The 68335-nt window shown below is 46.5% G+C and overlaps 8 protein-coding genes across 15 annotated transcripts in view; all 8 read right to left on the bottom strand.

Annotated features, from left to right (window-relative positions):
• Positions 1-3078: 3078 nt before the first annotated feature.
• Positions 3079-9552, bottom strand: entpd4 (ectonucleoside triphosphate diphosphohydrolase 4). Its single transcript, XM_047015960.1, is given in 14 exon segments — positions 3079-3993; positions 4322-4483; positions 4915-5000; positions 5128-5452; positions 5771-5937; positions 6564-6697; positions 6836-6895; positions 7210-7313; positions 7465-7615; positions 7872-8027; positions 8030-8076; positions 8230-8427; positions 8832-8949; positions 9367-9552. Coding segments are annotated over 13 exon segments (1833 nt in total). The 5' UTR covers positions 8840-8949; positions 9367-9552; the 3' UTR covers positions 3079-3758.
• A 143-nt stretch (positions 9553-9695) lies between these two features.
• Positions 9696-12975, bottom strand: chmp7 (charged multivesicular body protein 7). Of its 4 annotated transcripts, none has more exons than XM_047015800.1 (11): positions 12919-12975; positions 12246-12538; positions 11962-12133; positions 11687-11872; positions 11392-11525; positions 11258-11306; positions 11057-11176; positions 10845-10943; positions 10688-10745; positions 10304-10537; positions 9696-10018 (listed from the first exon to the last, which is right to left on the bottom strand). In XM_047015800.1, the coding sequence occupies exons 2-11, from the start codon at positions 12500-12502 to the stop codon at positions 9981-9983; spliced, it is 1347 nt and encodes a 448-aa protein (XP_046871756.1). In that variant the 5' UTR covers positions 12503-12538; positions 12919-12975; the 3' UTR covers positions 9696-9980. The 4 variants fall into 4 exon arrangements, with proteins under 4 accessions (XP_046871756.1, XP_046871753.1, XP_046871755.1 ...); XM_047015797.1 differs by having other exon boundaries at positions 10304-10540; XM_047015799.1 differs by having other exon boundaries at positions 10304-10540; positions 12835-12925.
• A 113-nt stretch (positions 12976-13088) lies between these two features.
• Positions 13089-25653, bottom strand: lgi3 (leucine-rich repeat LGI family, member 3). 2 transcript variants are annotated; one of them, XM_047016061.1, is made up of 10 exons: positions 25169-25653; positions 18589-18955; positions 17279-17350; positions 16637-16708; positions 15416-15487; positions 15233-15304; positions 14957-15126; positions 14700-14864; positions 14429-14519; positions 13089-14331 (listed from the first exon to the last, which is right to left on the bottom strand). In XM_047016061.1, the coding sequence occupies exons 2-10, from the start codon at positions 18801-18803 to the stop codon at positions 13602-13604; spliced, it is 1659 nt and encodes a 552-aa protein (XP_046872017.1). In that variant the 5' UTR covers positions 18804-18955; positions 25169-25653; the 3' UTR covers positions 13089-13601. The 2 variants fall into 2 exon arrangements, with proteins under 2 accessions (XP_046872017.1, XP_046872016.1); XM_047016060.1 differs by lacking the exon at positions 25169-25653 and having other exon boundaries at positions 18589-19028.
• Positions 25654-26563: 910 nt separating this feature from the next.
• Positions 26564-49019, bottom strand: fgfr1a (fibroblast growth factor receptor 1a). Of its 4 annotated transcripts, none has more exons than XM_047015661.1 (18): positions 48609-49019; positions 46732-46909; positions 40824-41078; positions 40618-40704; positions 39782-39954; positions 37387-37510; positions 36025-36215; positions 34347-34491; positions 32229-32419; positions 31671-31816; positions 31122-31243; positions 29976-30086; positions 29027-29217; positions 28756-28878; positions 28568-28638; positions 28219-28356; positions 27906-28011; positions 26564-27799 (listed from the first exon to the last, which is right to left on the bottom strand). In XM_047015661.1, exons 1-18 carry the CDS (start codon positions 49002-49004, stop codon positions 27623-27625), a joined length of 2925 nt encoding a protein of 974 aa, XP_046871617.1. In that variant the 5' UTR covers positions 49005-49019; the 3' UTR covers positions 26564-27622. The 4 variants fall into 4 exon arrangements, with proteins under 4 accessions (XP_046871617.1, XP_046871615.1, XP_046871614.1 ...); XM_047015659.1 differs by having other exon boundaries at positions 32223-32419; XM_047015658.1 differs by lacking the exon at positions 34347-34491 and adding an exon at positions 35364-35514.
• Positions 49020-52192: 3173 nt separating this feature from the next.
• Positions 52193-60707, bottom strand: LOC124463860 (progonadoliberin-1-like). The gene is made up of 8 exons (XM_047015638.1): positions 60611-60707; positions 60393-60478; positions 60170-60308; positions 59977-60075; positions 59853-59874; positions 58743-58864; positions 52364-52429; positions 52193-52222 (listed from the first exon to the last, which is right to left on the bottom strand). The coding sequence occupies exons 3-8, from the start codon at positions 60305-60307 to the stop codon at positions 52193-52195; spliced, it is 477 nt and encodes a 158-aa protein (XP_046871594.1). The 5' UTR covers position 60308; positions 60393-60478; positions 60611-60707.
• On the bottom strand, positions 58102-59659 carry LOC124463972 (ankyrin repeat domain-containing protein 39-like). The gene is made up of 4 exons (XM_047015820.1): positions 59237-59659; positions 59047-59150; positions 58743-58946; positions 58102-58617 (listed from the first exon to the last, which is right to left on the bottom strand). Exons 1-4 carry the CDS (start codon positions 59325-59327, stop codon positions 58468-58470), a joined length of 549 nt encoding a protein of 182 aa, XP_046871776.1. The 5' UTR covers positions 59328-59659; the 3' UTR covers positions 58102-58467.
• Positions 60708-60774: 67 nt separating the features above from the next.
• Positions 60775-65092, bottom strand: kctd9a (potassium channel tetramerization domain containing 9a). Its single transcript, XM_047015779.1, has 12 exons — positions 64878-65092; positions 64574-64695; positions 64279-64322; positions 64088-64184; positions 63945-64003; positions 63723-63851; positions 63558-63625; positions 63369-63464; positions 63129-63278; positions 62930-63035; positions 62583-62716; positions 60775-62419 (listed from the first exon to the last, which is right to left on the bottom strand). The coding sequence occupies exons 1-12, from the start codon at positions 64923-64925 to the stop codon at positions 62303-62305; spliced, it is 1170 nt and encodes a 389-aa protein (XP_046871735.1). The 5' UTR covers positions 64926-65092; the 3' UTR covers positions 60775-62302.
• Positions 65093-65550: 458 nt separating this feature from the next.
• actr1b (actin related protein 1B) overlaps positions 65551-68335 on the bottom strand; it is a 4227-nt gene continuing 1442 nt past the window's right edge. The window contains exons 5-11 of the mRNA XM_047015795.1: positions 68200-68324; positions 67870-68086; positions 67540-67632; positions 67259-67433; positions 67071-67132; positions 66778-66818; positions 65551-66688 (exon numbers count right to left, since the gene is read on the bottom strand). Of these exons, the coding sequence (XP_046871751.1) occupies positions 66586-66688; positions 66778-66818; positions 67071-67132; positions 67259-67433; positions 67540-67632; positions 67870-68086; positions 68200-68324 (816 nt within the window). The 3' untranslated portion in view covers positions 65551-66585. The remainder of the gene's footprint in view (positions 66689-66777; positions 66819-67070; positions 67133-67258; positions 67434-67539; positions 67633-67869; positions 68087-68199; positions 68325-68335) is intronic.

The raw sequence follows: 68335 nt of genomic DNA on the forward strand, positions 1-68335 counted from the left end.
ATTGGATCAATCGTGTAAGCTGTCATTGGGAGAACTAATGAAAGATTAGTAGGGTGTGGTACGCTCTTCTAACAACATCTGTTAAAAAGGATAGAGCTAGATTATGCAAACAGAAACAAGGAGGCAATATTCCCCACCCTTCTTGGAAATAATTTGTCTCTTTTGGTCGCTCATATAGTTTCACTGAAGCAACATCTGATCATGTAAAATAGCCTACATCTGCAAAATTAACTATCATTACATAATGTAGATATAGAGTAGGCCTATTTAAATTACTACAGTAATCAATGAAATCTAACTCTGGGTTTATGTAATTTTAATTTAGGACTACATCGTAAGTCTAAACGTATCAAGTGTCGCACACACAATGATGTAGATGGAGTCTGATGGTGAAGGAAATTCTGTCTGCCTATTACTTCGGATGGTTGTGAACATATCGTTTTCTTCTTAAGCAGAAACCGCAGCAACCTGTTATATAACACCTTTGTGTCGCATATACACAACTTTGTGTTGCATATACACAACTTTGTGTAGCATAAGATCTCAAGTAAGGGAACTGAATTTCTTGGTTTGTTATGCCCAGATAGACTGATCAATCCTGCTTTGATCTCCTGACTTACACGTGCTCTCCCCCATAGCTAGTCATGTGACCAGTAGTCTTATGAAGAAGCCTTAAGTGGATACAATCCTTTAGTTTCACATACTGTGCTAATTTGTTGGGTTATTTAAACCCCTTCACAAAATGTTAACAAGTCAGCATTGTGAGAGAGCATTGTGTGGAATTGCATCGGATCAATACTTGGATCAATACTTCACAAATTGCATAAGTACTGACATTTGGTTTTATGTGCAGGTAGGTTTGATTATAAAACAATAATTACACAAAAAGTATCTTGCACTTTAGTTTCTTAGAGGTTCATTCCAGTGGGCCAAAAGAAACAAATCATGCTGCAAAATGTTGTTCTGCTAAGCCATTGTTTCATTTCTTACTTTACATCTCTCAATAATGTATTATCTGCTATATTTTGGTGTCTCCCCCTACTCTTGTTGCATACCAGAAGTTTGAATTTCACCTGAAGCTTAAATTGTTCTCCATGGCAGTTATTTTGCCATCACAATCAATAAATATGTTTTCCTGTGGAAAGAACTAGAACCAATTTAACTGATTCATAGTTTATTACTTTTTCAATGGATCTGGCTTCACTCCTGGTAGAAACACCAGTAACATAAACACCCCACCCCCGGATGTGAATACTTAGCTGACCATTAGCTTTATCATTCTCAGTGGCACGAGGCTTTACCTATGCATAGGGACAGTGACTCAGCACAAAACTATTATTTACATAACAGTGGGGTCAGATGGCTGAGTGGTTAGGGAATCTGACTATTAATCAGAAGGTTGCAGGTTCCAGAAATATTTGTATTATACAGTATATAGTCGAAAGGTTTACAGTCTGACTATATACAATACGATCAGTGCATGTCAAATGAGGTAAACAGGGATCACCTATAAATAACTGGTTGCTTCTTAACAACCGCTGCTTGTGCAGGAGATACATAATTTATTGTGAGAGTTGTTCAGTTTGAGAGTGCCCTCTGTGAGCTGGATGCTAAGACACATCTTGCAATGTGAAATAATGTGAGATGCATCCTCCACATTATATTCTGTCACCTCCATTGACTGGTATCTTGACCTTGGATATCACACTGAAAAAGAAAACCAATATGACCATATGAGTACTAATAATTTGGATCCAGTATGTTGCACTCACACATTGAGAAAGTCAACAGTCGCTTTTCCTACAAAATATGTAACATGTCGAACATTCACAGAAAATCCATTATATTATCCTTTTTTTATTTGTATGTATATATGTATAAATATTATATATATTGTTTTCCCAGTACCAGTTCAGTCTATTTCTAAACACATCTTCACAGCTTACCTCCACTGTTAGTTCATCCCTCTTCTGTCAGTAGCAGACCTGAAACGTAACCCAACCAAGAGTGGACAGAAAACAAACTCCTTCAGTGTGTGTCCAACCTGGCCACCCAGACACTCAGAGACAGGCTGGCTCCAACAACACAGCTTCCTATGTGACATGTGGTTGGCTGACCTGACCATTAGTGGCTGTCTGCAGCTTAGTGAGTTCGACTGACATTTGGGGTTACAGCTCTGTTGTTCTTGTCCTGCTGAGGAGCTGTGAACTCTGATGCCGCATGTCTGTATGCTTCTGCAGTCCTTGTGTTATCATGACAAGCCCTCCACTCAACACTCAAATCACTCAGGTTCAATTGAAGCTAAGGACTAAGGGACATTATACACATCAATTAAAGTGTAAGATTATGATCACAGCCAATTTATATGTTCTTGATTGGCTGTTTCTACAAGAGGCATACTCCATGCAAAAAGTAGTCTCACCTCTGAAGAAATGATTCAAGCTGAAGGATGAATTTGGGAAAAGCACATCATTTACACTTAAACTGAATAACTCAACCAAGGGCAAAAAACATTTTTGGATCCTTTTTATTTTCCAACAGCAATGGGATGATTCGACAAAGGGTCTGTGCAAACAGTAATTCACCTACTTGAATATAAATGTAGTGACTGTGCTTTCAGTAACTACCCCACAGATCAGCAGTGACTTCCCAGCTTCTGAAAATGAAGCGCAGTGCGTTTGGGAATACATCTGAAGGAGTTCCTAACTGAATCGTTACAGACATGCCATCGCTGGACCCCACTGACCCAAGCCTGCAGACCGGGCTTCACCCCACGGCCTGGGCTCAGGAGAATCAGCTGCTCTGGCTTGGAGCCCCATGACCGCTCCACAGTGATAAGACAGGAATAAATATTGCACTGCTGTAGCTCGCACGGAGTCAAGCTAAACCTGTTCAGCAACCAATCAAGAAACAGAAGCATGAAAGATCTGGGAAAGACGACCTACGCTGAACTCGGACCCCATCGTTTAACCCATTGAAATGACCTGTAAATCTTTAACAGCACTGGACTGGTGAAGTGGCAGTTACACTTTCTTCAGTCCATTCCTCTTAAACTCATTCACTAAAGAAATATGTTTTCCGTAATTTCCCAGGAACTAGGTCTGTTTCTCATAAGTTAATAAACAATAGTAGAAAGAATCACAAAATATATAAAAAATACGTTGTGCCAAGCAAACCAAGTATGAGATCATTCGGGTCTAAAACTTGACTTATCCCAATACAGAAACATTCACCAGTCACGCATCCAAAAAGGCATACATAAAATAACATGAAAATGTGGCATGAAATCTACAGTATTTATAGTATTATTTATGTCACCTGGCCAGATGTTGTCCAGTAACTGTCTATGACATCACTTATAAGTGGAAATGGGAAGGCAGCTGCCATTTTAATTATGTATAATTCAGACACAAGGGAACACTAAAACATCAGGCAAGAACAGTCTCTCTGTGCCTCATTCACATTTCTTGTTATAGAAAAAGGCAGAATTTGTTCATATCAACAAAAATAAATAAACTGAGAAGAAAAAATAACCGAAGACAATCCAAGGCTTCAAATTCAACATGCAACATGTTTTACATTAGCGTTGCCTGAATCTCAACATTGCTTCTCATAGTTCCCTAAGCTCCCAACCAAGAAGGTAGCCATTTTCAGGATATACACACAAATATACAAGGCCTTATGATGAAGGTGTACACAGATGGACTGAGGTGGGTGGGGCAAGGAGAACAGTTTGTTTGAGTGACAAGTGAAGGAGCCTATAGGGTGATGGGGAGCGAAGGGGAGACCAATCCCTCCTCCAGCCATTGGACAGGGGAAGAGCTGCAGCGCTGGGCCGTGCGCCGGTGGATGCGACGTAGGCGGAGCAAGTAGAGCAGGATGGACAGGAGGACCACCAGAAAGCAAGCCAGAAACAGGAAGTGGTTGTTGAGGAAGGAGAAGCTGTGTCGCCAGTGAGAGTGTACTCCTTTAAGACTCTCCTGCTGCATGTCCCTGTGTGACCACAACAGCTCAGTTGTGAGTGATAGAGCTAGGGAGCCTCAACATGATTAAATCATGACGTGGACCGTCAGAGGATATTATAAAATAGAAATACGATACTGCAAAAATCTTAGGCACAAGTAAAAATAATAAGCACAAAAAAAAAAATATATATATATATATATATATAAAGAATAATATTGAAATATTTACTAAACAAATGATAGAAATATGGCTCTTTTCCACTGTCAAAAACAAATGCACATCTAAAATCACAACAATGTGAAAGATCTCTGCCAGGGTATGGACTATACATTCTGTATATGTATACTTATCTTACCTCAGAGGCAGGAAACGAGTCCTGTAAAGAATGGCTCCTAAAGTCCACTGCACCTCTTTGTCGTAGACCAGGAGAGCCGTTTTGAGGTTTTTATAATCCGCAGGGAAGGAGAAACCAGAATGAAACACCTCATACATCCAGGCCGATTTAAAACACTGGTACCTGCAAACAAGAAAAACATGGACTCAATCAAATGATCGCTCTTCCGTATTTACTCAAAAGCAGTAGTGTATTGTACAAACGTCTTGGGCACAACAAACATTTAAAGTCAAGCAAAAATTCTCGATATTGCACTTTTAAACTGCTACACAAATACAGAAAACAACAAATGTTGTATGTAAGACAATATTCATGTAAATAATATTGGGTGCTTATACTGTATATTAAATTAAATGTATATTAAATTGTATGGTGTCGGCAACTTTTCTTTTCTGGGAGACCAGCCACGTTCTAAGGTGTTCTACTGGTGTGACAACGTTCTAAGGTGTTCTACTGGTGAGACAACGTTCTAAGGTGTTCTACTGGTGAGACAACGTTCTAAGGTGTTCTACTGGTGAGACAACGTTCTAAGGTGTTCTACTGGTGAGACATACTTGAGCCTGTGCATGTCGGCATGAGAAGCATACAAGCCGGCGTCAAATCTCTCCTTCAGAGTCCTCCACTGGGTGGCACAGTAACTCTGCAGAGCAAGCACAACGGGGGAAAAAAAACTCCTATGGTGATCTCGTAACAGCAAACGTCCTGCCAATCCCTTCGTCAGATGCGTTTTCCCACAGAGGTGGTGGCGGTGGTGTGGTGTGTCTAACCTTGGCTGCGCTGCTGTACTTAGAGGAGTTGTAGTCCCCGCCCATGCGCAGTACGTCCTCGGTGCAGTAGTAGAACTCGGAGAAGCCGTAGAACTGGCTGTTGGAGTAGTCGATGGGCGGCTGGTAGACTCCGCTGAGGGAGGAGTGAGTCTGGTTGGTGTGGTTGAGGAAAGGCTGGAGAAGCCGTCTGCACTGGTCAAAGTCCCCGGTGCCCCTCAGGTGGAGCCTGCGGTCGCCCGGGCCCACCTCATCCTGCAGGTCTGTGGGCAGACACGGGTCCAAGAGAGGGGACTCTGCCGTGTCACCAACATGCTGGTCCAGGAGTCTGGACCCAAAACAACAAAACTTATAGTATAGTTAGACCACATATTTAAGTTTTAGGGATTCCTATATGTTTAATGTATGCACCTTCCTGCCAAAGTCCGTGCAAACTTTCATGGCAAAGAAAACCCTTTCTGATTCTGATTTCTGACATCCTAGTATCATGGACACATTGGGATGGATGAATGATGAGGGAAACTGCTCTGTCACAGCAGTGCATTAAAACAGTTCCACTTGTATCATACAATCTTCACCTCCAACTCAGCTAACGCTGATTGGAATGGACCGTGCCCTACACCTGGACTGTGCGGTGGGTTCTTACTTATTCCGAGTGATCGCGTTCCTAAATAGGTTCTCTTCGTATCGTTGTCGAGCGGCGTTGCCCCCGAAGCCCAGGAAAGTGGACACATACACGCGGTACACGTGCTCTGTGCGATGAGCGTCACAGCCAAGGTTGAATTCCGCCAGCAAGTTCTTGGCCACTTCCTCCTGCGAAGCATAGGAAGTCAGCAACTAAATGGCAAGCGTCCCAGAACACCTATCCACTTACATCTGGCATGGTGTCACCTACACATTCACTTCTAATTAGTAACATGCATGTTGTGTTGAATGTTGAAGAAGAAGCGTCTGAACACAAGCAACCACAAGGTAACATTGTAAGCTTATTCGATTCATTTTGAACTAAACTGAGATGACTGTGTCTGATTTAAAATGAAAACAACAAAGAGGATGGGAATATACAAATGGACTCTTAAAATTGGAGTATGAATGGATATTGAAACGGGTAAATTAAAAAGGTGGAGCAGGGATAGAAGGTTTTATGGTATGAGTCATAAGGTCATGGGTCTTTCGCCACACTAATGATCTTAACGCTCAAGTCCAAACTCTGCTATTCGGCCATGCAACAGGCTTATCTTGACCGAAGGCTTCCAACAGTCCAAAAGAGCACTTCCTCGCCAGAAGGAATAACATGGCGTATACAGGGTTAACCAGGAAATGATAAAGAGGTGGAAAGGGGGGAGGGGCACAAGAAACGGGGTGAGTGACAAAACCAAAGACAATACAAAAAAAGGGAAATTGTGGATAATAACCTGTTGTGGAGAAGCAAAGCTTACAGTTTTGGGCACTTCGTATGCAATCTGCGTGGAGACGCCGCCCATGTCCAGCACCCCTGTGGTCCTCTTCCTCACCAGCGCCTCCTGGTGGTCAGCCCCAGGGATCTGCACCTCCACCGTGGCTTCCCTGTCAGCTAAAGCCCAGGGAGGAGGGAAGAGAAACAGGTTCAACGTGAATCCCCCCCCAAAAAAGCATGAGAGAGAGACATTACAACCAACTCACAGAATAAAATTGAGTGTGTGAGTTACGAGGTGTCACTTTGACTACTTACCGTTACCAAGGTGATTGAACCGTCCGAGGACGAAGTTAATGCCGATCCAGGCGTACACGCCTACCAAACACAGAGCGGATTATTGTTAACACCTTCCTCCCCAGCTTGCATTTCACAGCTGCTCTGACACACATTCATGACACGCGACAGCATCAACTCAGAGAACGGGAGTCAGGTGGTTGAGTGGTTAGGGAATCGGGCTAGTAATCAGAAGGTTGCCGGTTTGATTCCCGGCCGTGCCAAATTACACTGTGTCCTTGGGCAAGGCACCCTACTTGCCTTGGGGGGGAATGTCCCTGTACTTATTGTAAATCACTCTGGATAAGAGCATCTGCCAAATGACTAAATGTAACGTAGAATGACGCTAATCTGACCTTCCTGTTTCCCAGAGATGACCTCCACGTGGGAATCAGAGAAGAGGAAGTTGAAGCGAACGGGGATGTCAGTTCTCAGGTCCTCCAGGAGAGCCTCCTGCTGACTGAGAAGCACAGAACACCATATAAATGTCACACCGTCAATATTTAGAGATCCCTTCTCGCTACGTTGACAACAAGTGCAGAATTGGATAGCTGTCATGTAAGTGGCATGTTATTTCCTTATCCCTTTTTGAATACTGAAGCAATCTCTACCTATCAGGCAACACCCTCATGCCAGCTGTGCAGAGGATGTAGAGAGGAGTCTCCTGGTGCTTGTTCTTGGGGATGTGCAGGGCTGCGAAGCTCAACAAGGGGTAGATGTAATCACTGGCCTTCTCCGGTGACGAGGCAAGCTCAGAGATCCCTGGAAACAGGAAGCCCAAAGGAGACATGGAATCAGAGCTTGATCTTGGGAATGTCAAACTAGTTATGAACACGACCGTCTCGTGTGACACAGTGGGAAAGACGCCCGTTTCAGTCGTAAACCCTTTCATGCACAGTCACCCGTCTGCATTCATGTAACGCATTCATTTAGCAGACGCTTTTGTCCAAAGTGACACACTCTGATCTGCGGTCCAAGGCTCTCCCAGTGAGCTGGAGCCATCTCCATTATGACTAACCTGGCTTGATCTTCATGACCACCGGCTTGCGGTGCTGGTCCCTCATCTGCCTGATGTCCAGCAGGTCGTGTGGGTTCCCGTTGTGCCGGGGCCAGCAGTACACAAACACCCTGGAGCCACTGCTGCCACAGTCCACTACCAGACCATAGTTCAGGTTGGATTGCTGGTGTCAGTTGCCTCCACGTCAGTGACTCTCGCCAAATGCCTTGCGAGTAAAAAGAAAAAAAAAGAAAAAAAACAACTGGGTTAGAAAAACGGTCTTCATCAGGACAGACAGATACCTTCTTCACCCCCAGCGTGATGCGAAACAACACGAACAACACTTACTGATCCAGAGAGACATGCTGTTGGCAGATACCTGTGGAAGTGGCTGTCCTTTCTTATCCAGCTGTCCTGGCCCTTTCCTGTTACCAGGACGACGTAGAGCAGGCCCAGTAGGCCCACCAGGAGGCAGATAAAGATCAGCTGACGGAACGAAGGCAGCAGGAAACGAGGGAGAACCTGTGGGGACAGGCTGAAGTGCCACGACGCAGGGAAAAGGCACGAGAAACTGATCCTGCCAGGAGAGAATTAGAATTAAAATGAATGCTTCATGATTACCTCTGAATGTTAATGGTGCTTAGGTCTTGCTTTAAAACCCTCATTAAGGATAGGTGTTCTATCAAATATTCAACTAGTTCAGGGATATAGTCATGTTCCTGGACAGAGTCCGGTTGCTTTTCACTGCAACCACTGTTTTAACTACATAACCTGATTCAGATTATCAGCCATCTGTAATTAGAATCAGGTGTGTTCAATTTGAGTTGGGGTAAAAACCTACAGGACTGTAGCTATTCAGTAACTGGGTTGCCAGGCTTCAAGATAAATGGTCATACCACTTGCTTCTAGACAACCACAACATTAAGCACCAACAGGCAATAGGACAACCCAAAACTTGGAAGAATCCAATGTCAAGCATACCTTCCCATGGTGTGGATTCTTTTCAATCTTCGATCAGACGGTTGTTAGATGGATGACAATCAGGATAGCGGAGATTGGAGGTGTTGGCTTCGAGACACCATTGCCTAAGTTTCTTCCTCTGTTCATAATATTTGCATACATATAGGTTAACGTAATGTTATTAGCTGCTAGCTCACTAACGTTGATAATAATACGTTAAATGGTTAGATTGACATTGGCTGTATTTTACTGCTGTATGGTTTTCTGACGTTTCTTAGAACACGGTGTACTACAAGTTGACAAGCTAGCTAACGTAGTCCCAGCCAAGCGTACACAAAGCAGCCAGCTATGTAGATCAAGTGCTAACCTCGCTATCTACTAACCCAAACTGCCACGTACATGTTACGGTGCTGTACAGCCAAGTTGGGAAATATAGCCAGCTGCACCTAGCTAGTAAGCATAGCACTACTAGACTAGCTAGCCAGCTCCCTTATCAGCTGACGGTGACGACCATTTAGCAAGCTAGGGTAGCTAATTGCTATAATCAATCACTTACCATTGCATCGGATTTTGAAAGCCTTTCTTCACATCAATAGGTCATTTGGTAGCTAACCATTAATGGCAAAAAAGACTGGGAACGGCTAGGCTAGCTTAACTAGTTTAGCGTTAACCGCTAGCTAAGCAACCCCTACGGCTACCTGCTGCCACGAGCTACATCGGTTACCGCGCAAGCGTCAATCTTGTACGCGAAGACTTTTAGGTGCGCTTTATTTGGACGTTTGTGCTTTCCTGTTTATTCTGGTCGGCCAAGATTGCCCAAAGCGTAATTTTCGCGTCAACAAACACCACAATAACACAGATAATAATTTAATGTATCCCCCAGTCTTGCAGCTGAAGTTTTTATTAAATCATAGAATATATACATGTATAACTGATGATTGCAATAAAACATTTGGCATCATGATATTTTCTTTATTAGAGTGGGACAATTAAAATGTCAAAAGGCCACTTAAAATATATATTTTACAAGGTAGTCCCCGAAGGCGTTCACAGGCATCAATAAACATGTTACAAGAACACAGACAGTTACTATGGGTGGCCTTTTACAGCCACTCATGGAGGTTGTGAAATTACCATTGCAGAAACGTCTTTCTGTTAGTGCTTGTGTTTTTACTGTGCAGGCTCAAGCCGCTTTGTCGAAATCATACCTGTTGATAAAGACAGAAAAAATAAGACTCCAAATCCTAGCTGTACTAAATAAACGTAAACTTTCCAAAAAATTAATTATGAGAAACTACATTTAGTCATTTTAGTCATTTAGCAGACGCTCTTATCCAGAGCGACTTACAGTAAGTACAGGGACATTCCCCCCGAGGCAAGTAGGGTGAAGTGCCTTGCCCAAGGACACAACGTCATTTTGCAGGGCGGGGAATTGATCCGGCAACCTTCTGATTACTAGCCGACCGCTCAGCCATCTGACTCCCGAAACTAACCTGATTCTGTCAAGGTAAGTCGGCTCAGCTCTGAGTCCAACTCCTCGTCTGTGATATTGAAGTGGTTTTGAGGCACAGAAGGCAAAGAGCTTAGCAGGTTGTCCCCAAGAACACAGGGCTCCGTAGCAGGTGAGAAGGGGTGAGTTGGGACGTCAGGTAAAGTCGAAGGCCCAACCATCTCCGAGTCTCTCAATAGAGACTCCAGCTCTTCTTCCAACTCGTCCGTATCTACGTCTGCTAAACAAGGAAGAACGTTCGCTTGAATATTTACATGAAAATGTGGATTTAGTTTGTAAAGGTAGAAAAATATTTTTGAAAAAAGTTTTGGAGGGTTGAAAAAATGGATGTGAAGCGCAGTATAGAGATTATTTAAAATTGACTCACTTGGGTTGAGCCCTCCACCAGACAGAGCTTGGCTCACTTCATCCTGGTTGTCACACAACTGAAACACAAACAGACAAAGACTTTTAATTATACAACGTGGACACACCGAACAGCTCACTCGAAAACACCGCCAGGCGGTCTCAAAACAGAGCAAGACCTCTTGGATTTGATCGACTAGACTCTCAGCTCTCTCCACAGTCACATCCTTCAGAGACACTTGAAGGGCTGCCACTCCCGCCTGGTAAGCTTGTACAACCTACAGACGCGTGAAGAACAAGAGGCCCATTGAAACAGACATGCACACTGCATTGATGACAGCTAAGTAACCGGCATCAACAACCAATGATTTAACGCCCCTGTGCGCCTTACCAGCTTGTCAGTCTGGGAGTGTGCTATTCTGTCCAGGATGCCCTTGACGGTCTCCAGCTGAGAATGTAGACGGTCTGCTCTCTTCTCCACACGCTTTCTGCTCCTCAAACACCTCAGAGCCTTTGGGAAGGAAAGAGCCAAAGTTCATTTACAAGGCTCAGGCATACTGAGAGCTCGATCGTCAGACGGTTGGAAACCTACCTGGGATTTCTTGCCCTGACGCAAACACTCCTTAGCCTCTTCTCTACACCTGCACACAGACGGCACAACATGTCACTCACCCGCCCCAAAATACTGCCCACCATCCAAATCACAAGTAAGCTACAAGTTCATACTTCTCGGACTCTTGACCCAGCGTCTCCACCTTCTCTTTAAGCAGCTTTTCGCTGCGCTGCAACTGGTAGATGCCCATGTCCACATCGCTGACAGGACAGATATGGTTCTGTCCTGGCTGCGAAAACTTGACAATCTGTACAGATACACAACACAAAACATGGATCGAGTGAAAAGAAAAACGGGTCTCCATTTTTGTGGAAAGGCACAAACCTTAAAGGAGATATGCTTGATAAATGTATCTTATGATACAGCTAGTCCTTGACTCTATGATCTAGTTCACAGACGAGGCCTCACCTTCTCTCCATCCTGTAACGTCACAGCTACTTGCTTCTCTCTCTGCAGCTGTAGCAGAGCCATGCACAGGGTGCTCTCATCAACACAGACGTGGGAGGCTAAAGTACGTAGTTCCTGATAGGACAGGAGAGAACGAATGGCCAATGGCGAGCTCCGGTACACAGCCAGCAGTTCCGATGCCTTCTCCTACAGGAAACAGAAAAGAAACAGAAACAAATTAAATACATTCACATGTTAATTTAGTTTCTATAATAAATTTGATCTAATCCACACACCTTCACCAGTTCAATCACAACAAAAGACTCTTCCAAAGCAATGTGACTCCTGCCCAGTAGAGTGGAGAAAGTCCATTTTAAAGGCTTCACCAGCAACAGGCCCACACCCCAGGACAGCCAACCAGAGTCTACATTTGCTGCAAACTCCGATTCTCTCTGTATCCTGCCACATCTGCCAGTGGACAGACAGACAGACAGTTAATTTAAATTATCCTGACAAGTCATGATGTTTTCACACATTGGCAAGGAGTGCAAATGCATGACAAGAAATGTAAAGGTTATACCTGGTCATGCTTTGAATGACACAGCCAAGACCTAAAGGGAGAGTTCCTTTTCTTCGGAAGGTGTCGTTCAAATCTTGCAGATTAACACACACTGTACTACGCCGCCTGCAGTTCTGTACAATGAGAGACGTCCAAAAGTCCATTTTACTGTCCCAATCCGTTGTGTTTACTTCTCGGTTTTCTTTGAAGTCAGAAAATATGAAATTCATCCGTTCATCATCCTCCCATTCCGGTGGTAAAGTTGACTCTGAAGACATTTCTCCGAGAATCGGTTTGGACCGTTTAGTAAAGGCCTAGTGAGAGACACAAAATATCAGCATGCGCCTTGCCATCTAGGAGCGATTACTGCAATACTGCTTATAGGTTTTTAAATCACAAATTGTCAACAGCATAGATCTTCAAACAAGTAAGTTTACCAATAGTTACAACAGGACAGAAACAGAAAGCCTGTCCGGTTCGGATTCGGTTTCAGTTGGCAACTATACTCTCTGGACTCGGGTCTTGTTCGGAATATGCGTCCCGACCCGAACTCTTAAGACATTCCTCTCGCTATATCCACATTTACACGACTAGTTAACGAGCAACTTACCCTACTTAATTATTACTACGCTGCTTAATGAATACAAGGTATTCAACTACTGTCAAACAGCAATTGAAACGATGGAAAGCTCACCCTTGGGTCAGCGTGCAGCGGTTCTGTGTTGTTGTTATCAGTGAGTTAGCTCCTAACCTCAGACATGCGCTGTGTCTTCGCAAAAAAAGGCATGTTCACGACCATCACTAAATTCTAGGTTGCGCAACATTATGGCAAGTACTAAATATGACAAAGAAAAAGTTGATCGAATGGTTTATTTTAGTTTTAGTTTTAATGGTTAAACCTTACATCTTACAACAGTTAGTAATTTTATATGAATATGCATTCGTACCATAGAAAACATATAGGGTGAACATGCGTTTGACACCACTCGCTGTTCACTTGTATTGTCTCGAAGATCAGTGCATAAACATCAGCATTGTCACATCCCATTAATATGCCAAGTAGCTGGTAGATAGAATAAGCAGTGAAATTGCATAGTGATATGACACTTATTTACAATGGCATAATTATACGTATATCTAGATGGTGAACTATTTTGACATCACAACACAGGCATCGTTTGATTTAATTCCTCTTTGTAGTAATCAGAGTATGGCAAACATTTGAATTTGACAATGCATTGTCCATTAGTCTTTACTTTAGGTTAAATTCATGGTAGCTAACAGGCATTTAGTCACATGGCTTAGACAAGTTCTTCTTTTCAGCATGTGTTAATAAATACTCTCAACAAATGCACAATATCCACTTTGTCCTGTTTTCTACTTGGCACTCAGATCTACCAGAAGGTGCTGGTAGGCCAAAGTGTTGCCTTTGAAGCTGGCGGCCAGAAGAATGTCTTTGTTGTCCACTGACACCAAGCTGAAGGCCCGAGGTGCTCTCATGTTAAGCTCTTGGAAGGGCTGGAAACGCTGGGTGAGGTCATCCCACAGGTACACCCTGGAGAAGGAGAAATCACTGCCCAGGAGGAGATACTGACGGACGCCCACTGTGAACGGATACACGGCCATGGAGCCTCGGGACGGGAGGGTCTGGATCTCTGCGAAGCGCTGGCCGTCCCAGCGGACGATCTTGGAGTCGCCGATGAAGCGGGTGAGGCACAGGTAGAGGACCTTCCGCACCCAGAAATGCTTGACCATCTGCACGTCGGCCAGCTCTACGATTTGTAACTGGAAGACGAACTGGCGTTGGCTGCGGTTCCACTGGTAGACCACCGGGGGTTGAGAGGCGCTGGATAGGATGAGGTGCTGCTTGCCTCCCACTTCCAGGAATTCCACGTGAGTGTCGCGGTGCCAGGGATGCAGGGACTGGTGGGAGTAGAAGCCGTTGCTGTTCCAGCGGTAGATGCTGGTGGAGCCTGCCTTCGAACTGTCCGCCACTGCAAAGTACCAATCCCCATCCAGCTGAAAGGTCTCCACAAAGTTCGGCTTCCTCACACGCGTGGTGTCGATGTCTTGGATCTTCACAAACCGCAGCGGGTCCTCTTCCCATCTGCAGACAAACATTTGTTATGAATGTAAAAAAAGTCAGGATTGTGTTACTTTCCAGGTTTTTAAAGGAAATAGTTTTGAAGAAAACCACGTCTTACTTGTAGATGTGGGAACCTCCAAATAGCTGAGCCACAACCATGTAAAGCGTGTTGTTTATCACTACAGGCTTGCAGTACACCGCAGAGCGAGCTGGGAAACACACACAAAGATGGCGTTATCTTTTTCAATTGGGTTTAGTTAGTTGTTTATCATTGTAGTACGACAAGCTTCGTCCTAATGGTCTAGCAGTGTATTTTGAGAAAATAGACACCAACATGGAAGATAGAAGATAGTAATGTATTGACTTCAGAAAGGCTTTGATAAACGTACATGTGATGTTGTGGAACTTCCGGAAGACCATCTCCACATGGTCCCATACATACAGAGTGCAGAAGCCTGAATCAGGTTGGGCGAAGGCTACAAACTGGTCTCCATTGAACTCATAGGACTCCACTGAAACAGACTGGAATGGGAAGGTCTCATAGACTGCAAAGTCTGTAGAGGGAGAGATGCATGTATATCACTGCTTCTGGTTCAAACAAATGAGCTAATGAATAAACGAGAGATGCGATTGGCTGAGGGCGAACCTGCACTGATGCAGTTGAAGTCTCGTGGGTTGAGCTCGTGGATCCTTCGACCCTGAAACTCAAATGGGCTGGCGCAGTAAATGGTGGGCACGGAAGTATTGGTCTTCTCCATCCAGTCTACCAGCCACTTGATTTTACAGTCACAGCGGAAAGAGTTCCCCCTTAAGTCTCTGGGTGACGGAAAGAAAATCCCTAGTTTGAAATAGAAAACGGTTTCCCCGACTCCATAACTCTTCTGAAGGTATGGAGATGAAATGTATCGTGAATCACACTTACAAGTCCGTCAGAATGTCCAGGTGGTTGAAGAGTTCTCGCGGGAGGACCTTCAGGTTGTTATTAGACAGTGATCTGTAAAGGAGAGAAACGTTTTTTTTTGTGTGTTAATGGTTTTATTACTGTTCCAAACACGGTGACACCCATTTTAGTTTCTTGTACACAACAGGAATTGGAGATACGTACAAGTGGGTCAGAGATTTCAGACCTCTAAAGGTGTGCTTTGACAAAGCTTGAATGTCATTATTCTCTATAAACCTGAGACAGAGAGAAAGAGAGAGAGAGAGAGAGAGGGTTACTACGGCAAACACAACTCCAATCAAGCCACCCATTACAATAACCGCTTAAAAACAATACACTTTATCCACAATTTAAGCAATTTATTGATTTCCTTCAAGTTACTGGGGGACACATATTTGCCAAATATGCTTGAAGGTACAGGAGGCAGCAGGGAACACAGCCTGAATATGAATCAGCTTTGATGGGAAAAGACCAGGCAGGGTGTAACTGTACTGTACGACTGACCTTGAGGGAGAGTACAGTTAAAGGGACTCAGATGTCCTGTACATACAGATTTATCGATCGATTCACTTAACAGGTGTCCTACCAAATAAACATAAAACATGGCAAAGACTACATTAGCCTGTCAAGCTTTTAAGTAGGAAATATGATCTACTGGATTTACTGCTGCCTAGGCAACAAAGTATTTCTGCATAAACAGCCCGTTTCCAAGATCTTGACATCTGCTCTCCTTTACGTTTCCTCGTGTAAGTAAGCGGCGTTTACGAGCCAGCCATCGTGTGTGCAGCCAGTCTGCAAACGTGAGGGAGCCGTCGATGTGGAGATTCGTGTTCATTAGCATTCCCTTAAGGGAGCTTCCTCTGGTAGCTGGTGATTCAGAGGCCTGAGGCTGAAGAGAAGGAGGAGGATGAGGGAGGAGGAGGAGGAGGAGGAGGAGGAGGAGGAGGAGGAGGAGGAGGAGGAGGAGGAGGAGGAGGAGGAGGAGGAAGAGGAAGAGGAGGAGGAGGAGGAGGAGGAGGGAGGAGGAGGCCTGCGCTACAGCCAGAGCCTCAAATCATTTATGGAGCCTAATGCATCGCCACCTCTTAATGCAGCAAACGCCAAGCCATCAGCATCCGCAGCCTCGCATGTCCCAGAACCTATCAATTAACCGAATGGCCTGCTCAGCTTTATCAGGCTGTACCAAGACAGCATCAGCTTCCCCGTGGCTTGAACGGAATCAATATTCAATATTGCTCGAGCAATCTTTATCTGGTGGAGCTCTGTGGTTTACAGACTTTATTTCATTCGACCAAAAATATGTTTCTAGAATGTATTGGTGTTTTTTCATTTTTTTCTTGAGGGGGGGCAGGGGGGGGGGCGGGGGGGTTGGTGGGGTGTACTTACAGGTACTGCAGGTGTGACAGACCTGCGAAGGCGTTGTCAGAGATCACAGTGAACGTGTTGGAATTCAGCAGACTGATAACATGGACAGAAAGAGGAGGGGTTAGCTGTGGTTGAAACTCGACACGGCCAGGTGTAAACTTGCACATCCCAGATAAATGCTTCACACACACACACACGCACGTACTCGCAAATGCACGCACACGCAGGCACGCACAGTGACACACTCCCTCGCACCCGCGTGCATACACACACACCAAAACACACACACACAGTCCATTGAATGTGCAAGGACAGAAGATCCTTTGTGAACCAGAGAAGAATTGAAGGGAGTCAGTCCTTGGCGATGACACTGATACAGAGACACTCATCACTGCTCTGTCACCACCACTGACTTGAATAACCATTTATTTCATAGTGGTTGTGTTGATTTTATTGTCCATGCGTAACAAAAGTCAGCTCAGATGATCTGGCTGGTGCTTGTCTGGACTGTAAAATATCCAGCTGCTTAATGACTACATTCTGGCTTTTATTCCATGTGTAATGCTACTCAGACGAAGAAGTTAGGCTTGTTTTGTTTTGGTTGGTCTGCTGCAGAGGAGGAGGAGATGGGGAGGAAGGGATGGGCCAGGCATGTCTACTTACAGGAACTGCAGGAGGTGAAGATGAGAAAAGGCTCCCTCAGGGATCTCCGTGAAAGCTGCGTTCACCATCGTCCTGATCACAACAGGAACAGATAACATTCGTCAGAAACGCACAGCTCATCCTGGAACAATACTTTGTAACAATCCAGATGGCTTTTCATTTGTTGGAAACCTTTTTAAGAAGTTGCGAGTAGATATGTTATTCCAAAAATGTAACGGCCTCCTCTTGCCTGCCTTTACTAAATATTTTGACAAGTGGAAGAAGCAACCTGTCCAGTTGATGGACTATGTAGTTGCATTACACCAAATTAATATGCAGGGTCTGCATGGGTCCAGGGCTTTAGTCAATGTATCGACCTAACCTGTCGGGACTACAAAACGTAGTCTTATCAAGATTTCCCTGAGCTTAGATCAAATTGGTTGTACTTTCGGTGCTTTAAAACTAGGACATAGCTTCCTCATTCCACATCCTTGTCTTCGCAGTTGTAAAGAATGAGGCCACCTTCACCTACATGAGCCCTTCAGTTCAAAGACACATCTCGATTATTCAATTATGTCATATTTTTTAATTAGCAGATGCTCTTCTACAAAATGACATACAGGGGCAGATTTAATATGCAATCGCTTTATTTGCCGTTGAATGCTCTTCCACTTAACGATGCTAAATCACACATTGTGTTCACTTGTTTTTCTAACCGCACTCAGGGTAATTGTTTCCATGTCCTTAAGGGCTCTCCATTTACTCAGAGTGCATCCCATCCACCCTGGCCGAGGGGGGATGTCTCTCCGAGGACCGAACACTCGTGGGTTCTCAGAGGTGAATCTATCGTAAGTGAGGTGTCTGTCCCTGTTGGACCAGCCGCACGTCCCACTGCTGTTCTCAGCTCCACGTCGTCCTTATCTCAGCCAGCGCTGCCTGACTCTGCTCCAGGGATGAGGAGAGATGGGGGGCACAGGGACGCAGAGTACTTGCTTTCCACAGCCTGTCAAAGCTGACCTTGTCCTGCCCCCTCCCCGTCTCATCACACGGCCCCATGGTCACACGCACGTCTTCAGACCCTCTGGGGTCTCTCTCGTCAAACGCAGATCCCCCAGACGAGGAGAAGCGTGGGTTTGTGTGATATGACGGTAAACAAATCAATATGAGGGGGATGTCATCCACGATATCAGGCAGAAAAACTGGAAATGATTCATCCTGAAATTCTTGATAAAGAATGCTTCGTATTTGATTATGGCCATTTAAAATTTCACGTCTAAAACTAGTGCGAGACGGGGAATAGGTAGATTGATAATGTGAGGTGATGTACTCACAGAGATATGATTCCAGGGGGGAAGCTCTTGGGGATAGCCTTGGTGTCCACACAGAAGGCACTGTCCTTGGTGCAGGAGCAGGTGGCAGGGCAGCGGGGGATCTTGGGAGCTCTCCTGGCCTCCGAGCCCTCCACCAGACACAGAAGCACGCTCAGGCTGACTAGAAAGATAAGCCTCAGCCACCCTGGGACTTTCCTGGTTCCGGCGTCCAGCATCCTTCCTTCAGGGGTGGACAGAGAGACCGGGACACCTGGTGTCTCGGGGCTGTCTGCTTCTGGAAGTTAGGTTCTGCCCCTCGGTGGTTTGAGAACAGACCCGGTAGCGGCGAAATCGACAGCAGCTGTTGTGATGCTGCACTGTGGAAAGACTGAGGAAGAGTTAAGGAGAGAGAGACAGAGAGAGAGGAGAGGAGAGAGAGGAGAGAGAGAGGGAGGGAGGGATGAAGAGGGAGACAGAGAGAGCAAAAGCAGCCTGTGGTATGCTCACTCAGAGTGTGTGTGTGCGCGTGTGTGAGTGCGCGCTGCAGCTTCCCGGGTTGTGTGTGTGTGGGAGCACTCTCTGTGGAGATGCTGTCTGAGCACACTGCGGGAGCGAGGCTCAGGCTGCGATCCTCCGCACCAGGACCTGTACGCAGCGCCGCTGACACTGAATTATTTACTATAGTACACAGAAGCCTTAAAACGACGGCAGGAGGGGGGAGGGGAGAAAGGGGAGAAAGGGGGAGAGTGGTGTCAGAGCTGGGAAGGAGGCTGAGGAGGCTGGGGGAGATTCTGGTATCTTCTCTTCTCACTCCCACAAACGCAACTCTTCCGGTCCGTTTTTTAGGAGTGAGGATAGGGAGACAGAGGGGAATTTTTTATATAAGGTGGAGCAGAAGTTTAGGGCGAGGAAACTAGGCTAGATCCTTAAGGAGAGATGAAACGTTCAGGTGCGTTGGCTTCCTGCCAACATCTACAAATAAGTCTTGGGAAAATACTGCAGTAAGTACTGCATATCTGCAAAGGTTCAGAATAATGCAGTCATTTTATATTTGGATGTCATGGTTTGAATTCAACGTTAACAACGACCATTGTTCTTGTCCTGTCTGTTTACAATATCCACACACAATATCTCCCATGGCCCATTCTGTTTGGAACTAATAACAGAAACATAAATCCACGTCTCTCCATAATTTTGTAATGTAATTTTAAAAAAACGTCTGTGTGGTGCAATTATATTATTATATTATCATTATATTATTAGTATCCATACCTATAACATACCTCAGCCGAAATTCTGAACGTTTCTGCAACAACTTTATTCTACCACTAGAGGGAGCTGCAGCCTACACAATAGAGAAAGCGGGAGCTCTAGCCGTTGTGTGGTCACTGGCTACGGTGGCTAGAAGCGGCTGGCAGAGGTCTTCAGTGCCAGGCACGGTCAGCTTTCCTTCACAACAACATCGTTGTCACGAGAAAAGGGCCACCTCCTTTCAGCCAGCGTCAGACTGTCCAACATGTCGATGCTAGGCCTGAACACAGTGTTCTGATCCAGCCATTAGCAACAAGTCATTTCCAACAGGCGTGTGCACTCCGACTGAGCTCAGGGATTCAGGGGGCTGACAACAATGACCCTTGACCTTACACACTGTGATGTGTCCAGGACAGAGAAGAGGTTGAGACTGTGTCACAGCTGCAACTGTGGTTTTATGCTACTAATAGAAACTCAGACCCAAATCCTGTGTGAACCCTCATAGGGAAATGTTACAACTTTGAGAAACTATTGTATTGTAAGTGAATCCTTTTACTACAGCAACTTCCTGATTAGAGACTGCCAGTCAAATTGCCTTTGTACTTTTTAACCTCAGGTTTCACCTGTGCACTTGGAGAATCGGACAGAAAAATATAAACGTGCTCTCTGTCAGGTTTTTGTGCGTGCGTGTGCGTGCGTGTGTGTGTAGAATCCTGCACTCTAGACTCAACAAGGTGCTGTTGTAGATCCTAGCTGCAGCGTTGAGTAGAAAACGTAGTGATTAGACATGTTCCTACAAGTTCCCCTGCCTCAGCTCCTCTCCCACAGGTACAACATCACCAGCTGTGCTTTTCAAGGAGAAAAAAAAAAGGCTTGTTTCCTTTTCAACATGTCAACTTTTTCTGTAAACCGGATTCAAGTCACGGAACACTATTCATCCAGAAAAAGACATTAACATTTTGGCGTATAAAGATTCTGTGTTGGCTCTGGTCATGTGACGCTCGTACAGAGCTGTATCCTACTGCGCCCCCTCCCCGTGAGGTACATGGCTGATTCCAGATCAGTGTATTCATCTCTACACCAGACCAGCCTCAGTGAACCCTGACCACATTACCTGTGGATATCTACCATGTTTGGATTACTGCTGCTCTGAGTCACCTGGGTTAGTCCACACTGCTGGATTCATCTGGAAGCCCACATCCCACCCTGGCCGACCACGAGGCACGCAGCCTGTTAAAGGAGCCCTCTGTCCTCGCTCTCACATCTGTTTGCTTTGGGCCGCCTAGTTTTTCCGGACCAATGTGTAGGAGGAAACATGGGAAGCGAGAATGCTTCCAGTTTTACCTTGGTTCCTGTGCACTTACTGTGGAAAATCCCTCATGCCCCAGGTAATGTATTTACACAGGATGGTCTCACTCAGCAGATTCTGCTCAGACAGGTTCACACAGGCTTCCCGCCCCTCGGCTATGCAGAGAAGACATCAGTCAACGTTAAGATTCCAGTCACATAGCAATTACAGAACTCATTAATATCTGTACGGACACAGGACACTTGAGCGACAGGATGTTTTTTTTTCTTCTTCTTTTCCTCTCCAACATGAATGCAGTTGAAAACAAGAGTTGCCAATAACCTAATGTCTCCAAGCCATGAACTGAACAGTTTATTCTCTGTATCTAACATCCACATAGATGTATCAGAATCAGGGGCTTAGAACGTCCTAGAACACGCTGTGACATCAGACCCCCCGGAGCTTGCATCGTCACTGCTGAGGTGGGAAGGATACGCATGCACTGATAAAAACACACAACCCAGAAATCCAATAAGGCAAGTGTTTGTCACACTACCCGACATAAATCTGTCAGATGTGATGAGCCTGTCATTTACAAGCAATCCAGACGTCACAAACACACCTATAAAAATCATGATTATTTCATATAATTCGATGGAGGTCTCCAGACAGAGAGTTGACACCTGGTTGCTGCAGGACTGAACAGATCAGTGAGGTGCAGGTGGGCTGTAATGATATCTAGTGTTCAAGACAAATCCAATATGTTCTCCCTGTTCTGAGGCCCCGGTTGCTTCCAGAAAGTAAAACAGACCACAACAAAACCATTTCAAAGAGCTTTTATTCGTCCCCTTGTAGTCTCACACCAAAGCCCACAAGAAGGTATGCCAGCCAATACCATCTGGGACTCAATTCAATTAAAGAGAGTACAAAGACATATGGCTCAGGAGCAAGTGATGTGATTAGAGCCCTGGTCACGATGACCCAGGCTTGATTCATCCCCTGTGCTACCTTGACTCTCAGCCCTGGAGAACAGGGGGAGGGCTCAGGGACAGCAGGGAAAGGATCGAGGAGGAGAGACCATCCTCGGGAAGGGGAGGAACATACACAATCTGTCTGACAGTAGATCAATAACCCACTGTCTTCATCTTCTAATCGTTAAGCTGATTACGGATGACTTTCATGGAAGCTGGACGATGAATTCACTTCTAACTAGATGTGTATCTGCAGAACCGGGACCAAGGAACAGGGTTGTTTCTTAAATTGTTGAATTATTATCCACATTTTAGATTTTTTTTATATTTAGGGTTGGGGTGTTATTATCACGGGGGCAAGTCTTCAAGGCGAGCCCCATCTTTTTTTTATCGTCGTTTCAGATCAGAAGCTTTTGAGTGGAAGAGCCACAAACGACAGATGATCCACCTCCTGGGAGCCGTAGGAATGCATGAACCTGTAGGGATGGAAGAAAAAGGCCCGGCATACCAGTTGATCCTGTTTGATAAAGGTCCTGACAGGCCCAGATTATATGACTCTGCCTGGAGGATTTGTCTGTGTCTCATTCCTCCGCTAAAGAAAGTCGATCTGGTGGGATAGGGGCGGGGCAATGGCCCCAGGTGGACGTTGTTTTTGTGAAGATGCCAAAGCCAAAGCGTCCTTTTGACCAGACACGGTCGTTCTCTGGTTGTTTCGCGTCCCCTTCTCAACCTGATCACACCCGCAGAACTAGACCCTATAAAACACCCAGAAATACACACTCACTTTCTATTTTCTTTTTTTTTACAACCTTTAATAACAACACTTCAAACTTCAGAGCACCTTCATAAAGTGCTGGAATGCAGTGCATTTATTCCAATTAGAGCTGACGTTCGTTGAACTCCCCTTTACTCCTGGTTCATCACCACGCTCTGAATTAAAGATGGTGGACGCACGGCATTGTGGGCATTGTTCGTCCTTCCCTGCAGTCCTTTCAACACCAACATTATATTTGTCTGAGCACAAAACACCACATCGTGCGTGGTGTGGGAAGAGGGAGGGGACGGGGCAGGAACTAAGGAGACAATAGTCTGACGTCCGCTGAGTGACAGGCCCTGCTCTGGGCTTGTCCCATCTGTCACTTGGGTCCCAGTGAGCTTGCAGGGCAGGGGGGATCTGTCATGCCCAGAGCCATCCCACAGACAGGGGCCCCGGCCCTCCTCGCTGAGCCACACATCCAAACAACCAGAGGGCAGGGACTACCTTGGAGCCCGTCAGTTTAGATGCAGAACGCTTGGCTCTCCTAGCTGCTGAGATTCCTGTTTTTTCATCTGGTGTTTGTGTGTGTGTGCTATTACAATAAAATAGGATTTGATATTCTGTCCCATTCAGCAAGTTGTGTTGCAGCAAGTCGTCAACTCCACCCAATGCCACAGTGGTCATGGCGGAGAAAGGACCAGACAAATCCTCAGTAAAGAGGGTGGGGAAACAACCCAAGCAAACAATGATTTCCATTTATAACACTGTAATTTAGAAATGTCAACCATTTTGCAAGAACTGAAAAGAAACATGTTTGTGCTGGTTGGTTCCAACACCCCCAGCCAGCGTGATTCTGTCTGGGTGGAGTTAAACATTGAAGGAGTCAACATAGTGAGCTCCTCGGATCTCTCTCTCTCTCTCTCTCTCTCTCTCTCTCTCTGTCTGTCTGTCTCTCTCTCTGTCACTCTCTGTCACTCTCTGTCACTCTCTGTCACTCTCTCTCTCTCTCTCTCTCTCTCTCTCTCTCTCAGGGGTCAGCTCAGCTTGTGGAGGACCTTCTCCAGGAGCACTAGTCAGTCTCTCGTCCACACAGCAGATGGAAGCTGGCCAGACTGGTATTCATGAGTCTCTGTATTGCCCTCTGTATTGCCCTGCTGTCTCCCCCCCCCCCCCCCTCCCCCCCCCCCTCACTTCTCTCCTTTCTTCCCATAAATAATCTGCTCGATTGCAAAGGTGGCAGTGTCAGAGGCGCACAACAACAGGCTTATGTCACCAGTCCCCTCAAGTGCAGGCTTTAATAAGCAAGTGCCCCCATTACCAGAAGTTGTCTGACAAGTCTCCTGTTTAAAGCCTTTAAAGGATCTGTTCATTACATGGCATGCACGGTAAAAGTGCATTCTGCTTTATGAAGCTTATACAAGCACGGTTAACAACCACAAAATATACAGTTGTGACCATACTTAAAACAAAGGACCAATCATGAATAGACAAGATTCTGGTGCAGTCCACAATTGATGACATTAACACACACACACACACACACACACACACACACACACACACACACACACCCCCTCGCCGCCGCCACCCCCCTCCCCCCTCCCCCCTGCCCGCCATCACCCCCTCTCCGCCGCCACCCCCCCACCCCCTCGCCGCCACCCCCCCCCTCCCCCCTCCCCACCACCACTCACTCACACCAACCACCCACCTCCCTCCCCCCACCCCCACCTCCACACACACACACACACCCTCCCTCACCACACCCTCTCAGGCTCCCACTCCCCATGAAGGCAGAGTAATGCACCCCCGACTGACAGAGCGTCACCTCAGAGGGCTGCTTGTGAGGTGAAGGGCAGGTCATCTGTCAGCACTGACACGCCACAGAGTGTGGAAAAGAATTGAGGGGGTTTATCTGTAAACATGGAGCAGATAGGTGGGGCGCCCACCTGAATAAATCAAGTCGACTTAAGTAAACAAGGAAGTAAGGCCATTCGTCAGGGCTGTGGGTGGGACTTGTGTTGAGACATCAATAAGCATACCAACCCTCTAGAATCAGTAAGCATCCATAATCGCCTTTTTCCTCTGGCCAGTAGTCTGTCTTTGTAAATTTTTATAGACCATTCGTCAATAATTAGATACGGTTTGCTTTTTACCTCCTCTGAACTATGCTTCAATTACCAATGGCCAACTAGCCCCATTGTTACATTGCCAAGGCAAAGTTAAATATTTGGAACAGGTTGTGTTTTTTATTCTCTTTAAACTTGTACCTGTAAAGTAGAGAGTTATTACTAGAACACAGATGATCTTAAGGTAACATACTTCAAACACTCCTACCTTTGCCCCCAGCAATCTCTTCCTGGACCATCTGTCAGAAGTGATAACACACTCTCTACCTAATAGCACTTCCTGCCTTCTCTGTGGTCCATTATCTTGTCATAGAGCCCTGTTTCCGAGGTCCACTCCATTTCCATACTGAGTCCTTCATGGTCGCCGCAGTCACCGCGCACACAAGACGCTTTTATAGGGACACGTTTCCAGGGATCAATACAATCTCTCCCCAACAACAACATTCAGACGAAGGTTTATTGTCGACGCTCTCAGGAACCAGAAAGGGGAGCGGCTGTTCTCCGCAGTCCCTCTGGGCAATGCGGGAGGTAACAAAGATGGTGATACCAAACTAATCTATCTCCTGCTTCCTTTTTCTTCCAGACTATTTCCTTAGGGCGTTTTGGTAAGAGTACCTCAATTCACAAGGCCAAAACGTATTTTCACCACACTCCCTTAAATAAACCTGTCTGGAAATCAATCTTGAACCACTCCATGCTTTCTTCTTCCCTACTGATGTACAAACTAGCTTATTTGGCCCCTGCAGTAAAATCCAGCTCTTAAAAAAAGGTAAACAAAGAGGTTTTCACACTGTGTGGCCGGCTTTAGCCTGTTGCGTGGAGACGGCAGTCCAGGTGATGCATCAATCCGTGGCAGACAGCCAGCGTCGGGCGTGGGCACCGGGGCCCGTAGCCTCTGATGGATGGGGCCTGAGAGCTGGTGCTGCAGCCAGAACTGGCCGGGCACTTCCCCGTGCAATAAATTACATGTTTACGACTTAGCGGATCCACGAAATAGCGGATGATTCTTCTGATGTCAGCAGCGCATTATCATATTTGATCGCCCCTGGTAACCTGTGTTAAATGGGTATGAGATTGAAATGGCCGTCGGCAAATACGAACAATGATTTAGGCTACGTCACAAACACGACAACGTCGAGATATTTATGGACCCGTTTATTAAGTTCTTTCAAACTCTGAAAGCTTTAACGATTTGTTTTCTTGATAGCATTTTATTTTATGTCATCCTTTTTACAATGACATATGTGCTCTGCAAACCATTACCAGATGTTGTCTGACAAGTCTCCTGTTTAAAGCCTTTAAAGGATCTGTTCATTACATGGCATGCACGGTAAAAGTGCATTCTGCTTTATGAAGCTTATACAAGCACGGTTAACAACCACAAAGTATACAGTTGTGACCATACTTAAAACAAAGGACCAATCATGAATAGACAAGATTCTGGTGCAGTCCACAATTGATGACATTAACACACACACACACACACACACACACACACACACACACACACACACACACACACACACACACACACACACACACACACACACACACACACACACACACACACACACACACACACACACACACACACACACACACACACACACACACACACACACACACACACTCAACCTCTCTCACTGACACACACGCACGCACACACACACGCACACTACAGCATGGATTTTAATAAGGAAAAATGGCTGCCTTTTTTTGTTTTTGTTTTCTACACAAGCCTCACACACAAAAGAATGCAGTTTTGTTGTGTCGTGGGAAAGACATGTGCGGACCTGAATACACGGAAAATGAATAGGTATTTCCAAGGGTCGTTAACCAGTACTAAGGAGAAAAGCAAAGCTGAAAAGTCAAATAGCAAAAAACTGGCCAGGTGATTTTCAATACAATTTCATGTGGCAATGGCCCCTATGGACGATATGCAAAAAAGAGAAAAGACATTAGCATCCTTGTACAAAAACAATAGTAAATCAAATATGGTAATAAAAAATAAGGGTAAAGTGTAAATATATATTCATATTTATAAATTTCTAACTGTATTTACAAGAAGATTGTAATTTCAATGAAACAAATGGATCACCGCCCTAACATATACAAGATATGAATGTCTCTTGATAATATATTCAGAAAATTTGGTCTTGGAAAACAAAACGCTTTCATACATCACCGACAAGCAACAGTTGGAAAAATACATCAGACACAATAACAGGCACCCAGATCCCTGTTCTACGTTTCCTCTGTAGAACTCTCGTCCTGTAGAACTCTCGTCCTGTAGAACTCTCAAGACTGGAGGAGACAGCAGGGTTCTGTCCCGCTCCGGTACAAGGACAGAGAAAACCCCTCTCAACAATAGAAAGGGCCCCCACCCAAAAAATAGAAAAGAGACCACACAAATATCCACTTCAGCCATGAGGAGGCAGGAAACTCCTGAGTCCTTGTAACAGGCTGCTGTGAGAGTTTCAGAGGGGGGGTTGGGTGGGGGTTGGTGGGGGCCTCCAAGCTCCCTCTCTCTCAGAGCACCAGTGTTTAGCTTCATCTCTGGGGGCCGGGGTGAGGCGGGTGAGGGGATGGTGTGGAAGAGTCCAGCCCAGCTGCTATTGTAGGAGAGGGGAGGGGGATGGGAGAGGGGGAGGGATGTGAGGTATCAGCGCTTCTTCAGGGCCACGCCGTTGGAGTTGGGTGGGAACTTGGGCAGACAGGGCTCCTCCGCGGCAGCGTCGTGGGAGAAGACAGAGTCCTCCCCGGAGGAGCAGGTGGAGCTGCGCGTGTCGGGGTAGCTGGGGGAATACTGGTCCAGGGGCACGGACAGCTCTAGGTACTCCTAGACACACACACACACACACAGGCATGTGGTTAGATACGCTGGCGACATGTGAACTCGGAAGCTAGCTCGTCGTCCTGCTGCGAGGAGCTGGGAGTTTCCTCACCTGGTTGGCCGTCATGGCCAGGGTGCGGTCCAGATCCTCCACCAGCTGCTTGAAGGTGGGCCTCTGGGAGGGCACCGCATGCCAACAGTCCCTCATCATCATGTACCTGCGCAGGAGGGAGGGAGGGAAACGCCAAAATGAGAAGGGTCAAAAGGACCATAAAAGGGTCTATGGGTCTAGTCTATAGCTAGGTCTGGTCTATGACTGGGTCTGGTCTATAGCTAGGTCTGGTCTATGACTGGGTCTGGTCTATAGCTAGGTCTGGTCTATGACTGGGTCTGGTCTATAGCTAGGTGTCATGGCGGCAACTTACAGCTCGTGGGTGCAGGTGGAGGGCTTGTCCATGCGATGGCCTTCCTTCAGCAGCTTGAACAGCTCCTCCACAGGGACGCCCGGGTACGGAGATCCTCCCAGGGTGAAGATCTCCCACAGCAGCACCCCAAAGGACCACCTGAACACACACACACACACACACACACACACACACACACACACACACACACACACACACACACACACACACACACACACACACACACACACACACACACACACACACACACACACACACACACACACAGGTTAAGACCCAATCACACCCAAGTCCACAGCCCTCGTCCATGTATTCCAGCCACCGGTCGCAGCTTCCTGTCCATACTCACACGTCACTCTGATGAGTGTATATGCGGTCAAATAGGGCCTCCGGCGCCATCCACTTGACTGGTAAACGACCCTGTTGGTTAGATCGCTGGGGTTAAAAGCCAGATCACCATGACCAGTGCCCACAGTGTTAGTGAAAATCACAAGCGCTCCGTAACCAGACGCTGCCGGAGCAGACAGCTGTCCTCACATTGGTGGTCTTCTTGTAGTAGTCGATGTGGTGGATGTCTCTGGCCAGGCCGAAGTCGGCGATCTTCATCACGTTGTCTTCGGTCACCAGGACGTTACGGGCCGCCAGATCTCGGTGTATACACTACACACACACGCGCACGTGGAGAGAGAGATGGAAAGAGAAAAAAAAAAAAACGATAAAGAGAATGAGTTTAGTTCAGTTGAATCCCTGGATCTGGACCAGCGTGTCCCCCCAGGAGGGGGCAGCTGTGGGCCCGGTCCGTCCTCACCTTCCTGGAAGACAGGTACTCCATCCCACGGGCCACCTGGTAGGCGCAGGACACCAGATCCTTGATGGACATGTTTTCCACCGGCACCTGGTCAGGGTTGTAGCAGTACTCCATGCCAGGGGGCCGGCGGGCGCGCAGGTATTCCCTCAGGTTGCCCTTGGAGGCGTACTCCACGATCACATACAGCGGGCCTGCCCGAAAGGAACACGTCTGATTGGTTTGGTCGCTAGGGACGTGACGGCGGCGATGGTGCTCTGTTACCAGGGGGGGAGGGGTTTCATTCGAGGTTGAGATGTCATGTGGAAGACTTGAGTTATATTCTGACAGCTGTGTGGCCAGTGGTGCCCTACGTCTAATGGTACTGGAGGAGGGGGGCTGAGGGGGAGTAACAGCAGGGACTGGGAGACCAATTGTCATGGGTAAAAACTGCATTACAAATTCAGCCATTAGGACTTAACGTGCTGTAACGGGGGACAACTCGGTTTCAAAATGGCTTTCTTTTAAATGCAAACGTGAACGTTTTCAAAGGGGCAGAAACTGTGAGGACTTCCATATGGGTCTGGCACATGAGAGAGAAACGGAATAAAAGACAATAACACACCAACACAAAACAGGCAGAACAAAGAACAGGTTCCCAGAGTGTGCTTAGCAGAGAGAACCGAGAGTGGACGCTAATGTTGATCTCCTTCTGCAGGAACGAGAGCCTGGTGCCAGAGCCTGTCAGGGGGGATTTGAAAGATCTGGCAACCCTGGCAGCAGCTGTGGTCATCTCAAACTGAGAGCTCGGAAGCCGGTGTCAGAATCGCTTACTCATGCTATTACACACACACACGCGCACACGCACGCCTCCCCATTTGTGATCTGATCAGGCAGGGCCTTTTCTGATTCAGCTCAACAACACGAGAGCCCAGGAAACAGGTCAGGAAGCTGACGGGGTCAGAGGACCTACCGTCCTGCGTGCAGGCGCCCAGCAGGTTAATGATGTTCTTGTGTTTGCCAATCATCTTCATCATCTCCATCTCCGAGATCAGATCTGACAGGTCTTTCTCCGTAGCGTCAGCTGAGCGGGGAGAGAAACATGTCGTTAAGACACACGTTCATCAACCTCTCTGGTGTTCAACAGTCAAAGAAAAGGTCCCAATGAGACCACGTCAAAGTAAACGTGGCTAGGCCATAGTGCGTTTTCCCCAGGGAGAACATTGGGCTTAAGTGGGTCAGTGATGAGAGTCACACACACACACACACACACTGAGTAGCTGGGAGGAACAAGTGTGAACAAGACTAAATCGTCTGGGAGGGATCTGAGCCGCTAGCACTGACTTGCTTCCTTGATGTTTTACGACTCAAATAGTATGCTTTCTCGTGCCATAATATAGGAGTGCAGAGTATATACTTTCATAATCTCATCAATACATCTGAGAGACAAAGGGAGTGTGGTGGGGGGGGGGGGGCGCTCTGAAGCTATCATCTGTGGAGGGGAGAGGACCCCAGCCAGGCAGATCTGGGAGAAAGGTTCCTCCAGGGGCCCATGCAGGTGGAGAGGCTGCAAGGGAAGTAGGTCTTTGGGGAGAGGCACTTAGAAAAGCACCAGACAGTAAACGGCTCTCCCTCGCTCTCCAGCGTTTTATGAACCTTGTCATATAGCCAAAGTCAGCGGCTCTCATACATGTTTTTGCTCTTGTCTCCCAGAGAGCCTTTGTGGAGTGGCCAGAGTTCAGGCCACTAGCTCGGAGTGTGTGTGCGTTCACCTCGACTCGTTTCTGTGATTGTGTGTGTGTGTGTGTTCATATCAGCTCCTCTGGGTGTGTCTTCGGATCTCAGGGTACCTCCAGCCTGACCCAGGCTCTCTCAGGACATGCAGTACAGGGGAACATTTGAACCTGTGCCCTCTTGATCTGCAGCCAAGTGCTCTAACCACTGAACTATCCCCTCCCCTAAATAAGTGCTCCAACGTCTCGAGTAACAAACCCCTTTCAACATAACCGTCAAATCCAAGCCCTTCCAGAAAATCCAACCCACCACCACTAACACACAGAAGACAATCTGTTCAGCATCACCGTGGAAACAAACAGGTAAGAAAAAGGTCCTGACGTACATTTCAGCATCTTGATGGCCACCTTGGACACCCGGTTGGGCTTGTCCTTGTCCATCCCCAGAGCCTCTGCCATCACCACCTGGCCGAAGCAGCCCTCTCCAAGAGGCTTGCCCAGAACCAGCCTGGAAACCAAAACACCAATGACGTCACTGCTGGACCAAACCAGCTTTGACCATGATTTGAACGGTGGCGTCAATATTATGCATCCTCGTTTATTTTTTCCATTTCCATTTGTGACAAGGACAGGGCACATGGAATTCTCTCGTCCTTCCCTCCTCGACTGTTTCCAAGCAGTCTATGCTAATCAGGTGGTAAAGTGACAGTAAGTGACACGGGGGGGGGGCTGTGTAATCATGTTGGTGGTGTTGGTGTGTTTTCTGCATCTCCTCCAGAGCGGAGAGAGGAGGAGGAAAGGAAGGGAGGGAGGGAGGGAGGGGGGAGGAAGAAAAGGGGGGGGAGGAATGGGGGGGGGGGGAGGGGGGGGGGGGAGTCGGGGGAGGGGAGGAAGAAAGGGAAGGGGGGGAGGAGTGTGGGGGGGGGGGGGAGTACCTGTCCCTGCTCAGCTCCCAGCGGGGGTCCTGGGGCAGCTCGTATTCAGACACCCCCGACAGCATGGGGGAGCCGCTGGAGGAGAGGCGGGAGGGGCGCACCAGCATCACCCCCGAGTGGAGGGAGGAGCTGGAGTCCACGGACACCTGAGGGGGGGAGGAGGGGAGCCTCACATTACTCTCTCGTAGAGGCACACGGGCACAGAGAGAGGACGAGCGTCAGAAGGGGGTCCAGGGTGGACGGAAAGGTCCGAATATGAGCATGGCATAAGGAAAATGGCTCATTAACTGTGAACCTGGTTTCCAGACAGGACAGGACTATGTGGTGTTTAAACATACCCACCTGACTCACCTCATGGACTCTCTGGGCGGGGAGGGGGGGGGGAGGGGGGTTAGAAGCTCAGTGTGTTAAAACGGCATCACCTCATTGCAATACACATTTTCTGTGTGCGTGTTAGAATTCACTCGACGAAAACGAGGGAGGTTATAGAAGGACAGCAAGGGGGGTGGAAAAAAAGGGTGTAAAAAGATTTCAAACCCCCTATCTACTTTCTGTTACCTGTCTGCGCAGCGGGATGCGCTTGGCCAGCTTGTGCACGGCCAGCTGGCTGTGGAAGTCGCTCTTCCGGGACGAGCTGCGCATCTTGAAGAGGATCGCCACGGCAACCATGACGGCGATGAAGAAGAAGCCCACGCAGTAGATGACCACCTCCAGGTACACGTGGCTGGGTTGCGTGAAGCGAGGCACGGCTGGGTGAGGGGTAACCAGGGGCGATAGAGGGAGGGGGGGGTCAGGCACATGGGGTCAAATGAAAAAACGCTGGGAGGTCTGTGCATTCCAGCCCCCCCATGTACAGCCACACATTCAGCAATCACGCCACGCAGCACAACACACTCACACACACACACACACACTGTACGACACGGCACTCCCTAGTAGGGACTCTCTCATGGACGCTACAAAACACGGCATTCAGACGCGTTCACAAAGAGTACTCGGTCGCGGTATGAAAAGCAGAGCCTAGGACACGTCTGGCGTGGAGGAGGGAGCACAAACCCTGCTGGCGGCCTCCCCTCCTCTCTCCTCCCTTCTCCCCGCTCCTCTCCTTCCCTCTCCTCCTCCCCGCTCCTCTCCTCCCCTCTCCCCTCCTCTCTCATCCCCTCCTCTCCTCCTCTTCCCCTCTCCTCACCTCCTTCCCTCACCTCCTCTCCCTCCCCTCTCCTCCTCCCCCCCTCTCCTCTCTCTTCTCCCCTCCTCCCCCTTCCTCCCCTCTCCTCTCTCATCCCCTCCTCTCAAGCACCAGGTTTCACTCCACGTTCTCTTTCAGTACGACTGTCGGCACTCCTTGTCCCTGGTGTCGGTAAGCTGCCGTCTAGACACATGCTACGACCTGCTGGCTTAAAAGGCTGGGACCCAAAAGACATGCATAAAGGCTTTAACGATTTGAGGTTGTCTAGAAGTGAGTCCGAGGTCCAGATCATTTAGAAGAGTTCCAGAGGAATTTGGTGGTGAAATCGTGTGGTGGAAAGGCCGAGTGGGGAAGTAGTGGTGTGCAAAGGCTCTGGTCTTTATACGGAACCTCGCTCACACACAAACCACGCTTGAAACACAACTACTGCACATCGATTCGAACACAAATACAGATCTTCTCATTCACATGGCATGCCACAAGGTATACGATAGTATGTGTTCAATCTGTTTCAGTAATAACTGCTCCTCTTAGTGGAGTTCTCCCATTCTGAGCTCTGTTGAGGGCTGAACTGTGTTTTGTAAGGATTAGTCATCACTGTGTTGGTTGTTGGTAATAGGCTGTCTATGATTCAGCAATTAATTTACCTAGGCCTTTCAGCAACTGCGTGATAATATACAGATAGTAAATTGACATGGAGTCTCCTTATTATTAGGGAAGGTGGAATTGTTTTGATCTGAAATACCCTAACACAACCTTCATCAATCCAATTCAGATGCTTTTCTTCCCTTGGGTGAAAACACCAACAATCAATAGTACCAACACCGCCAACACAAGTAAACTGGCCTTGTGTTCAGAGGTTTAATGACAAGCAGCAGGATAATTGGCCAGATGCCCATTCCCACCGTGGTGAATGAGGCATCCGCTGAGACCGGCCCAATTATCAAAGCGAGGCGCTGTCTTCACAGCAGGAAATGACATCATGAATACATGTCATCCGTCATGCTTGTCAGAAAACTTTGCACGAAATCAAATGTAAACACCAGTTGGAAACCAGAATGGGAGACACAGATAAGAGAGAAATGCAATCAGCGTAGCCAAACAACCAGCTCCAGGCTTCTATTGCTCACTACCTCAGACAAATAGGCCACCAGTCTGGCTATCGGCTTTTTGGATTTAAAGGTCGTGGATAAACAGTCTGGGAGGTCGTTTGTCATGTGCTGAGATTTCAATATACGCAGAGGTAGTTGTATTCATGGGTTGTGCTAGCCCATCCACTGAGACTGGATGGGTCAGAAGCCATGTTGAAAGAAAGGAAGGGGAGGGGGGGTTAGTAGCTTTCTCTCACATTAGAGCCTGGGGTGAAGAACCCCATTCTGACCAATGTGGGCGATGAACAGCAGGGAGACAGAGGAGAGGGGGGGGGGGAGTAAGGACAGTTATATATATTAGATAGACGGGGGAGAGAGAGAGAGAACCACTAATACCTTCGAACACGGTCAACCATGCAGTATGATGAGAGAACCCGATAGAATTGCCTGCCAAGCACGTATACTCCCCAGCATCATCCAGAGACACATTTCTCAGCTGAAGAACTTCCATTTCCTTGTCCGTGGTGTTAAGGCCCGCAGTCTAGAACAGAACAATGGAAGGAGAACCAACAGATGGCCCGGAAGAGAGAGAGAGAGAGACAGCCATGAGTATAAGAGAGTTCCGACAGGGACAGACTGGAGATAGAAAGAGGGGAGGAAGGCAGGTGGTTTGCGGGGGGGGGGGGGGGGGGGGGTTCCATGCCCCCCTTACACCTTTCAGTCCAACACCATATAAACCCCAGAGAACAGGCGGGCGCTGAAAGAAAGGACCGTTCAGGCCTGGTTAGCGGTGGTGCTGGTTAGGTAGAGGCCGCACCGGTTAGCCTGTGGCGGACCCACACCAGACATGACACACCTCCCCGTGCCCTCCTCACATCCTGACATGCAGGACGCATGGAGAAGACCCCAGCAGAGCCCACACACACACACACACAGGCCCCAAAACACAGAAAGAGGGAGAAACAGAGAGGCAAGAGTAAGACAGCTGGACAAGAAGCGTGTGTGTGTGTGTGTGTGTGGTGCAGTTAAGAGGGAGTACAGGACTGTGAAGGGCAAAGGAGTGAAAGTAACAGGAGCGGATGACAGGAGAGGCCCTTGTTAGGGAGGGGAGAGGAGAGGCACAGGGGCAAGAATGCAGAAAGAGTCCAACATAAACCTTAGGCCAAAAAACTTTCAAGCGCTCTGCGGAGAATTTTCCATCGCGTCATTTACAGTCAGGATCACCGAGGAGGGACAGAGAGAGAGAGAGAGAGAGAGACAGACAGCGAGAGAGAGAGAGAGAGAGAGAGAGAGAGAGAGAAGAGGAGCTGCTGAGATGGTCCCTACATCGGGCCCTAGCTCTCCAGGGGGCCCCTAGGGGCCCCGCCTGCCTGAGGATGGGTGTAGGGTGCTGGGCCGCTGCCGGGCAGTTACCTTGGGGCTCATATCTGATGACGGTCAGCCAGGCCGACTGATTGGCCTCCCCTATATAATTGGACACTTTACATATATACTCCCCGCTCTCCTCCTCGGTCACATTGTAGAGGGTCAGCACCTGAGTGTCCGAGCTATTGACCCCAGAGTGCTGGAAACAAAAACAGGTCACGCACAAGAACACCAAAATCTGTTAGTTACATTAACTAAATGAAGTGGGGGTGGGGGGGGGGAGAGGGTGGAGGGCACAGAATTGAATAAGATGTTTTTTTTGTCAGCACTGGTTCCATGTTCCTTTCACGAGGGGTTGAAATGACAGGGCGGAGGAGAGGCCAGATCAAGTCTCTCCAGAGTGATTGTGTTCAACCTCTACTGGCAGCCTGTCCTCAGGAGACAAATGAGGATGGCATAACAGGAAGTGAAAATGATCCAGACTAACCCAACAAAGAGCTTAACTTAAGAGTTAAAGAACTAAACAGTTTAGTTGACATCCAACACAACTCAGTTGCATTACTGACTAAATCTGACTAAATTTTGACAACATACGTCATGCTAAAAAGCTACGTGTCGGGGCTGAGGGGCGGAGGCGGGGCTGAGGGCAGAGGCGGGGCTTAGGGCGGAGTCAGGGCGGAGTCAGGGCGGAGTAAGGGCTAGCTCGTACCTTAAGGACACGGACGTAGGGGTGGCCGTCGGTTCCCAGGCGGCTTCCGTTCACCTCTATGTGTTTCAGCCACTGGATGTGAGGCTGGGGGTCGCTGAACACCTTGCACTCAAACTCCACGTCGCTGCCCACCACTGCCGTGCGATTGGCTGGAAGGCCAGCCTGGAGAATGGGCCTGTGAGGGGAGCGCTCTGAAACACACACACACACACACACATTCACAGATACATACACACACAGATACACACCCACACATATACGCATACACAGATCAGTTTGATACTAGATGATGCCTAAAGTCATTGAAAGACAATTGGTTTTGTGAAAACAAATACATCACAACTCAGACAGCGATGTCACAGCCAGGGTAATGGCTCTTTCAGTCTAATTGCTGCCATTAAGACTAAAATGTAGGAATTACACTGCTGGCATGAGAAAAGAATGTTGTGCCGGCGCCGTTCTGATGACTGATAACTCGACAAAACCACGTTTGAGAACGCTGCATTTGGCAGAGCTACACATGCGGTTAGCCTGTTAACTTTTCAGCTCGAATTGGCACCTGGCACAATCTAGCACCCATACACCGGCTCTCTGACTCACAATCACAATCAGCTTCATTCGCCAAGTAAGTTTACACAAACAAGGAATTTACTGTGCCAAGAAGGTGCAGAAAATAAACATATAAGAGTCTAAATATAAAATGTACAACAGTTCAAAATTATTCTAAACAATCCTATACAATATAAATAAGATGTAAAATCTAAAATAAGTTATGCAGTGTGATAGGTCAGCAGGACCGGGGGGGGGGGGGGGGGGGGGGGCTTAGGAGCAGCCCCCGAGGACTGTGCCGTCTGTGGAAGTGGAACTTTGATTTACAGAAGCGCTGGTGCGCGAGAGCCTCCCAGGGAACGTCCCGGAGAGGATCATCGCTCCTCCAAATCCCTTCATCCATCAGGCTGCAAGTAAACAATCTCCCAAATGGAGTTCTCTTCTGGTCCTCTGGTTTGAAGGACACGTCTTGAAGCTAATTAGTTTGGTTTGGGTCTCCACTACGCTAAGACATCCTGAACCAATGCCCCAGTGCTGTCACACCGTTCTAGAACTAACACGGATATTTTTCTGAGTATTTTGTAAGGACAGGAGCAGGAAGTGGAGGAGGAGGAGCAGGAAGTGGAGGGAGAGGAGCAGGAAGTGGAGGAGGGAGAGGAGGAGCAGGAAGTGGAGGGAGAGGAGCAGGAAGTGGAGGAGGAGGAGCAGGAAGTGGAGGAGGGAGAGGAGCAGGAAGTGGAGGGAGAGGAGCAGGAAGTGGAAGAGGGAGAGGAGGAGCAGGAAGTGGAGGAGGGAGAGGAGGAGCAGGCTTACCCACGACATCCAGCTGGTAGGTGTGGTTGATGCTGCCATGCTTGTTCTCCACCACGCACGTGTAGTTGCCCTTGTCGGAGGGCACCACGGAGTCCATGATGATGGTCCACATGTGCTCTCGAACCTGCGAAGGTCAGAGAGAGAGAGAGAGGGGGTATGAGGAGGTGCGGCACCAAAAAAAAGGCCATGTGAGTCCCTTCATATAGGGGTACAGTTACCGCACCGGGGGCTTCATACAGGTAGCAGGTCAGAGAAGACCATCTGGACCTGTTATATCTCATCACAATCTACAGCATTTTAACTTCCCCAGACCATATTACATTTATCCTGGTTGTAAATTTGGGGCTGATGTGTACAAATGTCTCGTGATGTGTCATGATATGAATCCACAGCTTTGGTTCTGGAGGGAGGGCTTCCCTGTAGCCGGTCTGACCTCTCCGACAGCTCGTTCTGTCGTTCCCGGGAGGCGGGTCGTACGACTCCAGACATAGACTGAAGTTTCCTACGGGGGCCTGCCTTGTTACCCCCTCCACTAATGTGCGGCAAGCTCGGCTCTTTGTATTTATGTTATGATTTTTTTCGACATAAATCTGCCAAGACCGGCAGTGAGTGATTAAACTCCCAGAGACGGCTCGGGCCCAGAGGAAACATCAAACGGCCACACGGGGCCCTGGTGTACAGCGCCTCTCACTCAGCTCCGGAGAGACCCGGGAAAGTGGGAGGAGCCGCGGCCGGGCCCTCGCCCAGATGTGGGGGAGCTCGGCTAAAATACGTGGTCTCGCCCTGCGTCGCTCCCGTCACGTCTCCGTAAGGTCTGACCGTATGAACAATAGAACCGTGTTTGTAAAAGTGAGGTGTGTGTATGTGTGTGTGTGTGTATGTGTGTGGGGGGGGGGGGGGGGGGGGGGGGGGGGGGGGGTGGTGTTGGTAGACGTTCCCTGGCCGCCGACTCGGACCTTTGCACCTTGACTGAATAAACAGCAGCCAGATGGTGGAGTGTGCTGGCCGGGCTGGCCGGGCTGGGGGGAGCAGGGAGGAAACGCCTTAATGTGTCCCAGCTGGAGGATGGGGGGGGGCAAGGCTGGCCAACACCTTGATGGGAAGAGCAGATGCAGGAGAATGCTGGGGGGGGGGGGGGGAGACAAGCCCACTGATAATATCCTGGCCCAAACTTTACCACAGGAGGCGGTACGGCCAGCCGGTATCAGATGAGATGCAGGGTGAAGCTGAGGACTCAGCATGCAGACGCCATGCGTCTCAAGAGGATGATAATGGTTCTTCTCCACGCTCAGAACCGACAACCGGTTGAAATCTTCACTGATGCCGGTGACACTGACCCCCCCCCCAAAAAAAACTAAATTTAAGACAGCAAATCTGTCAGTAACTTTGTCTAATGTTTAACAGTGAATATGATCTGACAGTATGTTTGACCAAAACGCTGGCTTGTCGACCAAACATCCCTGTGTCACAAAATCAAGAACTTTTCCATGTCATGTCATGTGCGTGGTGGCTATATCACTGTCAGTCGTGGCATCATTGACATTATTGAACAGCGGTACATAATCAAGCTGAGACAGTGAAACAAGCTCATTCGTTTTGAACCATGAAGAGGTTCCAACCATGCAGCAAAAGAATGCACACCCTTCCAGCCAATCAGAATCGAGTATCCACCCAGGCCCTGGTATAATATGTAAGAGGACTCATTGCTTTCGGACATGTTTGCCGGCTTCTGTTTCAGGACAGCGAACTGATCCCGGTTGGCAACAACAGACACCCAGCCCAGGGAATGAGGACATCCAGGGCTGATCCACCTGCACAGGCTGGCTGAACAGCCCTGCTCCAGGCCTTACTATTGTCGCCCGACCCCTCCCTTCGTGGAGTAAGGTTTCATCTTGCATTGTTCCCCCAGTGAGGTGTGAGTTTTGCCTCTTGGTTTGCTCTGGCTAACTTGGCGAGGGGGAGAGTTAGTGTGGGGATAAGATCTCCAGCATATCTCCGTCCACGGTTAGGGGTCTGATTCATTTGGGGTCACGGGGGACTCAAGGGACCGTCTGGGGGTCCCTAGAGAGGAGAGGAGGGCTCTTGGGTAAGGGAGGAAGAAAGGGCCCTCTGATGAAGCGAGACAGTGGTGATATGATGGGAAGTGAGTCGTCTGTCTATTTTTTTTCATGTGTAACAGTCAAATATGACTTCCAAAATAAATATGAAGTTATAATCAAAATATGTTCACGGAAACTCAATGCGTGTATTGTGATACGAAGGTTCCAGAGGCACAGTAGTTTGTTGCCAATGCGACACACTTACGAAACCATACTACAATACAAAAATTCAGCAGTCGCATTTATCCAAGGCAAGGTGCATGCTCAACCACTGTGCTCTCCCCATGCCCATTTACCTTGAAACCTCCAATGCGCTGGTCTCTCTTGAACTCCTTGCCGTTCTTGAACCACTTGAGGGTGGGGGTGGGGTTCCCGCTGGCCTGACAGCGGAACTTGACGGTCTTGCTGGCAGGAACGGCGTGGAGCTTCTTCTCCATCTTCTCTGGCTGAGCCCACTGAGGGGCCATCGCTGGGACGGAGACAGTGAGGGTACCGAAAGGAGGAGGGAGGGAGAGAGAGGGGGGGGGAGAGAGAGGGGGCAGAGAGGTGGACCGAGCGAGTGAGGGGGGGAGAGAGAGAGGGGGGGAGAGAGAGAGGGGGGGAGAGAGAGAGGGGGGGGAGAGAGAGGGGGGGGAGAGAGGTGGAGACAGAGAGTGAGGGGGGAGAGAGAGGGGGGGGGAGAGAGGTGGGGGAGAGAGGTGGAGAGAGAGGTGGAGAGCGAAAGAGAGGTGGAGAGAGAGAGAGAGAGAGAGAGAGAGAGGGGGGGGGGGGGAGAGAAAACAAACAAATGTGGAAGGAGGGAAGAAAGTTAAAAAAGGAGGGAGGGTACATGAGAGGCAGCTAAAGAGTCCCTTGTTGAAGGTCATGGTCAAGGGTAATGGGCTCTCCCATGACACCCCCCTCGGGCACAGGCATGACGGCCAGTCAGGCGAGCACGCCTGGCTGCCTTTAGAACGCCCTGCAGACTCCAGCACCGAGCAGTTACTCACCGCCGTCCGGACATTCCTGCCCGCTGTCGGAGCGACATTAACAGGGTCGATGGAGATGTGTCCCTTCCTCAGCAGCCCAGGGGGGCAAACGCTAAGCGGCTATGCTAATGTTATGGCTGGCCGGCGTCAGGTGAGGTACTCACGTAACAGCTGACTGCTGGACAGCTTGGCTTCCTCTGAGGAGGACTCCTCCTCCTCCTCCTCGTCCTCGATCGAGACATGGACGTCAACTAAGGGGGACGAGAAGACACCAAAAACTCTTCACACCCAAACCAGGAACTCATGAACAAAGACCAAAGCTCTCAAAAAGTGAATACAATACATTCTCCGCGTCGGTCGGGTCAGTCACCTGAAACGTTGACGGAGAAGTAGAGACTGTGGTTTCCGAAGGTGGTGCAGACGTACAGGCCCGAGTCGGCCGGCTCCACCCCCTTGATCTCCAGCGCTCCGTTGCGCAGGCGCATGTGCTCGCCGTCCAGCACGGCCGCGTGGTCCTTGGTCCAGTTGGCCGCCTGGGGGGTAAACTCCGTCTTGGCCGTGCAGCTCAGCTCCAGGCGGTCCCCGGGGTACAGGGTGTACTGCTCCGCCTGGGCCTCCGGGGGCACTGGGGAGCAGCAGGGCAAAGGGCAAAACGTCAGAGCAGGACACCAAGAGGGGGAGGGGGGGAGGTGTAGCATGGAAACAAACTACTTCCCAGGGTGGCGGGAGTCAGAAGTTAGTTGAGTTACACAGCGACGTCAGTAAGCCATAACTTGACTGCGACACACCGTGTAAGGGGCGGGCCTTCGCACGTTAAAAGATCCAGTGAGCCAAAAGTAAAGAGAGCCGTCCACAACTTTAGACCACACTGTGCCAAGTCGAACGCCGACCACATCTGTTTTAGACGATCACACGGACCGACAGGCACGTCGCCTTCCCAACCCAGAGACGGGATCAGACGTCTCTCTCTCTCCAATCCCCCCCCCCCCCCCCCCCCCCACAGCAGGCTTATTGAATCCCACCCCTGGTTGGCCTCGCGCTGAGCACAACACCAAGCAGCGCCGCCAGCTCCCCTTTCCCACTTCCCCCAACACCTCCCCCCCCCCAACCCCCTTCCGTTCCCTCCTCACCCATCTCTCCCCAAATTAAATCGCTTCCTGAATTAGTCAGGGGCCAATCGCCTGGCTGGCAGGGAGCTCCTTGTGAGAGGAAGGTGGAATTAGATTAGAGGAATGGATAGGGGGCGGCTTCACGTAGTAGACACCTGAGTCCCCTCTTCAGCTTCTGAGACTGGGAAAAGCAGGGAGAGGGTGGGGGAGGGGGGTGGAGGGGGGAAAGGGGTGTAACCCGATTACGCTGACACAATGTCCATCAGGTGTCGTCTTTCTGTTTACGGAGGCCGAGCGCGTCGCGGGCCACCTTGTCCCGAGATTCTTCCTCCGTGCGTGCGGGGCGGGGGGGGGGGAACGGCGGGACGCCGTTCTCGTTGAGAACGGCGTCCTGCCTCCAAACTCCCTGCTTAGGCGTGCCACAGGATCGATGACCACACGCACAGTAGACCACACTGACATAATCACAGTGGAGGGCTTTGATACATTGTGATGGTGGGCTGAGGGCCACTTCGCTACGGGTGCCAACGCGTGTTCGGAAAAATCTACTGACGCCATCTAATGTCCCGAAGGCCGGGTATGCACTGTTTGTGTGCGTGTCTGGAACATAAACCGGGCTGTCCGTCCAAACAGAGAGCACAGCCCTGACGGCGTCCCCTCAGGACAACATGGGCAAACCTGATCACAATAATCCCTCCCTCCCGTCTCAACAAAGGGATCCAAACAATGAAGGGGAGAACGGGGCGTGGGGGGGGGGGAGGGGGCGAAAGCGTGCGCAAGAGAGCGGGAGAGACAGAGAACTGGATAGTGGGAGCTGATATGGAGTCTCCAGTAGATATCTCTGTTCTAGAGACGTAGAGAGAGAAAGAGAGACGGACAGATAGACAGACAGAGACAGACTTTGAATTAAAACCAAAGTGAGAGAGACAGAGACAGAGAGAGAGACAGAAACAGACAGAGAGAGAGAAAGAGACAGAGACAGAGAGGTGGAGAGAGGGGGGGGTGGAGAGAGAGGTGGAGAGTGAGAGAGAGACAGAGAGAGAATTACAGAGAGGGAGGGGGAGAGAGAGAGAGAGAGAGAGAGAGAGAGAGAGAGAGAGAGAGAGAGAGAGAGAGAGAGAGAGGCAGAAACAGAGAGAAAGAGAGAGAGAGGTGGAGAGTGAGAGAGAGAGACAGAGACAGAGACACAGAGACACAGAATCACAGAGAGGGAGAGAGAGAGGGAGAGAGAGAGAGAGAGAGAGAGGGCAAGCGAGGGCGAGAGAGCCTGCAGCGGCAGGTTCCAGTGCCAGTTGCCATGGTGACCCCAGTTGGGCCTAGTAAAGGTATTTCCTGGATCCCGTATGTCTGACAGGCCCTTAATCCCAGCAGGAAGGAGGCCAGGGGGTAGGATCAACTTTCTCCTCAAAAAACAAAACCAAAGAGAAGGGGGGACAGGGAAGCAGGGGAGGCATTTAGGGGAACCATCCAGAAGAGACACGCGGCTTCAAACTGAAGCTCTCCGCGCGGTGTGTGGGGGCCATACAGTTTGTTTTCCCCTCCTCACCCTCTGAATGCTGATGTCACTGATAAGGCTATGTCAACATTCCAGCTATTTATCTAGCCACAGACATCCCATAAAGACCCAGGAAGAGCTGTAAAAATGGACCTGATGCTTTTGCAAAGGCCGTCTTTTTTGTGTTTGAGGTCCAACACTTACTACTGGAGTCACTCCACACCAAACACTTTCTACTCCTGAATATATTATACTTCCAGTTGGGTGTGTGTGATCATACAAGTCAAAGAGCACTATATTACAACACTTAAACTATTGCTCCCTCACCATTTCCTGTTATAATATCACAAGGTGTGTAGAAATGGACAAATAGGTGAAGCTCTAGTCTATCTATGAGGACGTTTGTTTTTGTAAATTCTTCTTATTCTATGATGGGATTAAGGAGAGCAACCCAGTTGGAATAGTCTGGCTCTCATGCATCCTTTCCAAGCAATTGAGAAAAAAGATTATGTGATTGACATCCCTAAAAATCATCCTAATCACACAAACCATGAAAGAGATTTTGTTTTAAGGAGTAAACTAGCAACCCCAGATTTTGCATGGGTGGAGGAGTGGGGCTTAGTGTGTGTGTGTGTGTGTGTGCGTGTGTGTTGGCGGCAGTTTCTAGAACCTGCTTAGGCTTCAGAATAGGAAGTAATACGCTGTGTGAACGACCGTAGAGATTTCCTGCTCTGGTTGGAGTGATGGTGGACTGCTGCACACTGCGACAGGCAGAGCACAGACACGGCACATGACTAAGTACTAAGGATGCACATTAAATCAGCGACCATATTGAAATAACATTTACTATACAACGTACAACTTCTTTGTATTTTATTTTTAAAGGGAAACCCAGACATAATATTTCATGGCGTTTTAAAACATTTTTTTAAACCTCTTTTTGTAAGGCTGAATTCTTAAAATAAATAAATAATGAAAATACCCCTAAAACTACTTTCTCACATTAGCACATCCCTGGCAGAAAGAACATTCTCAAGATGAGTGGGTGGAGGGGCAAGAAGAGGGTCTTCTAGAGCCACAATAGCCACTTTTCTATCTCGCATTAGCATTGTCAATGAGGCGACTCCCTCTGTTGAAAACCACTGCAAGGCAGAGCCAAAGTCCTACAGGGAAAAAACAAAACAAAAGCACACTGTTCTTTAGAACAGTCCTTCACGGCTACCATAGAGTCCTCAGCCTCGTAAGAATGCCATGGTTACAGGTGTTCCATAGAACAGGACGGCAACAAGCCCGGCCCTTCAGTCCACTTCATTAGCCTCATGCTATGTGATATTCAGGCGAGGAGAGGGCCCCTCCCACCCTCCCAAGCCCCTTCTCAAGGCCCAGAACCGGCTCTCCGTGTCCCAGGGCCCTTCAGTGAAGAGGCAGGGTCACTTGTCCTGTGACTAACAGAGCTGCAGGGCTCCAGGCAGGAAGTGAAGCTGGGAGCCAAAGGGACTCTCGATGAGCATAGTTCCCATGGGGGACCTCCGAATGACTCGTCTTCTTTAGAGAGTTCACTCTTTCATGGGGATTACAATAAATGAATGTCGAGGTGGGGGGGGGGCGACACACGACATAGGTCGCAGTCAGAATATCCCGCAATTAAAAATTGAATGATATTTAATTGACTTAAGAGTGCTTGTCAAACTGTTCACATGGTCACTGGCCAAGTAAAAAAAAAAAATATATATATATATATATATATATATATATATATATATGCAAGCTCATGATATGATCCTTTAATAGATATCCCACTTAAAAGAATTTGAAGCACATGGTAACTGGACAGGCGTTTAAATATTTTCTCAAGTGAACATAGTGACAAACAGAGAAACCCACCAAAGAGACATGCATAAAACATGGCTTTTTCCACGTCATTTAGCAGTTCTGTTTCCCCGCCCCAACACAAAAGGAATGTGACCAAATGCTTCTGCTGTGGTTGTCTGTCGACAGCTGAAGCCATCAGTCACCCAACGGGGGTGCGGAGGAAAAGTGATGCATACCCAAGCAGTGTTGGGGGTGGGGTGGACCGGGGAGGGGGCGGTAGGGGATAAGCAGGGGAGCGCATAGATAGTACCTGGCCATTTGGTGATTGAAAACCAGGCTGGAGAGACAATGCATCACACTCCCCACCCTGCAATATATCCAAGAGATTCGTCCGTAAACCAATCCACTTCTGCGAAACCCTATCTCTGAGGTGTGGGGAGGGTTCCAACTAAAGATCTTTTTTTTTTCTCTCTTTTTCTCTATAATTTATAGTTACTGTCAGTTCCCTTTTCTCTCAATGACAACAAAAACCTCTTCATTACAAAAGGGGGGCGAGGAGACAAGCAGGGGCAGCCAGGTAGAGCTTCCCTCCAGCCCCAGATGGCAGCCATTCACTCCCTGCTCTCCTCGGTTCAGCGATAAACACAGTCTTAAAATAAACTAGGCAGGCCTTGCTGCCCAAGAGAGACCCCCCCCCCCCTTTTCATAATTACAGTCATTATAATACCGGGGGCTTTATCATATTCCTTTTGTAGCGTTCCACTTCCGACTGCTGGGTGTAAACATCCCGAAGCTCCTAGCCACAGGTCCAGGCAGCCATCGAGCTACACTATTGGAACACGGCCAAGGGATACATTTTTCAGGATTCAATTTCACTGCCTTTTCTTGGGGGTGGTGGGGGGGGTGGACGGAGGTTCCTCCCCCTCCTCCCCCCTCCTCTACTGAACTTTTACCATTCGGGTGCCTTTTTTGCAGGCAATCCAGTTGAGCCTTTTAAAGAACACAGAGACTGTGTCTAAGTTAGGGAGGGGGAGGTTTGTTGTTGATAAACAGGTAAATTACTGTTTTGGTTGAAATACCCCTCTTGCTTCCAACTATACATGCAGTAAGATGTTGTTCTTCCCCAAGGTGAAGTAGTTCTTCAGTTTACCATGCACTACCAGTAAACCAACACAAGACAGCCAAAGTCAACCTGCTTCCAACATATATAAGTCCACCAGCCAAAATCTCGATCATAACTTTAACAACAGCCCAGTGAAAACACTGGGGGTTTTTTTGCTCAAGGAAATGTCTTCGTGTAACGGATTTTGGGCAAGCTCAGCTAATCCAAATTTCAATGTAGGATGCTGTCCTGGAGAGGCAGAGTACAGACACACAGAGACACCGCCTCTCATTACTCTACACCGCCACAAGCAACATGAATTTCAGCAGTGTACTAAGATGGAACTCTCTAGACATGAAGTCATATACGTGGGCCACAGTTTATATCCTTAACTGTCTCATCTCTAAATTCACGCACTGGAAGGGGAAAAAAATAATCATACTCAAGGGAGTCACATGGCTGAGCGGTGAGGGAGTCGGGCTAGTAATCAGAAGGTTGCCAGATCGATTCCCCGCTGTGCCAAATGATGGTGTGTCCTTGGGCAAGGCACTTTACCCTACTTGCCTCGGGGGTAATGTCCCTGTACTTACTGTAAGTCGCTCTGGATAAGAGCGTCTGCTAAATGACTAAATGTAAATGTAATGTAAATGTACACAGCTGATTCCTTTTCAAAACGTCTAGAAGAGGGATTGACGTACAGGAAAGGAGCGAGTCTAGGTGGGAGACAGAGAGGTCAGGGGTGAAGGCTCGGGGGTCTTACCCTCGTTGATGACGGCAGGGCGGGCCTGGGCTGGATGGATCTGGGCGAGCAGGCCGAGAGCCAGCAGAGGAGCCCACACCAGCATGCTGCTGACGGAGCTACAGCTGCTCACCACTCTGAGACAGGAACTCCATGACGACTTGTGGGGCTTCAGCACTGGGCCAATCACTATGACAACCTGGAGGGGGGGAAACAGACAACAACCTTTAATGGGTCATTCGAATTTAAATGAAATAAAATAGCGGTTTATTTCCTATACATGTGAACACCTATAGGAAGAGCACCTTCTTTTAAGACACGGAATGAAAGAAACTGGAGATGTCCAACTTTAATTAAGAATCTAACACACACTGGTCCGCTACAACTGGCATGTGTGGGTTCTCGTTAATCCACAAAGAACTTTGTAGATCATTTGTCTTTACGACTTAAGAAGCCGTAACAGCTTGCATGGAGGGCCCATCTATGCTGTAGCAGAACGCTTCCATCTCAAAATGATAAAGTGACGAGGAGGAATTCCCAGAGGGCCTGGAGGGAGGCAGAAGGGCAGCACAGGGTCACACCAGGGATGTCGAGAGCGGGGGAGCTAGGGGGTGTAAATCGCAAGTTTCCTCATGATGCGATCCTACACACAAGTAGCCAACGGTATTAGCCAACAATCCGATGATACCCCATAACTCAAAATGATCCGTAATGCAATGGGGAAAGTGTAAAAACCTCCCTTTTTCTTGGCTGCTGCGAGAAACGCTGCTTCATCGTAAGGAGCTTAGATGTAAACCCTAGCGAGCGAGCAATGCTTTAACTGGCGGACAGCAACAAGCTAACACGGTAGGAGTGTAAAGAGAGGAAACCCGCTGGCCATGTTGAGACTGAAAACAAACACGGATCCATCGATGAATGTGTCTCATTAACGGCACCGGATCGTTTGCCCTTCGGTTGATACAGTCATACATTCCTAGAGGAAGCGCTACTGTAGGCTACGAGTATGGATGTTTCTCATGACGTTTCCTGTCCGGATCACTGGGGTAGGACTCTCCTCCTGTGGGGTACAGACCACTGGGGTAGGACCCTCCTCCTGTGGGGCACAGACCACTGGGGTAGGACCCTCCTCCTGTGGGGCACAGACCACTGGGGTAGGACCCTCCTCCTGTGGGGCACAGACCACTGAGGGCACGCCGCTGTGGTTGACCCTCCTGTGCACATCTGCTTGCACCATCACTCCTGTTGCATCTGGCCTCTGAGATTAACACTTTGCCAGTAACCCTCATAATCCCCCCTGAGGAATTTTCAAAGGACCCCAAACGAAGGCCCTGTTACGCGACACCCTTGTATGTAGGCCGCCAAGACATCGTTTCCACACTCTGAGATCTATCACCTAACAGTTGGTTTTGGACCCAACCCCGACGTGACCCGACCCCCAACCACCATTTGCTCTCATGCCTGTCAAGTTGGGGTGGAACAAATGCTTGTTGTAAGGGGGTTGTTTCAGAGAACACATCATCACTGAAGCAGAACACAAAATACAAAGAGAACAGAGAATCAACTTTAAAACCACTTAATCTGAGAAACTGCAACAAAAAAAATAACAAATGGCTGGTCATGCACCAAATTAGATATAGTAGTATAGTAGTTTGGGATGAATAAGCTACAGTGTTCACCCAATGAGTCACTACACTCGAGTTGGTTGAGTCACTGATCATCATCTACTTGAAAGTTGTAGCTGCTAAGGTCTAGAGCCCAGGGTAAAACAAAACCCTGTGACAAACCAAAAGGAAATGTCTCATGAGATTCATTAACAAACAAGAGACACCGTCGGATAACCTCGATGAGTGTGCCCTCATAAAAAACAATTGAATTTCACTTTTTCCAAGAACGACGACCTGTTTCGGCAGCTGAGATGAATCAAGAGGGGTTCTCGGGGCTGAAGACGAGCGGTCATCACAGAGTCTCAGTGCCTGGTCAGGCTCCAGGAATCCACTACTGCTGCCAGACAGAAGACGAGCCGAAAAGCATGCATCCACAACCACGTTCCCCAGGCTCCCATAACAACACAGGCGCTGAGACAACAGTCCAGCATAAGGGCTGATCAAACAGCACCGGGTTTGAGCGAAAGGCACCAAGCCTTCCGTAACGAGAGCCAACCTGCGGGGGTCATACAGCAGGTCGCTGGAACCTAGTCCAAATCTAGAAAACGAGGATGGGCAGAGTCCTGTTGGTTGATAAGGATTAAGACACTTTTTTCCCCCCTCCTTGGGAGTACAAAGAGATTCAAGCATGGCCCCATAATTACTGTTCGCTGCCATCCATGCATAAAATTCCTCAGCTCCCCTGTTTGATTCTGTGGCACAACCCCAGTCATGCCTCCACTCCCTGAGCAGACTGTCTGTGCCTAGAGTAATAAGCTCTGCTCTTTTGGTGATTCGACTTACTAGAATACTTCTTAGAATACTTACTCTGTCTTTCTATTCCACCTAAGACATGTCACCACTGTTTCAGGGAAAGTTTGAAAGTTCCAACTGGTAATGTTTACATGCAATCTATTGTTATGAAATAAACTGGTCTAGGGCTACATCATGTTTTAAGGCCTGTCACAAAACTTTCTAATTGCACAAAAAGTCTACTAAGATGAGACATACGGATCTAATGTCATATTTCACTACATAATACAGACTATCATTAACTTAAGCAACAATAAGTCTGCCAATCCAGACGTCTAGTAAATTAGAGGGAAGGAAAATTCCTCACTTCCTCTTCTGCAGACTAATTTAAGAGGACTTTTTCCTGATGAACTCTCGGTGGAGATGGCGCTAAACTCCACATTTCATCTTCTCCTTCACTGACCGACTGATAAAGATCCGGGATCCCCTAATCATTGTAAACAATAACGGCAAATGGCTGGTCTAATTTAACAAAACCTGTGTTATCTTGAATTATCAGAGCAGAAAGATTCATTAAGTGTTGTGTGATGAGGTTGATAAAGACCAGCAAGCAAAGAAACGGAATACAATGTTGATCGGAAGTTATGTGCGTTGAAGTGGTCTCCAAACATTGTTTTCTGAATGAATGCCAATAAACACCAGTTAAATTAAAACATCGTTTGTAATGTAAATAATTGATACAACAAATCTCGGTTTACCAAACATTGGGTCTCAAATAATTAAAAGCCGCGTAAAGAAAACTTGTTTTACCCTCTGTAGTCCTTACTAAACAGGATTCATTTAAACTACATTACATCCTAAGTATGTCTATGTTTTTTTTCTTCCCAAAACTGTAAACAACATATGTACAGAAAAAGAAAAAAAACATGTTCAGTAAAGATAGCCATGCCTGCACCTTGAAACGAATTTACCTTGTCTGAGGGCGACGGAACAGCCAGCGTAGAAAAATGTCGGACTCCGAGTCTGAGATTTGATGGTAAACTTTTCACAAAAAGATAACAGATATCCAACCGTATATCTCCCACAGTAAAGTAGTGTGAATGGCGATGTACCTACACATGAAACATTTAAGCAAACTCAAAACCTCTATGCATCTTTAACCTACTAGTTCGGAAGAACGACAAAAAGAAGCGCAAGAAGAACTGCTAGCTAGCTTACTATCAAAAGAATATTTGATTCCCTTGGCTTGGAGGGAAAAAGTATACTACTTGACCGCAAAAATATTTGGGACATGAAAGCTTTTCAGAATTGCCCACTAATAAATGCATCGACCTCCTGGCTGTCTTTCAGAAGATGAGAATCCCGCAGCAGCTAACAGTGTTGTATATGACCCACGGCAGAGCACTTCAGTCGGTCGTTTCATGCGTCCTGACAAAAAGTAATTCGCTCCTCCAGAAGTTAAAAAGTGCATCAACTATCCGTTAACGATATACGCAAGAATGGATCATTTCTTTCTTTGATGTTCAATTGTAACTTTTTCAATCATAGTTTGTTTTCAGCGTTGGGGTAAATGACTGTTTTCAAACAACAAGATTCCGTACTCGCGGATGCCTCCCCCACTAATATCGCACAGCCTGGTTGTATCTCGCAGCAGATGGAAGGAACCCCTGCCATCCGCAACACCTCTGTAGAAGAGGGTGCACACGTTTTGAATCCCGGAGACAGCCAAGTTGTCACCGGGAAGGCATCGTAGGCACCTTAGTTTTTAAATCTAGGATCATAGATGAATCATCATTCATCTTTTTACTGAAGGAAATCATTTTCGTTTATCAAACGTAATTTTTTCCTTTTCTACTATTCCATATAAACACTGTCCGTGCCACTTTCACCTTTATCAGTCAATCTGCCCGCTGGAAACCACTTTTCATTAGGCAAGAGCTGGTATACAAATCGTGTAGACATCACATTTTACCCTCTTTGCATTATGGGATTGTAGTTGTGCGTACAAATCTTAAATCCCCAAATCTGTAGAACAGATACAGAAGCCCATGGATATCTTACTGTCTTGATTTTGGTAGACATTATTTAGAAACATAGAATAAAACAAATTTTAAAAGGAAACAGGAATAAAACTAGCTGAGAGGGGAAGTGCATGTCTGTCAGACTGTTAGATAACAAAATTCCTTTATGTGTTAAATATTTCCATGCTGAGTGTGGTTATAAGAAAGCCTATCACAACATTAACACACCAGACAAGGAATACTTTTGCAATGAAGACAACTCGAGAATTGCCTTCCAGATCTTGCTCTTCTCTGGAAGAGGAGTAGATCAGGACAGTTCCTAAGTAAAAGAAAGATTAGATCTATGGAGTTGTTCCCCACACTCCATCCAGGCCTACTCTTATTGAGAGCATACATGTGGATCTTAAAGACCCCTATTGACCTACTAAAGAGAGCTTATCACCAAATGTAGCAGTGAATGGAGGTGGCAATGAGGTGTGAACCAGTCCAGCAGACACTAATGAGGAGCACAATCAGACAGGTTAGGAGAGAGGGGCCATGCGGCATGGAGAATTTTGGTCGGTAGGAAATCACATTAGACTATATAGAGTTGAGTAGAATAGAACAGAATATCATTCTACAACGTGGACTAGAGCAGTACTTAATGGATCTCTGAGGGAACAAGATGTTGAATATGAAACAAATCCATTCATCCCCAATGTGCATTGACAGTAATAAGCATATGGCATCTTTAAAGTCAAAAAAAAAAATACATCATATGAACATTGGCACCATTTCAAATATCATCAGAATATTGGCTTATGATCCTGTTACTCAGTAACGCTAACCAGTGCTGGCTGATCAAACACATACTCTATACTGGATAGCATGTGTTCTCTCTTTTTGATGTTCTATTCTTTAACTTTGCAATTATTTAATTATTTTCATCAGACTTGGATCCCAGTTCAGCTTACCAAACGAGAGGGGGGTTCATTCACGACATCATAATTTCACCATTCAACAAACCTTATAGGCATCCTTATGTGGATAATGCTGTTTTCATGTGCGTGTTAGGGAGTTGGGACCCTATGGCTGAAGATTAAATATGACTTGACACTGAGAAACGTGGGTGTGGAGCTCCACGAGTGGAAACAGCCCCCAGCCATCTCACAGACCTCAAACAATGGCATTGTGCTCCCCTTACGCTTAATGAGAGAGTGAACAAACAAAATCTCTCTCGGATTCTGGACTGGTTACAGCTCCAGGCAAGCGCAGACGGTTTCTTTTGGACAGATCCATTTCCTCCAAACCCTGATGTCTCTTCTTTCAGTATCCACACACAAACAGGAGGAGGAGGAAGACCTGGGAGCAGACCATAAACAGAAAGCTGAGCTGATGGTTGGGTTTCAAAAAACTAAAGTATGCAGAGTAGAGGGGAGTTTAAATCTTCAGACTGTTTCACAACCCTCCACAGTGTCAAACGTTTGGTTTAGAACATAAAGCTTATGGAAACAGGATGCTTTCAAACCAGATATGCTTTCTGTTGGTTCTAATTCATACCAAGGACCCCTCAATCTTGCATGAGTTCCTTTACTTCTAAATAAATATATTACGACCAGAGACATGAGAGACAGATTCAAAGCCACCACATCTGCTGGTGGGTCTTGTCATTATTTTTTATTTGTCTTTTTATTCCAGTCACTTGATTTAACGGAACACAATGGGAATCATTACGGTTGTGTGTGTTTATTACATGAAAGACCACCACCTATTCGTGCGACAGCAAAATACGTAAAGAGACAGATATGCACCCCGTTAAGCTAGCCAACTACCCAGTTTGTTGTAAGAGCAGAGAAGTAGGCCTAACTTTTCATTTAGATGTTTTTTTTGTTGTGGCCACTTCTCCCTCTGCATTATTTAAAGGAGGGTAGCACACAGTATGAGTTAATGAGGAATTATGATGGTAACTGAAGTCTGAGGCGGGGGTTGGAATGGTGGTGTGAGTTGAATGGTGATAGATTTATCTGACCGGCATGTTGGTTAACTACAGCACAGGGAGACAGAACAAAGACAAGAAGCCCAAGAATGATGCAAGGGGGCCATTAAAATCCAAACCCTGTGTTATCTGAGGTTTATTGAAATGCACCTTTAACAAATTATTAACCACTCTCTCTTCTAATGCTTTCATGTCGCCGTGGTCATAGAAACATAAAAGTCTCGACTGGTTTATGAGCGTGCGTTTACCCACACGTGGAGATCTAGTCGAATCTCCATTCGAGGTGGGCCTCGACTGAGTCAGTCTAAAAGTCAGTTGAACGTTCATGAATGCCACAATGGGACTGATGATCAGTTTGTTTGACAAGGCGGAGCACCACATTACTTTCAACCCCTCTCCACTTTTCAGCGTAAGAAAATACCCAGGAGACAGTTTGATACACGAATGCTGTCCACTAAAGAAACCTAAAGAGATGGAAAACTACTCATCAGCATGAGAACAAGCAGGGGATCCCTGGAGTACTTATTGAACAATATCTGCCCAGGGTAGGTTTGCATACTGATTTACCTAGCTCCTCACATCCAGGAGGGGTGTTTAATCGTCCATGCCTTCCCTTCCCTGTTTGCATTCCCTTGTCACTAGGCATGTACAAATATCCTTTTTATGCACAACAAAAAGCCCCCCCCGTCAGTCCTGCCACGACGCCCAGACCAAACGCGCCCAGCATCCATCCATCAGCAGCACCCCCATCCCGCATGCAGCTCCCCAACTCCAACCACCCAACCACCCCCACGCTGGTCTTTGACATCACGCTGTTGTGCCTTTTCCGGGCCTTTATGCAGGCTGTTGTCTAAGACAGATTGAAGACCCTTTTGTGTGTCAGCCCCTGTCCTGAGTGGCCAGGGGGAACCTGCTGGGCCGGGGACAGAGAGAGTGGAGGGAGAGGAATGCGCATATGAATGGCCTAGTGTGTGCTCAGCACCTGCTGACAGAGGGCCTGTGTGCCTTCGCTTCTCAGTTCATCAGCACAATTATCTTTTTCAATTACATGTGTAGCATGGAATTGTTATGTACGCAGGGTGAAAGGCGGCCCTATTGTTTACACGCATATTGTTTTGTTTCGATCTTGCCGTGCTGGATGCAGCTAGTTGAAGCAGTAGAAGCCTATGAGCTTCATTGTCCTAACTGGGGTCAATGTCACTTGACGCAACAGATCGTCCTTTTTTCAATGAGCTTATTTCCCCCAGATTTCATTTACCATCCCTTATCTGTCTTTAGGCTCTGGGCAGTACATGACTGTGAAAGGACACCTGCTTGGTAAATCCGTGGTGAGGAGGAGGACAAGAGTAGGGTGTTGCTGAAGTTCGCTTTGACAGTATCTTGCCCACACATGTAGTCAACCATTGTGCCTTTCTAATTTTCATACAATATGTAGTGCCAGCTTGACCGTGAGTTGTAAAAAGCCACCTGTGAAAACAAAAGTTTATTTTTTCTGTTCCCAGACCTATTTACATAAACAAACAACAAAGAATTTAACAATTGCCCCCCCAAATAAGTTGTGTTTTTAGATAAAGATACTGAAGCATGCTCAGTCCAGTCACACACTAGATTTCTTCCACTGTCTTAAACATGACAACAACCTGGGTTAGTTGCTAAGCTGGGTCTCATTGTCACATGACATCCCCAATGTTTATATAAGGGGATGATCGATTGTCAATTACTTTTGCATGATGGAACCCAGAAAGGAGATATATGATCCATGTGATGCAACAGGAACTCCACAGCTGTCCTCTGACTGATGGTAAAAAGTATAGGGTTTACTTGTATAGGCATGCTTTTGAGAAGATTGCATCTCCATAATCAATACAGTGAAATGTACTCCCTCCCTCTGTGTGTCTGGAAACTAAGTTTATTTATCATTTGTGAAACTTTTAACAACTGACAACATATCTTGAGAGGTTTCACAGTGTAAAAATAAGAAAACAGGGTGAACAAACAAAATGAGTTTCAGAAACATTTCTGATAGCTTTGGAATGTAAGTTTGCTATGGTCTGTAGTCTGTATATCAACATGTTAACTAGTCTTCCCGACATCTGGAAACGACATGGTGTTGTAATAGTTTACAAATGATTTTCTGTTTAGGTGTAATTATTATTCAAATGAGTAGAATGGGTGTCTCTCCCTCATTATTGTCAATGCTATCAACCCATTTAGGAAAATCAAAACGAGTGCTAATGAATTTCATGGTAATTTTGTATGCTCTCATCATGTTAATGAGCAGGCATGATGAGGCAGGGTAACACTAGGTTTCGTGTTCATGTGGGCGTATGTGAAATGACTATCTGAACACCCCCAGTGGCACCCGGGTGGCAACTAGGATCCCCTAGTTACCCATCTGCCTCTGGACCCATGTCTTCCATCCCCAGCTAACCTGGACAGGAGGAAGGGAAGATCTCCCACACCACTTCAATCATCAGAAAACATACTGCTTTGAAGCGAGAGTGGGGGCACTATTAGATTAAGTTGGATCTCTGAGCAGCAGCTGTCTTTAGATTTGATTATGCCCCTCCAGCCCACCTCAGCCTCCCCACAATGTACATCAGATAATATGGGGGAAATACTCTGTGCCAGTGTCTGGAACTCCACCCTCTTTTTAAACATTTGCCCATCTGCCAGCTATTTACCTGATTATCTCAGCCTGTCACACAGGCCCTACTCTGCTCTGCTCCGCAGCTGCAGCTGCATGACCTGGATCAGGCTCCGGAACTGAACAGGTGGAAGAAGAACGCTTCCCGCAGTCAAGATGACAGACACCAGGCCCTGGAGTAAGTTGGATCTAAACCATGTGGCCCCCTTTTCATTCACAACTGCTAGACCGATACACGTGAGACTGCTTTTATTCACACATATACACTATGGGTCAAAGGTTTAAGAACACCCCTGTTTTTGTTTACATTTAAGCAGGTCAGATTCAGTGGATAAACTGAAATGGTAAACAAGTGGAACCGTGTGAGTGGCACCATGAACCAAAACGGCTGTGGCAGCATTTTGCAGTGCCATGTAATACCCTCTGGTATACTTCTAGTTGGTCAAAGGTTCATCCGACAGCAAGATAATGGCCCAAGTCACACCTCCAGGCTATGTCAGAGCTACCTTAGAAGAAAAGAACAAAACGTTTGGTTTCAAATTATGGGACGCAGTCAGACAGCAATTTCCAGACTTCCAGACTAACACCATTGAGCTGATTTGGGATGTATTGGACAAAAGGTGAAAGCGAACCAACCCACAAGTGCAACATATTCGTGGCAAACTCTGGTGTTGAGAAGTGTCAGCAGTGTTTATAAACTCTGGAAAAAAAGGTGTATGTTCTAAAATGTATAACAGGTCATTTAGATCCAACAGAAAAACATATATAACTTTTTGTTATGTCAAGTCCAGGAATCACAGCTGTAATTCACCACCCAGTGGTCTGTTTGTAAGTTCTCCAGGTCTAACTAAATACGTCTCAACCAAAGCTCTCAGACCTACCTCGATGAGGACTAACCTCCAGTTCTGGTTTAACTCTGGCTCATTGTCAAGTGTGATCTTCAGCCAGGAGGTTTCAAATCTTTCCAAATAAATGTATTTAAGAGACATATTCTCATTCCTTGTGGTGAAGTCCCCATCTAATGTTCCGATTGGTTGATGGTTTTAGGAAAACCATGAGCACAGTTTGTGGCGACGAGGCTTATTACGGCTTTGAAAGCAAGTGAAAAGCATTCGCTGAAATGTACAGTATACACAGTTTGCCATATCCATGTAAAACAGGGAGTAGATTGGGCTAAACACAAGCCAGTTTCCATCCACCACTTTCACACATCAAAGAGAGAAATTCTACCGTTCAAACCAGCCCATGAAAACAAATCAATTTCAGAAAGAAAAGCTTTTTAACATTCCTCCGGTTTCCCGATTCCACATGGGGTTTTCATTAATTTTCTTATTGCCCAACGTCAGACAGCACAAGCTCTTGAGTGTGATTGTTTAACTCTCACAGAATCTGGCAAAGGAACAATCAAATATGAATGGCTATGATAATCTGTGTGCCATCTGAAGTCAGCCATTTCATGTGGCACATGATGCTTTCTATGGAATCCTCAAAGAACAAACGCAGATTATTCCTGTACTGCATGCAGTAAGCGTCCATATACCATATCTCGCTATGTACCGTAAAGGGACCACAGAATGAACTGACATGAGTCCTTAGCCCATACCTTCTGCCTATATTCCACAGCCACATGGAAGGACTTCCTTGCCACTGAGGTTTAAGAACCCCTTTGCTAAGTCCCTAACCCTAACCCCCCCTCACCCCCCCATCACCCCCTTACCCCTAGTTCCCCCCTCCCCTATGCAGCGTGGCGTCAGCTGCAATGAGCTCCAGATGTGCCCTGGCACCCCTCCAGTCACGGCGCTGGATGTGGTTAGCCGGCCGCAGTGGAAACACCACCCACCAGCGGGCCCAATGAAAGTTCCCCCGAATCCAGCGTGTGGTTTCTGTCATGTGTCCACGTTCACTGCGTCTGCCTCTGAGTACAGAGGGAGGCTGGGTGGCTGAGGAGGAGGAGGGGAAGAGTGAAGGTAAGGACTGGATGAGGGGAAGGAGGGGATGAAGGTGAGGTGGGACGCTGGATGGAGGAGTCAGACTGGATGGAGGAGGCCATAAATGAAAATAGGGGGAAATAAGGAAAAAAGGGAGACGTAGAAAAAAGAGAGAGAACAGGATTTTCAGTTTTACATGAGTGAAGCAATGAGGAGACTAGTCTGAAAAGTCATCAGACAGGGTATAATGTTGTGCCTCCTGCCTTTCCAAGAAAAAACAGCATAAGCACCCAAAGACATCCGGCCAACTGATAAACAAATACATCCAGGGCCTGTGAGACATAAACTACTGTAGCATCACAGACCGTTCAAGGTAACACTCAATAAACCATACACAAATACAAAACAATCTCCTCACACCATATTAGTATAATAAATAATATAATAAAACTATATATTGAACTGTTTATTTTGTGGGTTGGTCTGACACCATGACTGAATGCTCTCACGAGATAGCTCATTCACTATTTGTCTTTGACTTTGTCCACCTTTTTCATAGCTACTTTTCTTTATTCACAGACACAAGTTTCTTTCGATGACATTGGACTTTTTGAAAAACGATAGCTGGTATACGAGCTCCCCCTGCTGGCTACAATGACACTAAACAGAAATCTTCGACGTATATGACATTGGCCAAACAGGTGCCCTTGAATCAGTGGCTGTCGCAGTTAATATAAAATATGTCATAACTATATGTTGTGACTGTCATCATATGTTTCTTGTAGCCTACTTAAAGAGGCGGTCTTATAAGTTCCTGCAGTGGGTGTCCTTCTGGTGCCAGTTGGTAAGGTAAATGTCCTTTCTTGTTTTCTAAATTCCGTAGATTTGGACAGTGCTGGATCAAAAGGTCACACACATCTTCATGACCCTGCGCCGCAGCCTATTCATTAAAACAGAGATCACAAAAAACATTGTGCTAACTGCAACACAGCAATTGTTTTAAGTTTGTATAAATTGCTGCCAATTATATGGCTTTTTTTTCAACAATTGGATTCGTTGCTGTACCTTATGTAAGGCAGAAGATCCATCGTCATCACACAGTTGAGGGTCAGCCCCGTGGTGAAGCAGCATCCTCACCACGGCATGATGCCCACAGTAGGCAGAGCGATGGAGCGGAGTAGCGCGACCTAACGTCAAGGCGTTGACACATGCTCCACTGTCAAGGAGCAATCTGCAAACCGCCTCATGACCACTACGACTGGCATAGTGCTGAAACAAATCACAAACCCACTCGCAGTTAGAACGCTTTTCTTTTTCTGCCCGAAAGCAACAGTTGTGTTATTTAACGGCTTGACTAAATTATCCTCACCAAGGCGGTGTAATTGGAGGAGTCTCTTTGGTTTGGCTCTGTTCCCTTCTGGAGAAGTGCTTGTGTTCTACCAAAGTCGCCATTCATTGCAGCTGACCATATACCTGCATGTTTTTTAAATTACAGAAATATTATAACTAAGGGCCTCAGTTTGTGTAAAACAAAATAGTTTTCTAGATTGAAAACTAACCTCTTTCAAAATCCATCTCATCTAGTGTTTGGTGAGTACTTGCAGACGCAGCTTGGAGGCTACAATGCGAACAATGCGGAGTAGACTCCATCCTAAGAATAGAACATGCGACTCCTATATCATCTGCGTATTCAAGACGCAAAACCGGCGTCTAAAACGAGTACTTTGTGAGGAAGAGGTTAGCTCTGCAGCGTTAGCTTGAATAAACACCACCTATGTAAATCGCAGCCATATGACTTTCTTGGAAACCCCTTGGGCTTGAGCAAGACAAATTAATTACGGATTTTAACTGCAGCAACATCCACAGTATTTTATGAACTAAGCAAAACTTCTCACACACGTAGGCCTAATTCAGGACAAAAGTCTGAGAACATGCATTTGCGAGCCTACCTAGCTGTCTGTCTGCCTGCCTGCCTAGTGTTCGCCTTTCAAAATAAAGGTCCTGGGTAATACGTAAAGTACTCCATGAATTACATGCTTAAGAATGATCTATATTCAGAACTACAAGTCCTTTATTGGATGCAAAAATGATAGACACACTAAGGGATTCGGTGAAAGTTTATTGGAGAAATGTTTGGGCAGAATGCATACATTTGCTAAATATTTTGGCGTCCACTGTTTTTTTCCGTGATGCCAGCCTAAACAAAAATGCATCAATTGCAGATAAGGTCATGATGTTCTGTAGGAATCCAAGACAAATACTTTCATTTAAAATATATATCAGATCATTTGTAACTCACAAGCAATGTCCTCAGCCTGTACAGTCTGACATTAGGCCAGACTTTAGTACAGTCATAAAGACTACAGGGTCCATCCATCTTGGGAAGGTCCTCGACAATCTGCAGCAATGCATAATCAGGATCAGAGGCAGCGGAAATAAACCACGAATCAGCATTAATGCATTGTGCTCTAACATCAAGGTTCGGTACTTACACTTTCCAGTGTTTCTGATAAACCATCAGTAGCTCTCTTCCCCCCTGGGCTCAGCCCAAAAGACCAGTGTTGACAGCAGGCATGGGGCATCAGGGCTCCCAACAGCAGCAGCCACAACACCAAGTTCCTCTCTCCCATCCTACAACAGAGATGACATCACCTGTTTTAGACAGGCAAAACATTGACTAAAGAGGCAGAACAGCAAGGTAGTATGATACTGTACCTGACAGGGTCTTTTCTAACCTGTCCTGGGTGAGTGATACAGCATCTGGTTCCCTCTGAGGTTTTATAGGATCCTCCTCGCTTCACCTTTCACCAGTGCAGGTGGAAACAAAGTGGGATTACAGACACGTTTACCCACAAAGTCCTCAACCCTGGACTGGCACCCCGAAGAGACTTTAAAAAGATTATAAAAGATTAAAGATGAGGATTAAAGTATACTTATGTATGATAGTGCTCTTCAATATATATGCCTTTTCTTCATTAAACAATACAAATGGACGGCTACACAGTGAAGTAGACTAACAGACATTAACTGCACCCAAAATGACTTGAAAATTCGAAGAAAAAAAACTTTAAAAAAGGAGCTTGACACATTGTTTACTCATAACAGTCATTTTATTTATGGAAATACATTTCCGTGTTGAGTGCAATAATTATAGACAGCGATGATCCCACATCATAGATCCACTGTCTTTTCGCCATATTGAATACAGTATGTGTCAAAACAAATTCCATGGCTCGTTTCATAACATTCTCCTGGTGTGATCTGCACACTCAAGGTGCAATATTCCACATGATTGCCTTAATTATCTGCATAGGCAGGGTCCCTACTTTAGGACAGAGCAAATGTTGCATCTGAAGAGCTTTATGCAAGAGAAAACTTCACTCATCAAAGATAATTACACTCAGTCTTTAAAAATGCAGACACTGTCCTTAAAGAACTGATACGATTGTTTCTTTGACTAACACAGTCCAGCAGTAATAACAGTTATCCTACTGACGTTGATTGCTTGGAAGCCCTGGTTTGGAAATGTATTAGGTTACCATCTACAAGCGCCATACACATTTTTGGTGTTTTTGATTAAGTGTGACTTAATAGTTTGACCATTTTGTACATATTTGTGCAAAGCGTTAAGTTCAAAACATGATTGAATGATATGCCCAGTCTATTAGTTGGTCCACACTGGAGGACTGTGGTTTCACAACTCTTCTAACAGGGCTAGAACATGACACAGACAGTATATAATAACATATACTTTTCCTTCCATCAAACTACATTACAGGTGAATTATTTGCTATAACATTTGAATATAGAGAATGGCAGATGCAATGTAACACGTCAACGATAAATAGAACCACAGTGAAATGCATGCAAATACAAATCAGTCTGGCAGGGTAAACAGGAGGTAGATTCACGGAACACAAAAACAAAAGACAGACTATACTATTCAAGAGAATCACAAGCCGACAAGTGAATCCTGGAAAGAGTACATTGCATAAGTTTGTTTAGAGCCTCTTTCCAGAATATTCCATAGCATAGTATTTGTGTGGTGGACTCTGATAAAATATTTGGCCAAGTGGACCATGTCTGATTATGGCTTGTTTGTTCATTAAAAAAAAAACGTTCATCTTAAAGCATAGGCTACCTGAACAATAAGTCCTTTGATATAAATGTAGTTGCACAGCGACAGTTATTCATCACATCAGTCTTTGGCCTTTCCCGCCTTGATTTATGTCCCATAAAGCCAGGCTTTGGAGGGTGGAATCCCGTTCTCAACATCATCTTTTACTTACAGAAATGCTGTCAAGTTACAAAATGGATATTTATGTGCAAAGCATAAACTATGAGAAATGTCACTGCTAGGATTGCAAGGTAGACAGAGGAGTAAACACACGTTCCAACTTTAGATATTTTGGTTTTGGGGACAACTAAGGGTTGAGAACCATGGAGAGTGCTACAGTGCAAGAGATTTAAAGCTAAAAAAAAGAATGGGGTGGAATGCCATGGACGTGCATCAAGTAGAGGAACAGGAAGTTCCATGGCAGAGCATCTAGGTGTGATTGGGCGGGGGAGGGCTGGCGGTTTGGGCTGGGCCCTGGTGGAATGTGTCGGGGGGTTAATGAGCAGACTTATCTGACGCTCTGAGACATGTGCAATGCAGTCAGCATCTCTTCAAAGATGGCTCCTTTCACATTGGAGCCTCTCAGGTTGGCTTCTTGTAGGTCGCAACCAGACAGGTCACAATTCTGGAATTGAGTCAGCAAACACAACGATGGCACCATAAGACTGGAAACTGGAAACGGTGCCCGCCGAATATATTAAATCAAAGATGAAAAAACAGATATGGGTTGTGAGGACCGACCATCCATTAATCCTTCACCCCTCCAACAGCCCTTTCATGTTCCTTACCTCCAAATCTGTTCCTGCTAACGTGGCACCCCGCAGGTTACAGTTTTTCAGCTTAGCATTTTTCAGAGTGGCCACACGAAGGTTAATACCCGTCATCTGACTTCCTTCCATGTCGACACCTTTCAGATTAGCACCTGAGGAGTCAGACACCCACAAGCGGTGGTTATGTCATGTCATCATTTAGCAGATGTTTTCATTCAAAACTCAGGGGGATTTGAACCTGGGACCTCTTGACCTTCAGTCTATCGCTCTAACACTGGGCTAAACTGTACCTATTCTCCAGTTTTAACAGTGTTGCTACCAATCCCAAATAGCCTCTCAATAGGAATGTAAATACAACAGGTTACCCTCGAGATTGGCCTTCAATCCTGACGGATCCTCAAAGTTACATCCTTTCAACGAGGCCCCCTCAGCGTTGGAACAGAGCATCTTCACCCCCTGTAAGTTAGCACCCTATAACAGCAAGCAGAGAGTACAGCGGACTGTGAATCTGTGTTGTATTCTTTGATGGCAGTCTTTTGCTGGATCATGATAGGGGGAACTTACATCCAAGTTGGCCCCTGACAGGTCCGCCCGTTCCAGGTTAGAACAGCACAGGTTGGCGTGTGCCAAGTTGCAGCGACTGAGGTTGGCCATCTTAAAATTGATGTAGCGTAGATCCAACCGAGAAAAATCTGCCCCACTGAAATTCAGACCCTTATCGGAGACAGGCACTTGTTATTACCTTAAGGACAGAATATGTATTAAATAGTGGAGTGGTTTTAGAGCAATTGTCCTGTCCTATACCTGACAACGAAGCTCGGATTTGGTGGGCGTGGCCAATAGGAACCGAACAAACTCCTTGCGAGAAATGGGGGAGTGGTCATCAGCCGGCTGTATGTTCTAAATGACACAGCAGAAATAGGTCAGGTACCTTGAATATGTTTGGGGAAATTATAACAGCACATAAACATGGCATGTTTGCAGTTCACTCACCTTTATTGCTACTTCCAACTGCTCTGCAAGCTGTTCAATTCCAAAAAAACGTGCCTCCTCTAATACCCCTGGAAGATATAACAAGTTTATTGTTGATGGTAAAATTCCAGTAGTCCAGTCTTTCAGTGAGTAAAAATATCCCCCAAATCTGCATCCCACACTTACCAAGTAAATTAATTCCTTCATTTATAATGAGCTGGCCATGACGCAGATAATTGAGAATAGGTTCAAAGTATTCTGGACTGCGGTCAATTAGGTAGGCCCCATGTTCATCCTGCTTGTTTCCCCACACATCTAGAGTGGACACAAAGATCCAGCTGGACTTAGTAATATGAATAACACAACAGAAGAAACACTAACCGTGTTCATCTTTGACTTCTAACTCACCCTTCTCCTGGAACATGTGTGCAAGCATGCTCTCTGGCTCCTTGCTGACTAAGGTGCTCCTGTGAAGGGTGAGATCTCATGAACACCTGGGTGAACCAACACTTCTGGTGTGGGTAGATTGCGGAACAAGGTTTTTATCTTACCGTGTGGTGGTAAAAATACGTCCACCAATATTTAGAGTCAACCAATCAGTCTGTGCCCCAGGCTGTGAGTTGATCGTCCTAATATCACTCTGTGGGTCTACGATACAGACGTATACAGGAGTTATTCGTTTTTCAATTAGGTGGTTTGCGAGGATGAGAGCATATGCATGATTAAAGACACCTAAACTCACCGACAAAGGGATCTCCCTCTGAGACATACAACACGTCATCATCCCTGTTTAAGAGTGACAGATCACACCAAAAGTAAACACACAATCACGTGTCAGGTCATTATCGCTGTAATCATCACTTTCTTGGAAGTAAGTTGAGCTTCCAAGACAACGCACTAAATATAAATTGCTCAAACTACAGACATTTTAGACTATATATATATATATATATATATATATATATATATATATATGCTTACTCGCTAATATTATTAGTTAAGTCCTGGGCAGAGCAAGAAAAGATGCCTAGCCTTACCTGATAAGAGTTATATCATCTATATGACCACCTTTTCCATTGTAAAAATTGGAAGCTCTGATTCCCAACTTATTGCTGGCTACAGATAGCAAGTCGGACAAGGTCCCATATACAGCTACAACCTGTTGGAGAAGGCACAGTGATCATGCTGTTAAGTTTGGGCTCAAATATAAACTCTGGGTACACAAAATATGGATATAAACTATTCATTAATGGGCCGCGTTAGCAAACCATCTAGCTTGCTGACAGCAGCAGTAGGCTAGTGTGTGGCAAGCTAGATACCTACTTGCTAGAAGCTACGTACCTTGCCATTTTTGGATGTACCGTTAGCAAATAAGGTAACTCTTCTCATTCTTTATACCAAGTCCTGATTATCAAATGCAACGTGTGAACAAATGTAGCTCTAGAAGCTAGCTAGTTCAAAACTATCGAGTCTTTAATTTGAACGCAGTCAGTAATAGAGACGCCACAGACAAGACATGACAGTAGTCACCTCTTTAAGGTTTATTCGTTTTGCGTAACTGGGTAATGATACGGTGCGACCCGGTCACATAAAGAAGGATATAAATATTTCGGAAAGGTATTGTTAATGTGGCCTAAAAAGGTTGTATCATAGATTTAAAATTAAAAATAAATTATTAAAGCCCATACTAGGTAAACATGTCCTTTAAACATCTCATAAAATTTATTTGGCTATTTATTTCAAGACATTTGCACCACGGAATGGTCAGTGATAGCAAACGAAGTACACTTCCATGCTCAATCACGGACCAATAGAATCTTGAATCAGTAACTATGTGAACCAATCACTGGCCCGAGTGACTGAACGTATACTCGTTTAATACGCCTGGGCATTGTTAAGTGGTCCGTGGCATTCAGACAGAGAACGGTTTATTGTTTTTTCGATAATGTTCATAACACCGTATATATAATAGTCTAATTCATGAACAAGTACCATTAAAATAACCACAACACAATAACACGTGAATTTACCTTTATTTGCCATTTTACAAAACATAATCATGAATAACCATCACTTAGAGCAGTCATCAACTTCAAACTTAAATCTTGAACTAAAGAGCACTAACAATAATATGTTCAAAATGTTTCAAGGTCTAATTATTAATTCCAAGGTCCAACACTTATTTTCAATTACACTGTAAAATACCATCATTGAGGTGCATCTTGTCATCTAGTATACAACAGTGTAGAGCAACTTGACATTTTATTTTGATTTGCTGTCTATAAAGTGCCTTTTTATGGTACCCTCAGGAATTTGTTACCATACTACTGTTATCAACAAGACTATATGATGATCACCTAAATACAGGACATGTTTCATACGCTTGGCTTGTACTTCTAAACATCTAATAATACCACCACCATCATCCATGCCGCCATGGCTTCTGCTCAGTCATTTCTTTTTTCCGTTCATTGGATACTACATACAAGGAAACAGAAAGTGACTGATAATTGTACAATTTCAATTCACTGTAACTGTGTCAAGTCTTAGTGTGAAAGAAGTGATAACATGCTCTTTAGGGATCTACAGTATATACGTAGTGCCATAGTAACAAAGCCAAATACGTAAAAACCGGGTTTTTCTTAACGGAATCCATTCATTAAAGTAAAGCAGCTCGTTTACCTTTACAGCAATGTCACATGGTGAATCTTCTACTTCAAATGGAGTAAACCAGAAGCACAATAAATATGATACTTTTGCATTCAAATGATGCAGCATTGCATTAAACAATAAACGTTAAAAAATAATAAAATAAAATCAAGAGATGCCGCTTAAAGCTGTAATTTGGGACAGAAACTATGTCTTCTTTCTTTCTGCCCAACATCGTCAGTCCTGTCCAGTCTCCCCAGTTTAGGATGTGTGTAGGGGGTTCTGTTGAAGGCATGCCATCCCTCTCCTTGCAGATGAAGAGGAAGGGGTATTACAGTGTAGAGTAGTTGGTGGACTCCATTCAGAGGCTTGTAGACAGAACTCTCTCTCTCTCCCTCCCTCAAAAGGTTTTCCGATGGATGGCACGCGCTCTGTCTTCTTCATATTCTTTCTTTGATACCCACATTTTCTTAAAGGTGTCAAGGGAAGCCAGGATGGAGCCCCTAGAAACAACAACAAAAGAACAGATGTGGAATTACAATGCGTTTATTTTTTTTGTAAACCTTAGATGGAGAAACAGGACTTTACTTACCCTATCCAAGTGGAGTAGAGTCTCTCTTGAGGCGCAGAGATCTACAATGGAGGAAAAACACAGTAGACACGAAATCAGAGAGAACTCAGGATGGAAATACATTTAAATCTATTATTTAGCTGAAATTCCACATTGTGATTTCTAGTGCACAAATCAAAGCAATTTGATTTGTTTAGTGCTGTTAGGGATTCTGTTTCATACTTTATGAATTACAACGTATTTTCTGTCCCGAAACTTCCAAGGGGAATGTAATAAAACATGAATACATTCTCTGATAGTTTTTAAGTATGTACCTTGATCTTTACATCTTTGGGCGCCAATTTCTTTACTTCACTTAACAAACGATCTCCAAAACCTATTGAATAGAAAGAAAACAATAGAGTTAGGAACTTCGACCCAATGCTTTGGAGTTTGGCCTGCGATGTTTGTGACGTGGGCTGCAGTCACAGAAATTAATAAAACACTGAAATTCAGCAAATACCTTTGAGAAGTGTGGAGCCTCCGGAGAGGACAATGTTGGAGAATAGAGTTCGTCTCAGATCCATGTCCGATTTCTGGATGGCAAAAGCCAGAACCTCATGGATTCCTTCGCTCTCGTCTCCTATCAGGTCTGGACGGAAGAGAAGCTCAGGTGCTCGGAACCTGGCAGGACCAATCTACGCAGGGGCATGACAGTCATGTGATTCCGAATTCCGAAAAGAAACATAGCACCCCCCCTGCAATACTGAAACCGTGGCGGCAACAACCACGGACATGACTCACATCCAAGGTGCTGCCATCAGGGAGGGTGTACTGCGCCTTCTCGGTCTCTAAGGTCTCATCTTTCTGTGGGTTCAACGAAAGGTAGCATGCTCTCTGGAGAAGGACAGAAGAAAATGTGACAGGGATTAAGGGGACTTCACTACTGAAATTCTGTCAGAATTAGGCACTTCAGCTTCTTGATCCTTTGCTGTATATGTAAGACTTTTTATCCAAAGACAACAACAAAGAGATGCAAAATGTACGATTTATTATGCTATGTGACCTGTATGAAAGACGGTGTGGAATTCAAATGTGCCATCGTTCGACAGAATGTCACTGTAAAGTAAGTACCTCTTTGATGGTGCGGACCACCTCGAACTCTGCGGATGTGTGGAAGTCATAGCCCTCCTTACGTAGAAGCAGGCGCAGGTAACGCGAGACATCACGCCCAGCGATGTCCACCCGCATGATGGAGTGAGGAATGGCAAAGCCCTCGTAGATGGGCACGGCATGGGTCACCCCGTCCCCAGAATCCAGCACCACTCCTGTGGTCCTCCCAGTGGCATAGCTGTAACACGGGACAACCGCGCGTTGGTGTAGGTCACAGATACGTGGCAATATCTGACTCATAGTTTGCATGTTGTGTATTGTAAAAGGTTGAAGGTGAACATATAAACATACAGGCTCAACACCGCCTGCATGGAGATGAAGAGGGCCGGTACGTTGAAGGTCTCAAAGAACACCTCTGCAGCCCGCTCACGGTTTTTACTCGGGTTCAAGGGGGCTTCTGTCAGCAGTACCGGATGCTGGATTAAGT

Source organism: Hypomesus transpacificus, unplaced genomic scaffold (genome assembly GCF_021917145.1).
Source record: "Hypomesus transpacificus isolate Combined female unplaced genomic scaffold, fHypTra1 scaffold_31, whole genome shotgun sequence".
NCBI lineage: Eukaryota > Metazoa > Chordata > Actinopteri > Osmeriformes > Osmeridae > Hypomesus > Hypomesus transpacificus.

Bases quoted from the DNA above. Each gene is read 5' to 3' on its own strand.
- chmp7 (XM_047015797.1), bottom strand. From the start codon at position 12,502: ATGTCTTCAGAGTCAACTTTACCACCGGAATGGGAGGATGATGAACGG. The intron at 11,873-11,961 runs GTGTGTGGATTA...TGTTTCCTGTAG, and splicing joins TTGTGATTGAACTGGTGAAG to GAGAAGGCATCGGAACTGCT. The intron at 11,177-11,257 runs GTAGGTTTCCAA...TCCTTCCCAAAG, and splicing joins GTCAGGGCAAGAAATCCCAG to GCTCTGAGGTGTTTGAGGAG.
- LOC124463972 (XM_047015820.1), bottom strand. From the start codon at position 59,327: ATGGAGTCTACTCCGCATTGTTCGCATTGTAGCCTCCAAGCTGCGTCT. The intron at 58,947-59,046 runs GTGAGGATAATT...GATTTGTTTCAG, and splicing joins CCTCCAATTACACCGCCTTG to CACTATGCCAGTCGTAGTGG. The intron at 58,618-58,742 runs GTACAGCAACGA...TTTAATGAATAG, and splicing joins GATCTTCTGCCTTACATAAG to GCTGCGGCGCAGGGTCATGA.
- kctd9a (XM_047015779.1), bottom strand. From the start codon at position 64,925: ATGAGAAGAGTTACCTTATTTGCTAACGGTACATCCAAAAATGGCAAG. The intron at 64,323-64,573 runs GTAAGGCTAGGC...ACTCTTAAACAG, and splicing joins GATGATATAACTCTTATCAG to GGATGATGACGTGTTGTATG. The intron at 64,004-64,087 runs GTAAGATAAAAA...CACCCTTCACAG, and splicing joins CGTATTTTTACCACCACACG to GAGCACCTTAGTCAGCAAGG.
- lgi3 (XM_047016061.1), bottom strand. From the start codon at position 18,803: ATGCTGGACGCCGGAACCAGGAAAGTCCCAGGGTGGCTGAGGCTTATC. The intron at 15,488-16,636 runs GTAAGTACACCC...TCTCTGTCTCAG, and splicing joins CTGTCACACCTGCAGTACCT to GTTTATAGAGAATAATGACA. The intron at 15,127-15,232 runs GTAAGTGTGATT...TCCGTCACCCAG, and splicing joins CTGGACATTCTGACGGACTT to AGACTTAAGGGGGAACTCTT.
- LOC124463860 (XM_047015638.1), bottom strand. From the start codon at position 60,307: ATGGGAGAGAGGAACTTGGTGTTGTGGCTGCTGCTGTTGGGAGCCCTG. The intron at 58,865-59,852 runs GTGGACGCCAAA...CCTTGACGTTAG, and splicing joins TGGCATCACGGAAAAAAACA to GTCGCGCTACTCCGCTCCAT. The intron at 52,223-52,363 runs GTAACCAGTCCA...CACGTTTCTCAG, and splicing joins GTCTGCGCTTGCCTGGAGCT to TGTCAAGTCATATTTAATCT.
- fgfr1a (XM_047015657.1), bottom strand. From the start codon at position 49,004: ATGCTTGAATCTCTTTGTACTCCCAAGGAGGGGGGAAAAAAGTGTCTT. The intron at 40,705-40,823 runs GTGACTGACCCG...CGTCCCCCTTAG, and splicing joins CTTCTCCGTCAACGTTTCAG to TTGACGTCCATGTCTCGATC. The intron at 28,879-29,026 runs GTGAGGACGGAC...GTGTGTGTGTAG, and splicing joins AGTACCTGTCTTCCAGGAAG to TGTATACACCGAGATCTGGC.